General features: G+C 44.2%; 2 protein-coding genes across 2 annotated transcripts in view; both read left to right on the top strand.

Moving 5' to 3' along the window:
* Positions 1–7992, top strand: part of LOC144691502 (uncharacterized) — a 22017-nt gene extending 14025 nt beyond the window's left edge. The window contains exon 5 of the mRNA XM_078559647.1: positions 7483–7992. The gene's annotated coding sequence lies outside the window, so the exon portion shown is untranslated. The remainder of the gene's footprint in view (positions 1–7482) is intronic.
* A 15995-nt stretch (positions 7993–23987) lies between these two features.
* Positions 23988–50098, top strand: vtcn1 (V-set domain containing T cell activation inhibitor 1). The gene is made up of 6 exons (XM_078559648.1): positions 23988–24126; positions 29673–29716; positions 34362–34703; positions 41858–42145; positions 45408–45567; positions 49777–50098. Coding segments are annotated over exons 1-5 (729 nt in total). The 5' UTR covers positions 23988–24124; the 3' UTR covers positions 45461–45567; positions 49777–50098.
* The last annotated feature ends 21991 nt before the right edge of the window (positions 50099–72089 follow it).

Here is a 72089-nt window from a genome sequence, read left to right as displayed (position 1 = left end):
CTCTCAGTGAAGTAGCTTTCTGACAACTAGAACCTCTTGTCCCAGGATTGAGTACCTTTCCAACAATCCACCCCACACCTTTGATCAGCTTTTGGACAATTAGCCCCCACCAATAACTTACAATATCTGGAACCCTCCTCCAATCTAAGCAATGTGTTCTCCCTTCTTCCATCTAAATAAGAAAAACACAAGAAATAAAAGCAGCAGTAGGCCTTAAAGTCCATCAAGCCTGCTCCGTCATTCAATAAAATCATGGCTGAATTTCTACCTCAACTCACTTTCCCACTCTATCCACATATCCCTTAATTATATCCCTTGATTCTCTTTATGCTTAAAAATCCATTGATCTCTATCTTGAATATATTAATTGACTGAGCATCCACAATCCTCTGGTGTGGAGAGTTCCAAAAATTCCCAGCCTTTGAGTGAAGAAATTTCTCAGCATCCCAGTCCTAAATGGCCAATCCCTTATCCTAAAACTATGATTCTCGAGCCAGGGTGGGAAGTCTCTCAGCATCTACCCTGTCAAGCCCTCTAAGAATTTTATACAGTTCAATGAGACCATTTCTTGCCCTTCTAAATGCCAGAGAATTTAGGCCAATTTTACACATTCTTTCCTCATAGGACAACCCACTTATCCCAGGAATGCTGCAGGAAATTTGACCGAACTTACTGTTCTATCAAGACACCAATAAGAAATAAACACAATATACAAAGAACTTTACAGATCTGACTTCTCCTCAGTGCCTTTGCTCTAAAAAAGCATTGGTTGTTGCAGTTCCTCCTAGTGATGGCTGTGAAGTACTGACAGGACACAGAATGGATAACAGATGGCGCTTATTGTTATTTTAAACTATGTGACCCATTGAAAACCATTCTAGCACCACCTACAGACATAACAGGCATTGCACACACTTTAAAAGTGCTTCATTGACTGAAGATACACGAAGAAGAATCATTGATATGGATTGTACACAACTGAGGTCCAAGCAACGCTCCTTGTGGACTCCACTAAATTATATCCTGCGATGCTGAAAATGACCCCTCATCTATCTTGGTATTACATCCCCAAAAAACTCTGATAAATTTTGTCAAACACAATTTCTCTTTCACAAAACCATGTTAATTCTGCCTAATCATATAATGATTTTAGCAAGTGCTCTGTTACCATGGGGAGGATGTTGCCTTGTCGGACGGGCCCGACGGGAGCGAGCAGGGGCAGTCGGGAAGCCTCCTGCCGCCCGCAATCAGGGCCGCACCGCGATTTCACGCTGGCAGGCCAATTAAGGCCCACCCAGCGTGAAACGGGTGCTGCAACGCACGCCGCTGCCTGTGCAGGGTTGGGTGAAGGGTGAGTGGGGAGCTTCGTCCATGCATGTGGGTGCGCACTGGAAAACCTCCCTGGGGGACACAGCTGGCTCAGGGAGATGAACAGTTTAAAAAAAAATAAGGATTTAAAAGATGTCCTCGCAGGGACATCTTATAAATTAAATGTAAAATGTTTTATTCTATTTTTATTTGCTGTTGGAAACCTCATCCCGCCGTGGATGAGGTTCCCTAAAAAGTGCAAAGGCCACTTGGCCTTTTTGCTTGCCCGCCAACCATAAGGTTGGGTGGGCAGCGAAAAATTTAAGTTTATTATCTTTTTAACGGTCTTAACAGGCCTTTTAATTGTCGGCGGGTGTGCTGCCAATTCCCGTGCGTGCCCGCCAACCAAAATATCGTGCGACAGCGCGTTGACGTCAGGACACTCACCCAATGTCAACGCGCGTCATTTTACGCTCGAGCACATAGGGCACGTGCCCGCCTGCCGAGGTAAAAATTCTGCCCCATGTCCTTAGCAATACATTCTAGCACTTTCCCTACTAATTAATTTAACTAGTTTAATTTAGCTAGTTTAATTAATTTAACTAGTTTAAATTTTTAATTTAATGACATATTAGCCATACATTCCTAGTTTTAAATATTTACTGACACGAGATTACACAAACCTCTACAAGCATTAAAGGCAATGGGAACATTTCCTTTCCCTTCTTGACTGGACTCCCACATTTACCAAATTCTTGACTTCCCATTCTGTTTATGATGCACTGAGTAATCTGTGATTCCTCGCTACCTTTTCCTCTTTTCTTTATAACCCCCTCCTTTCTCTCCTCCCTTCCCCTCCACCTCCTACTGACTCATTCTTCTCATTTTTTTTTCTCCTCACACCTTCCTTGCCCTTCCTCCAGCTTGCCGCCTGCTATATTTCCTCTTCCCATCTTGCTCCAATTCAATTATTCCTGCCATAGAGTCATAGATGTCTACAGCACAGAAAAAGGCCCTTTGGCCCATCAAGTCTGCACCGGTCAAACAAGTATCTAACTATTCTAATCCCATTTTCCAGCACCAGGCCCATAGCCTTGTATTCCATGGCATCGCAAGTACACACGCAAATACTTCTTAAATGTTATGAAGGCTTCTGCCTCTACCACCCTTTCTGGCAGTGAGTTCCAGATTCCCACCACCCTCTGGGTGAAAAAATTCTTCCTCACATCCCCTCTAAACCTCCTGCCCCTTACCTTCAATCTATGCCCCCTGGTTATTGATCCCTCCACCAAGGGGAAAAATTCCCTTCTGTCTACCCTATCTATGCCCCTCGTAATTTTATACACCTCAATCATGTCCCCCCTCAATCTCCTCTGCTCCAAGGAAAATAACCCCCGTCTATCTAATCTCTCCTCATAACTAAAACTCTCCAGCCCAGGCAACATCTTGGTAAATCTCCTCTGCATTCTCTCTGATGCAATCACATCCTTCCTATAATGCAGATTCCAGAACTGCATGCAATATTCTATCTGTGGCCTAACCAGCGTTTTATACAGTTCTAGCATAACCTCCTTGCTCTTATATTCTATGCCTCTTCTAATAAAGGCAAGTATCCCATATGCTGCCTTAACCACCTTCTCTACATGTCCCGCTACCTGAAGGGACCGGTGGACATGTACACCAAGGTCCCTCTGATCCTCGGTACTTCCCAGGGTCCTACCATTCATCATGTATTCCCATGCCTTGTTTGTCCTGCCCAAGTGCATCACCTAACACTTTTCCGGATTAAATTCCATTTGCCACTGATCAGCTCATCTGACCAGCCTGTCTATATCCTCCTGTAATCTAAGGCTATCCTCCTCACTATTTACCACCCCACCAATTGTCTTCGATGAACTTACTGATCAACCCTCCTATATTCAAGTCTAAATCGTTTATATATACCACAAACAGCAAGGGACCCAACACCGATCCCTGTGGAACCCCACTGGACACAGGCATCCAGTCACAAAAACACCCCATGGACCATCACCCTCTGCTTCCTGCCACTCAGCTAATTCTGGATCCAATTTGCCAAATTGCCTTGGATCCCATGGGCTCTTACCTTCATTATCAGTCTCCCATGTGGGACCTTATCAAAAGCCTTGCTGAAGTCCAAGTAGACCACATCAAATGCATTGCCCTGATCTACACACCTGGTCACCTCTTCGAAAAATTCAATCAAATTGGTCAGACATGACCTCCCTTTAACAAAACCCTGCTGACTGTCCTTGATTAGTCCCTGCCTCACCAAGTGTAGATTAATTTTGTCCCTCAGAATTGCTTCCAATAGTTTCCCCACCACTGAGGTTAGACTGACTGGCCTGTAGCTCCCTGGTTTATCCTTCCTCCCTTCTTGAATAACGGTACCACATTGGCTGTCCTCCAGTCCTCTGGCACCTCTCCTGTGGCCAGAGAGGTATTGAAAATTAATGCCAGTGCCCCTCCTATCTCCTCCCTTGCCTCAATCAACAGCCTGGGATACATTTCATCTGGGCCTGGGGATTTATCTACTCCCCTCTAACACTGGTTGACCTGAATAGTACACTTGACAGTGCAAAGCCACTGGAGATGGACTAGTTGTGTATTAAAAATGAGAAATAGGTCACAAAATTGTGTGCAAATAAAATATCTTGCAGTCATATAGCGCCTTTCACAACTTCAGGATATTCCAGAGCATTTCTCAATCAAGCACTTCTGAAGTGTGTGCAATGCTTGTTATGTCTGTTCGTGGTGCTATAATAGTTTTTAATGGGTCACATAATCTAAAATAACAGTAAGCACCATCTGCTTATCCAATCTGTGCCCATGGAGTACTGCACAGACATCACTAGGAGGAATTGCAACAACAAATGCGTTCTTAGGGTAAAAGTAATGAGGAGAAGTCAGATCTGAAAAGTTCTTTGTAGATTGTGTTTATGTCTTAATGGTTTCCTGATAGAATAATAAGTTCCAACTAAGGTCAAATCTCCTGAGGCATTATTCCTCCCAATTGTTGAACATGTTTTTTTGCCAGAGAAAGCAAAATCAGACCACAGCAGAACCTGGCCAACAGCTCAACTACCACCGCCCCCCCCGCCCCCAAACTACCACCCCATCTCCCAGTGCAGCAGTGAGGGGGCTGGTGGGAGTGGGGGGTGAGGGTTGGTTGGAGGCCGTAGATCAGATCTCCCATTAATCAGAACTCACTTCTCTTCATCAAGGTGAATGAAAACCACGTGGAAATGTGAGGAGTCTGGGGAGGGAGAGAAAGATTCACAAAGGGGGAGGGAGAGCAAAAACAAACTGGGAAAGGGAGAGAGGGAAATAAATTGGGAGAGAGAGAGAGAAATAAGCTGAAGAGTGAGGGAAAGAAACACAAACTGTAATGAGGAAGAGTTTATGAAAGCCTCTGATGCCACTGTCATATGGGCCGTAACTTCTGAGCTCCCCAGCATCGTATTGGTGGGGGGGATCCCAAAGATGCACGGGGGAATCCCCTTTGGAGGTACCCAGGTAAAGTTTGCAAGGCAATTGCCCAGAAGTGCAAATTTCCTCTGGGAAATTGCCCTGCACTGGGAACCATCTGAAAATGTGATTTAAATTGCAAACTTCAGATGGTGCCGACTTCAATTGTTACCCAGAAAAGGTTGGAGGGATTAAAACCACTTCTTACTTCTGGGTAACTGTTACGCAGACCAGACCGGTCCCCCCGCCACAGTCCTCGGGACGCCTCACCACACTCCCGAATCTCAGGGAACTCCCTCCAGCCCCTGATTACCATCCCCCCACAGGGCTCCACCCCCACCGCTGACCCTCCACCCCCGACCTCTGACCCAACCCCCCCCACCGAGATTCAACCCCACCCCCCGATCTGCCCCTCCCGAGCTCCAAACCCCTACCCCACCTCCCAAGGCCTGACTCCCCCCACCAACTACCCCTCACTCAGAGGTCTGACCCCAACCCCCATCCTTCAACTCCTATCCACTTACCCTGGCTACTTACCTTCTCCTTAGCCTGTCAAGGGCCTTTAAACTTACCTGGTTTATGGCACCTAGTGTTATAAAAAAGGGGCCTTGGCCTTCTTCACTTCGACAGCGCTGGACTTTGACACTAGGCCCCGGGGATGCGCTGCACTGCCTGGGTCTTGCCTGGCCTGAGTCAGAGGGTCAGGTGAGACAGGTTGGGAAAAAAGATAAGGAACTGGGCATAGAGTGGCAATCCAACGCTGATTGCTACTCTGAGGAACTTCAGGCCCAATTTGTTCAAGGGGGTCTGGCAGCTTTCGTGCTTCTCTCTGATGACTAAACCCTTTCTCCCTCAAGTTGAGCTTCTTCAGTGGTGGGGCTTGGGAGTGAGTGACCTGAATTGAGTTTGTTTTTTATGCATCATAGATGTATATTATGAAAGGTCATAAAATTGTGCAAAAATTTTGGTTGCAAGTTACTTATATTGATTACAATTTTGTTGAATCAATGAAATTTACTTGCTCTTTCCCATTGCAACCCCATAAAAACATCACAGTCGTAGTTTTTATTTAAATATATTCTTTAAATCTTTCTAGTATTTTGAATTATTTTTTTGATTTATAAATCATTAATCACCTGTCTTTGGAACAAATAGTCAAATATTTTATTCAGAACTTGGCAATACTAAGATACAATCCAATAACATCTGTCATGTGATAGTGTCATGTGACAAAGAATTAAAAGAGCAATGTCATGTGATTGAATGTCATGTGATCAAATTTCCAGGAATACATTAAACCAGAAATAGCAATTCAGTCAGAACCTCATCGCCCTGAGATCAAAATTGAACCTCACAATCCATACTATCCAGAGCAAAATTCAGACTCATCAGTAGCTCCACCACACTGAAAAAATATGCATTTCACTCCTCCTTCTCTCCCTGTCCCCTGCAATTCACTTCTTTGTATTTCTCTCTTTCTCTCCTTCTGTACTTAATTATTACGCCAACTTTGACCTATATAGTGCCCTTTGTCTAGACTCTTCATATGTAATGTTATAATCGACTACTTGAGTTTAGAATCCTCAGAGCCATCTTCCATTCCCTGCACAGTCATACCCAACTTATTTCTGCAACATCCTCTAGCTTTACATCTGCTCCAGAACCCTTTGGCCCTCATGCTCTGACCCTCTGCATTTCCTTCATTCACCATTGTTAGCAGAGTCTTCAATTGCCTCAGTTTTGATCTCTGGAGATTCCTCTCTAATCACTTTCATCTCCTTACTTCTCTTCTCCCTACTTCTCTCTCCAACTCTAAAAGCCTTTTTAAAACCTATCTTTTTGATCAAGCTTTTGGCTACTTCCCCTAACTCTTGGTGCCTATTGTTTTTTCTTTTTGTTAAGTACCTACAGAATTCTACAACACTAAAGGTTCTCTTAAAAAGCCAATTTGTTTTTTTTAAACATCAAGGGCAGAATTTTCTGCCTGTCGGGCGGGCGGGGAGACGATCCCTGCCGGAGAAGTGGGCCCGCTGCCATTTTACGTGGGCGGGCCAATTAAGGCCCACCCAGCGTGATGTCCGGCGGGAAGCGCTATGCACTTCCTGTGTGGGCAGGGGGGCGGAATCCCCAAAAGCGAGAGTGTGCTCTTTCGCACATGTGCACAAAAGAGCGCACATCTCCCTAAGGCTAAGTGCTGCCTCAGGGAGATCGCTTCCACATTGAAAAATATTAAAAGTAGAAAAAAAAAATTCCCTAACATGTCCACCTCATGTGACAATGAGATGGGACATGTTCATAATTTACCTAATAACTTTATTAACATTTTTGAAACCCTGCATGAAACCTCATCCCGCTGCTGGATGAGGTTTCATGTTTTATCTATTTGCTGCCAGGGCTCCTGGCCTGCCCGCCAACCTTAAGGTTGGACGGGCAGGTCCTTTTAATTGTTTAAATGAGCCTGTCAATGGTCTCAATTGGCCATTGATAGGTCGGCGGGCCCGCAGCTGATTTTAATTTAAAATTTAAATGGGGCGGGATGACGTCGGGGGTTCCGCCTGAAGTCATCCCACGTCATTTTACGCATCGGTGAGCGGGCCCCACCCCCTGCTCGACAACAGCAAAATTCTGCCCCTAGTAATGTTGTACTTGTGCTGCAAATTTACAAAAAATCTTTCTTTGGACCTCCAGTAACAGAGAAGTCAACTTTAACTCTGCCCACTCAATGGAAACCATGGCTCAGCAGTTTAAAGTTACCCAGCTAACTTATCCATCCAGAAGTCATTGGAATTGACCTTCCATGATTGCCTTCTTCAGAACATTCCTAGGTTGTTTCTAAGCTGTTATATTTCTACATTATTGCTTCATACTGCAGACTGGTCAACCATCTAAGGAAACCAGTACTCTTGATTTTAATGAATATTCAAATGATTTTTAAATGTTAGTGACAAGTTCCATACATGGGGAAACAATTCTAGTAAACAAGTTATTAGACACCATTTTATTATCAATATAATCACATTACATATTAATAATTGTGAATACAATTTACAAAAACACTCATTTTATTGGCATTAATTAAATTTGGTGCATTGTAGTTATAATCATGAATAAATGTGATGTTTGAAAGAACTTTTTTATGTTATTTGTCAATACATTCATATTTATCAATTATGTTAATAATAAAGCTGCAGCCAAATTAAAACATTTGCCGTGTTTTTCTTATATTTGCAAAGTTGTTGATGAAACATTAAATGGAGAGCACAGTATGATTTACACCTCTAAGGCACAATACTCTAATAATTAATGAAGGACTTGAGGGGAGCTTGTGAGTGGAATAGGTTTTTACAATGTGTTTATACCTTAGTGTGTCTTGTGTTAATTGCTTTCAATTAGAGCAGAGGTTGACGAACAATAATTTGGCCAAGCACTGTATTCTGACTCCTGTTTATTACTCACTCACTCCTGCTGAAAATGCCTGTAGTTATAAGGCAAGGACAGGATCAGGCTCAATTCTGAGCTTGTTCTTCCATCGTCCAATAACCCACCAACCAATATTCACAAATCAAACAAGAATTAGACAAAAAGGAAGGAAATCTCCAACAAAGGGGAATATTTTCCAATAAAATTTACCAGCAAGTAACACGAGAGCAAAATAAAATGTAAAATGAAGAGGAATTATCGCAAAAAGAGGTGCAAAGGTCTGGAGTGTCTCTTCTATTGTGCTTGTCTTTTCAGCACAATTCACAGATGTTAGGGTAACCAGCCGAGAAGTACAAATTCCTTCCAATGCAAATTGAGTTTCCGTGATCTTTTGCATTAGTTTCAAAACCATTGGGCCAGATCTTCTGGTATCAGGAGTTGTGATGCACTGAACTTCAGTTTTGTTGCACATCGGACACTGAGGAAGTCTTGATGTGTATACAGGCGCTGTAATTGTCCAGGAAGTTTAAGCTTCCAATGGGCTGATTTGCACTGCCCCAGACCTTCCATGAATATCTCTTACACTGATCTCAGGTCGGAGACTTGGGCTAGATATGTGCTACTTATCTGCATACTTATCCTAGAATCGTTACACCATATTTAATCTCTGGTGTAACTCAGTGATTAATAGCATAACACAACCCACCACTACAATCAAACCCCCTCCCCTTACATCCCCAACTGCATCCTTGACCCGACTACCCCAAGAACCCGAACCAATTACCCCCACACCCCAATACCCCAACCAACTATCAACCCAATCCAACTATCCCTCTGCCCAGATTACCCCATGACTTGACACTACTGACTGACCCCAACCTAACTACCCTCTTGACCCGACCCAGCTACCCCTCTGACCAGACCTAGCTACCCCTCTGACCCAACTACACCCTGACCGGACCCAACCAAATTACACCACCCCCCAACCCAACCTGACAATCTCTGACCCGGCTACCCCTTTGACCCAATCCAACTATCCACCTGACCCGACTACCCGCTCCCACCCCGCTCACTCACCCACTGACTCACCCAGTCACTCTTTCACCCACTTGCTCACTCCAATCACTCACCTACTCACCTACACCCACGCATTCACCCCAATCACCTACCTACTCATACCAATCACACCCACTGGTGCACTTATCGTCTCACCCACCCACTCACTGAAAGATGAGGCCTTTAACACTTACCTGAATACAGCAGCTGAAAGGGGCTGCATCCTCTCCGCTGCCCCTCTTTGCCAGTTTTCTCCTGGATCGCTGCGTTAAGGCTTTGCTGTTGCAGCCGGGATAGGAAGATCCAGCTCAAAGTGTGCAATGATCAACTCGGGCAGCAAAAATGTGCACAACATCACAGTTCATCAGAAGGTCTGGCTCATTGTGCTTGAAGCAGGTTCTGCCACAAAGCTGGGCCCAACTCCAGGATGAATTAATCACCACGGGGAGGCTCCCGAGTTGTTATTGTTTACAGGCCTTCAAGGAGGCTCCAAAAATTAAAATGGACATTTTGAACGCAAGGACAACAATGAGTATATTTTGAAAGGTTTTGAATAAAAAATGCTCACTAAGGAATTGAGTACTGTGCCCCCATTTATCTAGAAATAGTTTGCTGAAAATTTTTTATTAATGTTGAATTGGTTTACTCACAGGTGGTGGAGTGACACTTATATAAAATGTTTATTATTGTGGTCAACTTATTTTTATTGGTATTAATCAAACTTTACCAAGTTACCCCTCTTAAACTATCAGGCAAGCAAAATCAAACATTAAAATACATTTTTGCAGATTTTGTATTCGGTGATATGTAAATATATTTCAGTGGAAACTTGGGGGGAGAAAAACTTTTTTTCAAAATAGGCTCAATTTTAGGTGCAATTTGTGCCAGGGTCACTGATTGCCCTCAAAGTGGAAACTCTACCATGAAAAGTTAAACAAAAAGAGAAAAGGGTTAGAGTCTTTTTTATTCAGCACTTAACGATAAGTGCTTCTCACTGCAGAGTCTGTCTTTCCTTGGTAGGGAAACAGAAAGACTAGGAGCACAAAGAAGGCAGGAACTCAGAAAGTACAGAAACACTGAGAGGGGAGAGCACCAGAGGCTAGGTGAGGAGAACAGGAACACAGGGCATGCTTCTGGCTGCAGTTCACTCTCTTACTCTTGACTTTGGTGTGCTGGGCAGTTGCAAGCACCTGTAAGGCAACCACTGCATCACTGAACCCCTGGAATGGTCTCTATGCACTATTGTTTCATATCAAGCCAGCTTTCAGAAACGTTGTGGTCTGGACCTTGTCTGAACATTAGTCTACGCTTACATTCTTGTCTCCAAGTACTGTCTGTCACTTATATTTCATTCTTTCGATAGTAAGGGCCTCAGCTCCACTTTACCTTCTATTTGTGCAGGATCACATTTTGTCTCCACTGTTAACAATGGAGCTCACAGTAAAATATTAGGGAGACAGCGAAGAGCGAAGATGAGGTAGTAAGTTGGAGTATTTCAACTGCATAAGTTTATCAATAAAGTCTTTGTGTTCACATCAAAATGCAACAAGTATATCTGATAACCAGTTAAGAAGTTATTTTTTTTGATGGTTTAAATAATAATGGTATATGGACAAAATCTTTGAACCACATATTGCTTAAACAAAAATCTTGCTTGGTAAAGTTCAAAATGTGTAATATTGCAGTAACGTTGAACAACAATGTGCTTCAGTAGTAATATAAAGTCGAGGAATATGTTGAATGACACAGTACGATCGGGTTCTCTGCTTCCACTTGCATTCATTTTAAAGAACCTGCTATTGGTTGCTTAAAGTCAAAGCTGTTCTTCCTGTTGCTGTACGCTAACTTAGGACAAACCAGTCTCCCCTTAAGCACCAAGAAACCCTCCTGCAACTTTAACAATAATATTAATGAGAGATGAAATGAAGAATGCAAGTCTTTTGAAGACATCCCCTAGGATGTACCCATGAATGAAACATCTTTATTAAAGAATGGAGTGACACTCGATGGAAAAAGCAAGTTTGTACCTGAAACAAATCAGCTCATATTAATATATGTTGACAGTAATATCCCATTTTGTAGTTCCTGGCCTGTTCACTCAGATTCAATTGACACTCATAGCTTGGTGCCACCTCCAAATCGTATCAACTTACATTGAGCTTTTGAATCCAAGTCAATTATGTAAATTGGAAACAGTGGGAAGGTGTGCGTGGATTGGAGGTTGGGTCCCAACATTTGACCCTTGGGCATTGGTTAATACTTCTCCCTACCCTTACACAACTCCCAATACTTTTCCCCTTCAACCAATGTTTTACCCATTTCCACTATTAAATTTCAACCTGACAGTTTTGAGCTAACATTTATGTGGTAGTCATTGTGAAGTTCTTGGAAAGAAACAGTAGATTGGGAATAGAGAATGCCATCTTGATCAGCAATGCCGTGATATTGTGTGATCAACAATACAGGATCATGTTTCTTGCAAAGGAAAACTTCTCTGTATTTTTGTGAGATCAGTGTTTGTGTACATTGGGCAGGCCTTCCTCTTGCTAATCCTGAAGTGATGTGTCACTTTTGTGTCTAACAACAGGCTATAGCTTTAACATGTACCCTAAAGCTCCAATTTAAGATGCTGTCTGCCGAAAGTAAATACTTTCCAAAAGTTTCATATCTGGAAGAAACTTTTCCTATTTTTTATTCTCCTTGTCACCATTGTGCTGTTCTTGGCAGGAAACAGTAAGATTCATTCAGAACCAGAAAGCAAGTGCTGTTAAAACATGGATTCCTTTATTCCCCTTCTAGACATCTTCTGCTGGTATATGTGTATGCAAGCCTTAATTGGGCAAAATACACATGTAATTTTTAATACACTACAGTAATATCTCATTTTATAGTCCCTGATCCGTCCCCACAGGTTTACCTGTTCGTCCTATTCTGGGACCATCTTCAAATCATTCCAATTTCCAATTCGTTTTTTAATCCCAGTGATTGATATAAATTAGAAACAATGGGCAAGTTGGATGGCCCTAACCCAGGTCCCTGGGGCATTAATCTGTACTTTTCCCCACCTTGATAAAGCTCCAAGTAGCTCATTCTTCTTACCCTTCAGCCATTTTTTCTCCACTCCCTCCATTTGCCCTGAATCGTTCAGAGATAAATAGAAGAATTTTGTCAAATGCACTTTGGAAATCTAAACCTACCACCTTGTAATGCTTTACATAGTCTTCTTGACAAATTACTACGTCAAAAAATGGTTAAGGACATTGGTCAGTCAGGATATTCCTCTGCTGCCTACTGTTTGCTACATTGCTACCAGCAAGAAATCTCAAGTATGTTCCTTTGACTCAATTCCATTATTTTACTTGATATTTCTTAGATCGGAATGTGGCAGAAAGTGCTAACGAGATGTAAAATCTACCATATTAGAACCTACAAATTCATATAACCTCGCTGCAGAATCTGCAACTTTACTTGGGATTAGCACAGAATTTTGGCTTGAAGTCTCAATGCATTGGAAAGGGGTCGCATAGCAGGCAGCTGAAAAGTACAGCCTATACATTAACTTTTCTCCTCTAATGCATATATGTCAATCTTGTAATTTCAGCAAAAACTCCACACTGAGAATGCTGGAAATCAGCAATTAAAATGGCTGGCAATACTCCGCGGTCCAGGGTATTTTCAATCTATTTTCAGCTTCGTTTCTCTTTCTGAAACTGCGCAGTTTCTAATTCGCTCACTTGGGTCACAATGTATTTAAAATGAATAATCATTACGCATCTGTATTTGATCACTGGCGCTCTAAACTCATGGAATAAACTCTGCGCCTGAAGTAACAGGGACTCATTCCGGTATATATCATTTATCACACAAACGTTATCACAAATCCCGTAATTAGCTTTCCCGTCACTATATTTAAATATCCAAGTGATTCTGACTTTTAAGTTTCGACGTTTTATGAAATGCACTAAAAGCTGCCTATTTCCACACTGTATCCTGTCTTCAACCGGATTGTCTGTCAGTCTGGTTTAAGGGGAGGTCCTTAGTAGGTTTGTAAACTGTAAAGTTTCTTTCTTCCTCGACACAAGTGACGAGCTCTAAAGCAGGTTTTCAATAGGCGTTTACGCTCAACTCTGGGCAAGCACCGCACTCAGCTCCCAGTTTCTGTTCCTGTTCGTGCAAAGTTGAGAGACTCATTGTTCCTCATTGACATTGAACAAGATTGAGCTACAATGTATGTTTTTATTCAAAACTTTTTTGCAGACGTGTATATATTTTTTGTAATTCTAACTCTAGCTGAATATATAAGTGATCTGTTTACAGTTTATAAAATAATCTATCAAGTAGACTATTGATTGTGTATGGCAACGTTATAGATGTAGAACTATCGATTTAGAAAATGCTAATTAATGTATTTATTAAGGAAGTATTTAATTGTGAATGTAATAAATGCATTATAGACATTTTATTTAACACCCTGAACAATGCTTCATGACAGTGAAAGGAACGATGTAGAAATTACAATATGGGATCAGGCCGTTCGGCCCAACCCATGCACGTTGGTAGGAGCGGGGTGGAGGTTGAGGGGTTGGTGTTTATGCTCCCCAAGCGCAGGGGCCTCAATCCCATGTGTAATCGGTTTTTGCCGACCCCTAGTAATATTAAGCACCTCTGTCTAACCCCAATATAATAAAACCTTTTGTTTCCTGTATTATAATTTGACTGCGCTTCAAAAATATTTCGTTGGCTGAGCGCCTTGGGACGGCCTGTGCTTGTTAAAGGCGCAATATAAGTGCAAGTCATTCTTTAGGCTTGAAAAGCCCTAACCTTCTTCCGAGAGAAAGATATCCTATACAGTAATAACCAGTATGTGAGTGGTGGGGCTCGGCAGTGTGTGGTGAGGGGTGTATATGGGCAATGTGGCACTTTTTGCGACAAGTGCGTGGGGCAGTTCAGTGCAGGACAGGCTCAGAAGGACACAGGACTCGGTTATGGAATGGGGGAACCTGGGAAATGTCACTATTTCCCAGATCGCCAGTTCTCCCCTTGTTGTATTTTCTCATACCTGGCAGCATTATAGTGGATGTGCGCTTCACCCTCTCTACTATCTCAACATCGTACCAGTAGTTTGGAGCTTGAAACCATGCAGAGTACTCTGTACCAATTTTAAGCTTTCTAGTTTGCTGATGTTATCAATTATCTAATCAATCAGGATTGTTTGGAAGTGGTATGGTGAGTTTGTTGAGTTTAGGATGCGGTATAACACATTAGTTATACAGCAAAAGTATGTGACCATGACAAGTAGCAAATGTCAGTCCAGGCTGAGCAGGATGGCTGGGATACATGAACAGCTCTTTCTTTCTTCTTCCATCTCTCCTTCTTGATGCCTCACGTCTTCATGGTCTTGGGAGCTACTGGACTGCGCCTGGGGTGTATGTCATTTCTGGGTTGAACACAGTGTATTGTAGCTGTGGAGGCTGACTCGTGAGTGGCAGTCCCTTCTGCAGCTGGCACAGATAATAGCATTGGACCCGAGGTCAACTGATGTTATTTCCTTCCACTGGGCCCTCTTTTGTGCCACCTGGTCATTTCTTTCCTCCTCTGCTTTTCCACAACTTCACACCTTCGAGACTTCCCAATCTACCCAAGAGTATTAGTATGAATCTATCCTTATGAATTTCTCTCCACTGCCTACTGCACTGTGGACTCCAAAGTCTCTTAATTTAGCCCCCTTTTCCAGGGGTGAGCCTGATTGTATTTTTGACAGAGCCTCATTGCCCCATAAAGATTTCTTTACATACAAAATACCCAATAGCATATCATTTTTTTGTCTAAACCATTGGGTAAAAGCATGCCCTAATCTTATCCACCTCCATTAGCTTCTTGAAATTCCAGAAATACCTTCTATCCTTGATCAGTTAGGCCTTTGCATGATCTTTTCTCAACTTGGAGGTCATCAATATAAGATAGTCACCAAGGTAGCCAATTGGGAATTCAGAAGAAACATCTTCATCCAAAAGTGATAAGAATATGGAACTCGCCACAACAGGGAGTGGCTGAAGTGAACAGCATAGATGCGTTTAAGGCAAAAGTAGTGATAAGACCGGTTCCCAGCGAGGCTCCCCCAATTTGTTATGATCCCAGATGAGGTAGCCCAAATTGTTATGCTCCTGGGTGAGGAGGAATGAGCTGGCTCCCCATCTTTATTCAGCCTCCTCAGTTGGTCACAACAAGGTTAATTTAAAAAGGATCTCTTCTCTCATGGATACCTTTTCCCCAGTCTAAATGTGTTTATGTTTTAAAAGGAGCCAATTTAACCAGGCTGTCTTGAGTCAAAGAGTGAGTTTACTAGTTACTAAACATGAGAAAAATAATAAAAATGCAAAACACGTATACAAAGATTAGAAATGAGAAATTGAGTCCAAAAATAAAGGTTGAAAAGATATATGAATCAGTCCTTTGGCTTGCCCGCAAGAAGTAGATGGCAAAACATTGTGGTGTTAAGTTGGGTGATTCTGGTAGAGCTGACATGGGAAGTTGAGCAGTGAGTTTGGAAATTTTTGGCTCTGCATGTTAACTGAAAGGAGTTGTTTGTTGACTGTAGCTTTGTTGGCTTGTGACTTGCTTCCGGAATTAGAGGTGGGGGAGGACGTTTTGAGCTGCAAGTGCAGAGATGCCGAGTTAATGTTTTTCAGCCGTGACCTTCACAGCACACCCCAGCACCAGAACAGAAGACCAAAACTAGCACACACAGACCAGGGTTGCAGTTGGCTTTTTAAAATCCCTTTCCTTGTGTATTCTTTTGCGCAGATCTGTTTTCTTTTCAACTCAGTTCATGTCCATGGTCTGGAATATAACTCAACAGGAGGTGTTTTTTTGCTGAGATGGTAATCATTTTTCATTATCTGTGCAACCACGGGAGATTACAGTTCAGTTTTAGAATTGTATCTTTTCCTTTGAAGTGCCTCTGTCTGAAGTAGGCCTTGTCTGTCTCTGTCTGAAATAGGCCTTGTCTGTCTCTGTCTGAAATAGGCCTTGTCTCTCTCTGTCTGAAGTAGGCCTTGTCTCTCTCTGTCTGAAGTAGGCCTTGTCTGTCTCTGTCTGAAGTAGGCCTTGTTGTCTCTGTCTGAAGTAGGCCTTGTCATGCCTTTTTAAGTGCGACATTCTGTTCTCCCCGGACTAGTTGGTCAAGTACTCCACATAGGAATTTTCCAGCAAGTGGTTACTTTACAGTGTCAGCCAGCTTTTGCCTATAGGTCCTTTCTTTAAAAAAAACACAGGTCTTACTTATAAGTTCAAGATGTCGATTAGTGATTCAGGGCTATGACCTGTGCTCATGACACCAGACTAGCATATGGGGGAGGAGAGAATAGATGGTTGCAATGGTAGATTTAGCTGAAAAATGAAGTGAGGAAGTCCATGTGGAGCATAAACACTGACATGGACTGGTTATGATGAATGGCCTGTTTCTGTGTTGTATATAATATGTAGCTCACCATAGGCTGTTTCCCATGATCAATTTTATAACTCCCTCATCTCTGGCCTTCAATTAACATTCAGGGGTCTCATTGCTTGGGTTATCAGTTACTTATGTTTAAAGCTGTTTGCTAAGGGCTGTTAATGAACTGTTCATAATGGCTATCCAGGCGAAGTGGTTTACTTCCTTATTAGGCTATCAAGCAAGGCTAAATACGCAGACAATGCTTTGTAGTATGGCTTTTTGTTTTCAGTATCTATCCAATTGCTCTTTCATTATTGCAAAGACCACGTCTGACCATCGCTCCTTTTCCAACTAGCAACAGCTGCCATCACCTTACAATAATTATTTCATTGGTTTGTTTCCAGAGAAATGAAACCTTAAGCTGTTTCTATACTTCCCCATCAATGATATAACCCTAAGTCATGGGGAGGTGATGGCGTAGTGGTATTGTTGCTGGGCTTGTAATCCAGAAACTCAGGATAATGCTCTCGGGACCCGGGTTTGAATCCTGTCACGGCAGTTGGTGGAATTTGAGTTCGGTTAAAAGTCGATTGTTGTTTTAAAAAAAACCCATCTGGTTCATTAATGTCATCCTTACCTGGTCTGGCCTACACGAGACCCACAGCAATGTGATTGACTCTTAAAGTAAAGCAAGCCACTCAAGTCACAAGACCTAACTCTCCCTCCTCCCCCCGCCCGCACAGGTAGTGCTCAGTGCTACCGCTCGCAATCCACTCTGGGCGGGCCTTAATTGGCCCACCAGCATGAAATCGCTCCTGACGCAGGAAAAATTCAGGCCCTGGGGGCTAGTGCCAAAATTGGGAGAGCTGTCTCACAGACTAGTCAAGTGGTGTTCAACATAGTCATCCTCACAGAATCATACCTTAGAGATAATGCCCCAGACTCCTCCATCACCATCCCTGGGACAGGCCCAGCAGAGGTGGCGGCACAGTGGTATACAGTTGGGAGGGAGCTGCCCTGGGATTCCTCAACAGTGATGCTGGACTTCATGGCATCAGATCAGTCAAACATGGGCAAGGAAACCTCTGCTGATTATCACGTACCTCCCTCCCTCAGCTGATGAATCAGTGCTTCTCCATGTTGAGCACCACTTGGAGGAAGCACTGGGGGTGGCAAGGGCAGAATGTACTCTGAGTAGGGGACTTCAATGTCCATCACCAAGAATTGTTCGGCAGCACCACTACTGATCGAGTCCTAAAGGACATAGCTGCTGGACTGGGTCTGCGGCAGGTGGTGAGGGAACCAACAAGAGGGAAAAACGTACCTGACCTCATCCTCACCAACCTGTTTGCCGCAGATGCATCTGTCCATGACAGTATCAGTAGGAGTGACCACCGCACAGCCATTGTGGAGACAAAGTCCCGCCTTCACATGGAGGCTCCATCATGTTGTGTGGCACTACCACCATGCTAAATGGGATGGATTCCAAACAGACCTAGCAAATCAAGATCAGCAGCAGCAGAATTGCACTCGAACACAATCTGGGGGAGGTGGGACCAGTACAAACTGGACGAGTTACACCTGGGCAGGACCGGCACTGATGTCCTAGGGGGAATATTTGCTAGAGTGGTTGGGGAGGGTTTAAACTAAAATGGCAGGGGGATAGGAATCTATGCAAGGAGTCAGAGGAGGAGGAATCAAGGACAAGAGCAAAAGACAGAAAGGGGAATAAGAAAAGTGATAGGCAGAGAAATCAAGGGCAAGAATCAAACAGGGCCTCAGTGAAAAATAGTGGGAACGGGACAAGTAATGTTAAAAAGGCAAGCCTTAAGGCTTTGTGCCTTAATGCGAGGAGCATTCGCAATAAAGTGGATGAATTAGTCATGCAAATAGATGTAAACAGGTATGATATAGTCAGGATTATGGAGACATGGCTGCAGGGTGACCAGGGATGGGAACTGAACATCCAGGGTAATTCAGTATTTGGGAAGGACAGACAAAAAGGAAAAGGTGGTGGGATTGCATTGCATGTTAAAGAGGAAATTAACGCAATAGTGAGGAAAGATATTAGCTCCAACAATGTGGAATCTGTATGGGTAGAGCTGAGAAACACTAAGGGGCAAAAAACATTAGAGGGGGTTGTATATAGACCCCCAAACTGTAGTGTTGATGTTGGGAATGGCATTAAACAGGAAATTAGAGACACATGCAATAAAGAAACATCTGTAATTATGGGTGACTTTAATCTGCATATAGATTGGGCAAATCAAATTAGTAACAATACCATAGAGGAGGAATTCCTGGAGTGTGTATGGGATGGTTTTCTGGACCAATATGTTGAGGAACCAACTAGAGAACAGGCCATCCTAGACTGGGTATTGTGTAATGAGAAAGGAATAATTGGCAGTCCAGTTGTGCGAGGCCCCTTGGGGATGAGCGACCATAATATGACAGAATTCTTCATCAAGCTGGAGAGTGACGTAGTTGATTCTGAGACTAGGGTCCTGAATCTTAATAAGGGAAACTACGATGGTATGAGGCGCAAGTTGGCTATGATGGATTGGGAAACGTTACTTAAAGGGATGACGGTGGATAGGCAATGGCAAACATTCAAAGAGCGCATGGGTGAACTGCAACAATTGTTTATTCCTGTCTGGCACAAAACAGGAAAGGTGGCCAAACCATGGTTTACAAGGGAAATTAGAAATAGTATCAGATCCAAGGAAGAGGCATACAAATTGGCCAGAAAAAACAACAGACCTGAGGATTGGGAGCAGTTTAGAATTCAGCAAAGGAGGACCAAGGGATTGATTAAGAAGTGGAAAATAGAGTACGAGAGTAAGCTTGCGGGGAACATAAAAACTGACTGTAAACGTTTCTATAGGAAGACAAAAAGATTGGTGAAGAAAAATGTAGGTCCCTTACTGTCAGAAACAGTGGAATTTATAATGGGGAACAAAGAAATGGCTGACCAACTAAATACTACTTTGGTTCAGTCTTCACAAAGGAGGACACAAATAACATACCAGAAATGTTGGGGAAGTCAGGGTTTAATGAGAGGGAGGAACTGAAAAATCAGTATTAGTAGGGAAATGGTGTTGGGGAAATTGATGGGATTGAAGGCCGATAAATCTCCAGGGCCTAATAATCTACATCCCAGAGTACTTAAGGAAGTGGCCGCAGAAATAGTGCATGCATTGATGGTCATCTTCTGAGATTCTAAAGGCTCTGGAACAATTCCTACAGATTGGAGGGTAGCTAATTTAAACTAAACCCCACTATTTAAAAAGGGAGGTAGGGAGAAGACAGGGGATTATAGACCAGTCAGCCTGACATCGGTAGTGGGGAAAATTTTAGAGTCCATTATAAAAGATTTAATAGCTGAGCACTTGGAAAACAGTGGCAGAATCGGACAGAGTCAGCATGAATTTACGAAAGGGAAATCATGCTTGACAAATCTACTGGAATTTTTTGAGGATGTAACTAGTAGAGTTGATGAGGGGGAACCAGTGGATGTGGTTTATTTGGACTTTCAGAAGGCTTTCGACAAAGTCCCACATAAGAAATGAACGTGTAAAATTAAAGCGGATGGGATTGGGGGTAGTGTATTGAGCATGCAGGTGCAGCAGGTGGTAAAGAAGGCAAATGATATGGTGGCCTTCATAGCAAGAGGATTCAAGTACAGGAGCAGGGATATCTTGCTGCAATTATACAGGGCCTTGATGAGACCACACCTGGAAAATTGTGTGCAGTTTTGGTCTCCTTATCTGAGGAAGGATGTTTTTGCTATAGAGGGAGTGCAGTGAAGGTTTACCAGACTGGTTCCTGGAATGGCGTGACTGATGTATAAGAAGAGATTGAGTCAGTTAGGATTATATTTGCTGGAGTTCAGAAGAATGAAGGGGGATCTCATAGAAACCTAAAATTCTAACAGGACTAGACAGGGTAGATGCAGGAAGGATGTTCCAGAGGGTAGGAGAGTCCAGAACCAGGGGTCACAGTCTGAGGAAACAGGGTAGACCATTTAGGACTGAGATGAGGAGAAATTTCTTCCCTCAGAGAGTGGTGAACCTGTGGAATTCGCTACCACAGAAAGTAATTGAGGCCAAAACATTGTATGTTTTCAAGAAGGAGTTAGACATAGCTCTTGGGGCGAAAGGGATCAAAGGTATGGGGAGAAAGCAGGAGCAGGCTATTGAGCTGGATGATCAGCCATGGTCATAATGAACATAATGACGGAGCAGTCTCGAAGGGCCGAATGGCCTACTCCCCCTATTTCCTATGTTTCTATGTAACCTCATGGTCTGGCATATCCCCCACTCTATCATTACCATCAAGCCAGGGGATCAACCCTGGTTCAATGAAGAGTGCAGGAGGGCATGCCAGGAGCAGCACCAGGCATACCTAAAAATGAGGTGTCAACCTGGTGAAGCTATAACACAGGACTAGTTGCGTGCCAGTCAGCAAAAGCAGCAAGTGATAGACCGGGCTAAGTGATCCCACAACCAACGGGTCAGATCTAAGCTCTGCCGTCCTGTCACATCCAGTCGTGAATGGTGGTGGACAATTAAACAACTCTTCAGAGGAGGAGGCTCCACAAATATCCCCATCCTCAGTGATGGGGGAGCCCAGCACATCAGTGCAAAAGGTAAGGCTGAAGCATTTGCTACAATATCCAGCCAGATGTGCCGAGTGGATGATCCATCTCGGCCTCCTCTGGAGGGCTCCAGCATCACAGCTGCCAGTCTTTAGCCAATTCGATTTACTCCACGTGATTTCAAGAAATGGCTGAAGGCACTGGATACTGCAAAGGGTATGGGCCCTGACAATATTCCAGCTATAGTGGAAAATTGCCCGGGTATGTCCTGTGCACAAAAAGCAGGACAAATCCAACCTGGCTAATTACCGCCCCTTCAGTCTACTCTCCATCATCAGTAAAGTGATGGAAGGGGTCATCAACAGTGCTATCAAGTGGCACCTGTTTAGCAATAACCTGCTCACTGATGGCCAGTTGGGTCCCGCTAGGGCCATTCAGTTCCTGACCTCATTACAGCCTTGGTTCAAACATGTGCAAAAGAGCTGAACTCCCGAGGTGAGGTGAGAGTGACTGCCCTTGACATCAAGGCCACATTTGACAGAGTGTGGCATCAAGGAGCCCCAGCAAAACTGGAGTCAACGGGAATCAGGGGAAAACTCTCCATTGGCTGGAGTCATACCTAGCACAAAGGAAGATGGTTGTGGTTGTTGGGGGTCAATCATCTCAGCTCCAGGACATCACCACAGGAGTTCCTCAGGGTAGTGTCCTCGGCCCAACCATCTTCAGCTGCTTCATCAATGACCTTCCTTCCGTAATAAAGTCAGAAGTGGGGATGTTTGCTGATGATTGCAAAATGTTCAGCATCATTTGCGACTCCTGAGATACTGAAGCAGTCCATGTCCAAATGCATTAAGACCTGGACAATATCCAGGCTTGGCTGACAAGTGGCAAGTAACATTCTTGCCACACAAGCATCAGGCAATGACCATCTCCAACAAGAGAGAATCCAACCATCGCTCCTTGATGTTCAATGGCATTACCATCACTGAATCCCCCACTTTCAATATCCTGGAGGGTTACCATTGACCAGAAACTGAACTGGACTAGCCATATAAATACTGTGGCTACAAGAGCAGGTCAGAGGCTAGGAATTATGCAATGAGTAACTCACCTCCTGACTCCCCAAAACCTGTCCACCATCTACAAGGCACAAGTCAGGAGTATGATGGAATACTCCCCACTTGCCTGGATGAGTCCAGCTCCCACAACACTCAAGAAGCTTGACACTGTCCAGGACAAAGCAGCCCGCTTGATTGGCACCAAATCTACGAACACTCACTCCCTCCAGCACCAATGCACAGTAGCAGAAGTGTGTACCATCTACAAGATGCACTGCAGGAACTCACCAAGGCTCCTTCGACAGCACATTCCAAACCCACGACCACTACCATCTCGAAGGACAAGGGCAGCAGATAGATGGAACACCACTACCTGGAAGTTCCCCTCCAAGCCACTCACCACCTTGACTTAGAAATATATCACTGTTCCTTCACAGTTGCAGGGTCAAATCCTGGAACTCCCTCCCTAACAGCACTGTGGGTGTACCTACACCACATGGACTGCAGCGGTTCAAGAACATGGCTGCAGCTCACCACCACCTTCTCAAGGGCAACTAGGGATGGGCAATAAAGGCTGGCCCAGCCAGCAAAGCCCACATCTCCTGAATGAATAATGAAAAGTAGCTCATTCTTCTTACCCTTCAACGATTTTTTCTCCACTCCCTCCATTTGCCCTGAATCGTTCAGAGATAAATAGAAGAATTTTGTCAAATGCACTTTGGAAATCTAAACCTACCACCTTGTAATGCTTTACATAGTCTTCTTGACAAATTACTACGTCAAAAAATGGTTAAGGACATTGGTCAGTCAGGATATTCCTCTGCTGCCTACTGTTTGCTACATTGCTACCAGCAAGAAATCTCAAGTATGTTCCTTTGACTCAATTCCATTATTTTACTTGATATTTCTTAGATCGGAATGTGGCAGAAAGTGCTAACGAGATGTAAAATCTACCATATTAGAACCTACAAATTCATATAACCTCGCTGCAGAATCTGCAACTTTACTTGGGATTAGCACAGAATTTTGGCTTGAAGTCTCAATGCATTGGAAAGGGGTCGCATAGCAGGCAGCTGAAAAGTACAGCCTATACATTAACTTTTCTCCTCTAATGCATATATGTCAATCTTGTAATTTCAGCAAAAACTCCACACTGAGAATGCTGGAAATCAGCAATTAAAATGGCTGGCAATACTCCGCGGTCCAGGGTATTTTCAATCTATTTTCAGTTTCGTTTCTCTTTCTGAAACTGCGCAGTTTCTAATTCGCTCACTTGGGTCACAATGTATTTAAAATGAATAATCATTACGCATCTGTATTTGATCACTGGCGCTCTAAACTCATGGAATAAACTCTGCGCCTGAAGTAACAGGGACTCATTCCGGTATATATCATTTATCACACAAACGTTATCATAAATCCCGTAATTAGCTTTCCCGTCACTATATTTAAATATCCAAGTGATTCTGACTTTTAAGTTTCGACGTTTTATGAAATGCACTAAAAGCTGCCTATTTCCACACTGTATCCTGTCTTCAACCGGATTGTCTGTCAGTTGGTTTAAGGGGAGGTCCTTAGTAGGTTTGTAAACTGTAAAGTTTCTTTCTTCCTCGACACAAGTGACGAGCTCTAAAGCAGGTTTTCAATAGGCGTTTACGCTCAACTCTGGGCAAGCACCGCACTCAGCTCCCAGTTTCTGTTCCTGTTCGTGCAAAGTTGAGAGACTCATTGTTCCTCATTGACATTGAACAAGATTGAGCTACAATGTATGTTTTTATTCAAAACTTTTTTGCAGACGTGTATATATTTTTTGTAATTCTAACTCTAGCTGAATATATAAGTGATCTGTTTACAGTTTATAAAATAATCTATCAAGTAGACTATTGATTGTGTATGGCAACGTTATAGATGTAGAACTATCGATTTAGAAAATGCTAATTAATGTATTTATTAAGGAAGTATTTAATTGTGAATGTAATAAATGCATTATAGACATTTTATTTAACACCCTGAACAATGCTTCATGACAGTGAAAGGAACGATGTAGAAATTACAATATGGGATCAGGCCGTTCGGCCCAACCCATGCACGTTGGTAGGAGCGGGGTGGAGGTTGAGGGGTTGGTGTTTATGCTCCCCAAGCGCAGGGGCCTCAATCCCATGTGTAATCGGTTTTTGCCGACCCCTAGTAATATTAAGCACCTCTGTCTAACCCCAATATAATAAAACCTTTTGTTTCCTGTATTATAATTTGACTGCGCTTCAAAAATATTTCGTTGGCTGAGCGCCTTGGGACGGCCTGTGCTTGTTAAAGGCGCAATATAAGTGCAAGTCATTCTTTAGGCTTGAAAAGCCCTAACCTTCTTCCGAGAGAAAGATATCCTATACAGTAATAACCAGTATGTGAGTGGTGGGGCTCGGCAGTGTGTGGTGAGGGGTGTATATGGGCAATGTGGCACCTTTTGCGACAAGTGCGTGGGGCAGTTCAGTGCAGGACAGGCTCAGAAGGACACAGGACTCGGTTATGGAATGGGGGAACCTGGGAAATGTCACTATTTCCCAGATCGCCAGTTCTCCCCTTGTTGTATTTTCTCATACCTGGCAGCATTATAGTGGATGTGCGCTTCACCCTCTCTACTATCTCAACATCGTACCAGTAGTTTGGAGCTTGAAACCATGCAGAGTACTCTGTACCAATTTTAAGCTTTCTAGTTTGCTGATGTTATCAATTATCTAATCAATCAGGATTGATTGGAAGTGGTATGGTGAGTTTGTTGAGTTTAGGATGCGGTATAACACATTAGTTATACAGCAAAAGTATGTGACCATGACAAGTAGCAAATGTCAGTCCAGGCTGAGCAGGATGGCTGGGATACATGAACAGCTCTTTCTTTCTTCTTCCATCTCTCCTTCTTGATGCCTCACGTCTTCATGGTCTTGGGAGCTACTGGACTGCGCCTGGGGTGTATGTCACTTCTGGGTTGAACACAGTGTATTGTAGCTGTGGAGGCTGACTCGTGAGTGGCAGTCCCTTCTGCAGCTGGCACAGATAATAGCATTGGACCCGAGGTCAACTGATGTTATTTCCTTCCACTGGGCCCTCTTTTGTGCCACCTGGTCATTTCTTTCCTCCTCTGCTTTTCCACAACTTCACACCTTCGAGACTTCCCAATCTACCCAAGAGTATTAGTATGAATCTATCCTTATGAATTTCTCTCCACTGCCTACTGCACTGTGGACTCCAAAGTCTCTTAATTTAGCCCCCTTTTCCAGGGGTGAGCCTGATTGTATTTTTGACAGAGCCTCATTGCCCCATAAAGATTTCTTTACATACAAAATACCCAATAGCATATCATTTTTTTGTCTAAACCATTGGGTAAAAGCATGCCCTAATCTTATCCACCTCCATTAGCTTCTTGAAATTCCAGAAATACCTTCTATCCTTGATCAGTTAGGCCTTTGCATGATCTTTTCTCAACTTGGAGGTCATCAATATAAGATAGTCACCAAGGTAGCCAATTGGGAATTCAGAAGAAACATCTTCATCCAAAAGTGATAAGAATATGCAATTCGCCACAACAGGGAGTGGCTGAAGTGAACAGCATAGATGCGTTTAAGGCAAAAGTAGTGATAAGACCGGTTCCCAGCGAGGCTCCCCCAATTTGTTATGATCCCAGATGAGGTAGCCCAAATTGTTATGCTCCTGGGTGAGGAGGAATGAGCTGGCTCCCCATCTTTATTCAGCCTCCTCAGTTGGTCACAACAAGGTTAATTTAAAAAGGATCTCTTCTCTCATGGATACTTTTTCCCCAGTCTAAATGTGTTTATGTTTTAAAAGGAGCCAATTTAACCAGGCTGTCTTGAGTCAAAGAAAGAATGAGTTTACTAGTTACTAAACATGAGAAAAATAATAAAAATGCAAAACCCGTATACAAAGATTAGAAATGAGAAATTGAGTCCAAAAATAAAGGTTGAAAAGATATATGAATCAGTCCTTTGGCTTGCCCGCAAGAAGTAGATGGCAAAACATTGTGGTGTTAAGTGGTGATTCCGGTAGAGCTGACATGGGAAGTTGAGCAGTGAGTTTGGAAATTTTTGGCTCTGCATGTTAACTGAAAGGAGTTGTTTGTTGACTGTAGCTTTGTTGGCTTGTGACTTGCTTCCGGAATTAGAGGTGGGGGAGGACATTTTGAGCTGCAGGTGCAGAGATGCCGAGTTAATGTTTTTCAGCCGTGACCTTCACAGCACACCCCAGCACCAGAACAGAAGACCAAAACTAGCACACACAGACCAGGGTTGCAGTTGGCTTTTTAAAATCCCTTTCCTTGTGTATTCTTTTGCGCAGATCTGTTTTCTTTTCAACTCAGTTCATGTCCATGGTCTGGAATATAACTCAACAGGAGGTTTTTTTTGCTGAGATGGTAATCATTTTTCATTATCTGTGCAACCACGGGAGATTACAGTTCAGTTTTAGAATTGTATCTTTTCCTTTGAAGTGCCTCTGTCTGAAGTAGGCCTTGTCTGTCTCTGTCTGAAATAGGCCTTGTCTGTCTCTGTCTGAAATAGGCCTTGTCTGTCTCTGTCTGAAGTAGGCCTTGTCATGCCTTTTTAAGTGCGACATTCTGTTCTCCCTGGACTAGTTGGTCAAGCACTCCACATAGGAATTTTCCAGCAAGTGGTTACTTTACAGTGTCAGCCAGCTTTTGCCTATAGGTCCTTTCTTTAAAAAAAACACAGGTCTTACTTATAAGTTCAAGATGTCGATTAGTGATTCAGGGCTATGACCTGTGCTCATGACACCAGACTAGCATATGGGGGAGGAGAGAATAGATGGTTGCAATGGTAGATTTAGCTGAAAAATGAAGTGAGGAAGTCCATGTGGAGCATAAACACTGACATGGATTGGTTGGGACGAATGGCCTGTTTCTGTGTTGTATATTCTATGTAGCTCACCATAGGCTGTTTCCCATGACCAATTTTATAACTCCCTCATCTCTGGCCTTCAATTAACATTCAGGGGTCTCATTGCTTGGGTTATCAGTGATTTATGTCTAAAGCTGTTTGCTAAGGGCTGTTAATGAACTGTTCATAATGGCTATCCAGGCGAAGTGGTCTAATTCCTTATTGGACTATTAAGCAAGGCTAAATGCGAAGACTATGCTTTGTAGTATGGTTATTTGTTTTTGGTATCACGGGGCAGGATTTTCCCGTTGATGAGCGGGAGGCGGGACCTGCTCGCCGACAAGTAAAATGGGGCGCGGTGACGTCGGGCGGAACTCCCGACATCACCGCACCCCATTTAAATTTTCAGGTAGGCGGGGGCTCAGCAAAATCAGCTGTGTGCCCACCGACCTGTCAATGGCCAATTGAGGCCATTGACAGAGGCATTGAAGTAATTAATGGACCTGCCCGCCCAACCTTAAGGTTGGCCAGGAGCCCTGGCGGGCTTCAGAAAAAGCATGAAACCTCATCTACAGGCGGGATGAGGTTTCATGTAGGTTTTAAAAAATTTAGTTAAAGTTTTTTAAAAAGTTATGGACATGTCCCAACTCATGTGACAGTGTCACATGAGGGGACATATCAGGGATTTTTTTTTCTATTAATTTTTGTTTTAGAGCCGATCTCCCTGAGGCAGCACTTAGCCCCAGGGAGATGAGTGTGCTCTTTCGTACGCATGCGTGAAAGAGCGCCCTCTCAGGTTTAGGGATTTTCCCCCCCTGTCCGCACAGGGAGCGCACAGCGCTTCCTGGCAGATGTCACGCTGGGTGAGCCCGATTGGGGGCGCCAATCAGAGGCGCGCCTCTTGCGTGCCCACACTTCAACTCCCCCCCCCACCCAAAAACGGGGGGAAAATCCTGCCCATTGCGTCTCTTGCCAACACAAGATGGCCACACGTGTTCTGAAATCCAGTGACGTCACTGCGCCCCGCTCAGCCTGCCACTACGCTCTCTGCATGCGCCGGTGACGACATCATGTAGATATGCCGTCCTCCTCCTCCTCCTCACAACCCCTTCACCTCATCAATCCCATTCCTTTCCTCCTCCTCATCCCATCCCCTTCCTCCACCTTGGCCCATTGCCCTCCCTCTCCTCACACCATCCCCCTCCTCCTACCATCCCCCTCCTCCTCACACCCCAGCCCCCTCCTCCTCACACCTCCTCCTCACATCCCTCTCCTCCTTCCCAGCCCCCTCCTCCTCCTCCCCCTACTCATTCTTGTCCCCTCCTCTTCCCTATCCCCTCCCCCTCCACATCCCCCCTCATTCCCCCTCCCCAGCCACCTCCTCCTCCTCCTCCGCCTCCTCCTCCTCCCCCCTACTCATCCTTGTCCTCTCCTCTTCCCCATCCCCTCCCCCTGCTCCTCCACATCCCCTCTTCCTCCTCCTCAAACCTCCATCCCACTCCTCCTTACCACCCCTTCAGGACAGCACCTAAAGTACAGCTGTGATGATATGAGCAGCACCATCTTTGCTCTTGGCTGCTGCCTACACTGTCACTTGCAGTGACTAACGGAGTAAAGCGCTAAAACTGTGCATGCATGGTGTTGGCAGCAAGCAGCCTTTCAGTTTGTATCCAGTTGCTCTCCTATTATTACAAAGGCTTCATCTGACCATGAACCCTTTCCAACAGCCAACATTACCTAAGAATAATTATTTCACTGGTTTGTTTCCAAATAAATGAAACCTTAAGCTATTTCCCGTAAAACAAAATTTACAGCACAAACCTATTCCTTTATCTATTTCAGGCTGACTGCCAAATATGTTTATTCAAAGCATATTTGCATTCTGTAATACCCCAACTGTGGTCTTTTTAAGGTTTTGTATAGATTCACCATCGAACTCTGATCTTTATATGCCTGTAACCATTGACATAAATCCCATTAACCATTCTGTGGCCATATACACTTGAGGAAAGCAGCTGCTTTTCACATCTTGTGAACCTGAACTATAAATCCACACCAACTAGTTTTCCCCAATTCAACTTATGATTATTAATTTTCTTTTTGAAAATGTATCCCTTCACATTTGGTGACACTGAATTCCATCTTCCATTCTTTGCCCATGCACCATCTTTTAAGTATATTTTTGTAGCTCCATCTGGTTTTCAGAAATATTTCTATGTCTCCTATTTTAATATTTCCTGGAAATGTAGACACCACTCCCTCTAGTTTTATCCAATTCATTGATGTGCACAAATCAGCAGAAGCAGTTGCAATGCTGTACCCTGAGGGATATCATTACCACACCTTATCCACTTGGAAATGGCTCTTCATTCAGGTTCCTCCTTTCTAACCAGTTATTAATTCTTTTTCAGGATGCTGTCACTGTGCTGCCTACTGCTTTGTTTCAGTCATGTTGGTAAGTTTGTTTTCCTTTTTTGAATGCACATGAATAAACCTAAACAAAGATACAAATATGAATGTGACAGATATTAGATACATCTGGCAAATCATCTTTAACTAATTTGATTAAGATTTTTGATGAAGCACCAGAGGGCTGATGAGGGTAATGCAGTTGATGTGATGTATGTGAACATCCAAAGGTCTTTGATAAAATGTCATATAACAGGCTTGTCAGCAAAGTTGAAGTCTATGGATTAAAAGGGACATTGGCAGCATGGATGCGGAGTTGGCTGAGGAAACAGAGGGCCAAATCTTCCAGTCTCTGGACTGTCGGAGGCCGGATGTACAACTGAAATGCGGGTCAGGACTCTGCAGAATTCCTGACACGTGGACCTACGTGGGAATTACTCTGGAAGTTTAAATTTCTGATGGGCAATCCCCCACTCCCTGGGACCCTCCACAAATGTCTCCAACTCTGAGCTAGAGTGGGAGACTGAGGACAGTTCTGAAGTACTTACCTGAGTTGTTACCCAGGAAATGTTAGACAGATTAAAACCTAGTCTAACACAGGACTACACAACTGATCACCTCCCTTAGTCACCCTCCCGACACCCCTACTATGCTCCTGTCCCCCTGACCTGACCCAAAAACATCCCCCCCCCCAACCGACCCAACCCAACCACCACCCAACTACCCTCACTGACCTGACTAACCCCCAACCCAACACGACAACCCCTTGACCACCCGACCTGACCCGACCCGACTACCTCTGACCACCAAGCTACCCCCTGACCCGACTAGCCATTACCACCTCATCTGCTCACCCACTCATCATTCTACGCACTTACCCACCTCACCCACTTACCTGCATACCCACCCTACCAACTTACCCATTCACTCATTCATCCATTCACCCACTCACCCATTCACTAACATTCAAAAACTGGTTCTTTAAACTTAGCATAAGGCAACTAGTGCCATAAAAAGGGAATGCGTCTTCTGTGCTGACCCTCTTTGCTGGTCTCTGCGCTGAATGAGTTCTTCAGGATGCTGCATCGGAAGTCAGATCCTTTTAAACATTACCAGGTAAGTATGCAATTTTCTGACTGCTCAGTGTCAGATGCAGTAGTTATGATGCTGATCGGAAAATTTGGGCCAGAGAGTACTATTGAGCAGTTGTTTTTGGTATGTAATGGAGTTCCGTAGGAGTTGGTATCAGGACCATTGTTTTTCTTGATGTAAGTGACTTAGATTTAGGTGTCCACGACACAATTTTAAAATTTGCAGACAACTCAAAACTTTCAATTATTGTGAACTGTGAGGAGAATAGGGATAGACTTCGAGAGGGCATAGGTTGAATGATGGACACATGGGAGATAAATTTAATGTAGAGAAGTGTGAAGTGATACATTTTGGTATGAAGAATGTGGAAAGGCAAAATAAAATAAAGAATACGTTTCTACAAGGGATACAGGAGCAGAGGGCCCTGGGGATATATGTGCACAAATTGCTAAAGGTGGCAGGAAAGGTTGAGAAAGCCATTAATAGGCATATGGTAATGTGGGCTTTGTAAATAGAGGCATAGAGTACAAAAACAAAGTTATGGGGAACCTTTATAAAACATTACTTCAGCCTCAACTGGGGTATTGTGTCCAACTCTGGGACCCACAATTTAGGAAGAGTGTGAGGACTTTGTAGAGGATGCAGACAAGATTTAAGAGAATGGCTCCAAGGATGAGGAACTTCAGTTATGTGCATAGGTTGATGAATCTGGGGCTGGTCTACTTAGGGAAGTTTGGGAGGAAATTTGATACAAGTGATCAAAAGCATGAGGGGTAAGGACAGAGTAGATTGTAAGATATTGTTCCTTTTGGCGGAAGGGTCGAGAACCAGATGACACTGATTTGAGGTGAATAGCAAAATAACCAGAAGTGACATGAAGAATTTTTTTTTTTACATCGAGTGATGATAAGGACCTGGAATGCACTATTGAGAATGTGGTGGGTTCAATCATTGTTTTTAAAAAGGGAATTGGATTATTATTTGAAGAGAAGAAATTTGCAAGGCTGAGGGGAAAAGGCGGGGGAGTAGGATTAGCTAAGTAACTCTTACAGAGAGTGGCACTGACAAGACAGGCCAAGTGGCTTCCTTCTGTGCTGTAACCATTCTATGGTTGTATTATTCTTTAGTAAATAATGTGAAATTTAATTTTTCCCTTTCCTCAAACAAGTATCAAGTTTCATTTTAATTTAAAAATTGTGACTTGTTAACAAGAAGATGGGTGTGGTGGATTTTAGCGGTGTGATTCCGTAAAACATGTTTTTTTCAGTGGAGCCAACAATCATGTCTTAGCTGTATCACGGCTGAAGCTGTTATTCTTCTCATGCAAAAATTACCCCCTACACTGATTCATTTGAGGAAAATTTCATAATCCAACTATGGCGTATAGATTTTTATGTGAAAAGTTTGAGCACAAGATTCAAAAGCCCAAGAGCAACCCTTTCCAAAACCCCAAGCCCATGAAAGCTAAAAAAGATACACCAGCAAGCACTGAGTATAAGTGCAAACAGAGCAAAGTTTCTGTATTTAATGGACTGAATGCTATGTATTGTAGAGCATGTACCATGTGGGCCCTAGCTTGAAAATTCTTCTCCAACTTTCTCAATTATAAATATGTGAGCAATACTTGTACCATAATAAATTAGATTTTGGAACAGGTGTCTGAAAATGTACTGATTTAATTTGCAAGATTTGGCCATTTCAGTGAAAAGTGGATGTGATAGGAAGTTGGCAAAATGAGTATGAATATGTTGCCTTAAGTGGGGAACTTGAAAGCAGATTTGTGCCATTAGATCCTGTGCACAAGTAAATGTGAGATCACCCTGTAAAAGTGGGGGATATTATTGCACATGATGCCTGAATTCCCCTTCCTTGTTCAGTATCCTTAATAGGCCTCAAATAGTCCCTGTTGCTATGGTTAATGATGCGTCTCAGAAATCTGAGGTTGATGTTTTGTTATTGCTGCAAAGTAAGGGAATAAAGCTCCTCCATCAGGGATAAAAGCAAAATACTGCGGATGCTGGAAATCTGAAATAAAAACAGAAAATGCTGGAAAAACTCAAAAGGCCAAGCAACATCTGTGGGGAGAGAAACAGAGTTAACGTTTCTAGTCCGTACGACTTCTCCAGAGCTGAAGAGAGGTAGAAATGTGAAGGGTTTTACACTGTGGAAGAGGTGAAGGAAAATAGAAGGTCATGGATAGGTGGGAGCTCAGGAGAGATTTGACAAAGATGTCATGGACACAAGACAAAGGGAGTGTTCATATAGTGTTAAAGACTAAGGAAGTTGCTAATAGTGGCCTGAAGGTCAGATGGCAGAATGTGTTAATAGCAGAACAAGGGTCAGTGCTCCCTGAAAGCAAAACGTAAGAACAATTTACAGGCTGGCACAGTGGGGGGACGGGGTTGGGGAAAAAAAAGAAAAAAAATTATTAAAATTAAATTATCAGAATGGAGGACAGAATTCATGGTCTGAAGTTGTTGAGCTCAATATTAAGTTCAGAAGGCTATAAAGTGCCTAATCGGAAGATGAGATGCTGTTCCTCCAATTTGCGTTGGGTTTCACTGGAACATTGAAGCAGGCCAAGACCAGACATGTGGCATGAGAGGCAAGGTGGTGTGTTGAAATGGCAAGTGGATAAGAATAGTGTCTGACCAAATTTCTATCTGACTGAATTTCATCTGCTGTTGCTTACAAATAATCAAGGGAAAAAGCAAAATTCAGAGAAATCCATGAATTTGAATAGTTTGACTACTAGTCTGGCGCCTGACAGAATAAATCTTGGATACCATCTGCTGTGGTTTTCAGCCTTGATTCAGGCCCAGGCCTTCACTGTCACAAGGTTGTGTTCATTTGAGCACATATTCTAGGCTGCCCCTTAATCGGAGCAGGGGACTTACCCACTCTGTTCCTGCATTCTGGCCACTGCAGTTGTAAATGGCAAGTGGCAAGGACAGCCACTCAAAGCCAGAAGCTCTTTCTAAATATAAAAATTGGGTTCTGATGATGTTGCCAGGACCCAGATGCTATTTCTTACCTGGGACCTGAGTGAGAGAACAGTGATGGCTTTCCCACCAGGCGAAACCTGCCAGGAGCAGGAACAGAGGTTAGATGAAACACGTCCTGTGAATTGTCTTTCAAGTGGATTTTTGTATCTTACTGAAAATCTCTCAATGTAAATTTAAGTGAAACATTGGTGTCATAGAGACATTAGGGAAGAAGACCATTCAGTCCATTAAGTCAATGCAAACATTACAGGTCTAAAAACAAAAAATTAATGGTTAGACATGAAGATATTGGAACTTCAAGTTAGCTTTGATTTTTCTTAAAATATACTTAGGTTACTTACCAGCAGTTTACCTAGGCTGTGAAATTCCTCAGAACCCATTCTGCTCTGATGTTGTAACTTCATCAGAAAGTGGAAATGAACTCTGAGGAATTTCCCACCACAATCTAACCATTTTATATGCATAACAATGTGTCATAATTTTTATCACTTTTTGTAAATGGTAGAAAAACTGATCTGAACAGAAGTTAATGTCTATTTATATGAATATTATTAAAACTAATCTGTAACTGTTTTATTTTCATCCCTTATGCAGAGACGTTCACGGTTTCCTCTGATCAGCACATTGCTGCAGAGGTTGCCAAAGATGTCACCTTTAAATGTACATTTACCGGCAATGGTGGCAGTAATCCCACAGTGATCTGGGAGAAGGTAGGTGTATCACAAACTGTACACAAATACAAGGAAAATGAGAATGACTTCAGTGAACAGCACAGTAACTACACCAGGAGAACTGAGCTTCGTGGAAGCTTAGTGAATAAAGGAGACGCATCTCTTACACTGAAGAATGTTAATATCTGGGATGAAGGAACTTACATGTGCAGCGTCAGCACTCACAGTGGATTTGGAAAAGCATCCGTGGATCTGTCTGTGTGGGGTATGTCAACTGTTCTGTTCTCTGTCTGCAATCAGAATCACTGGGAGTTTCATTTCTTTAATTATTGCATATATTTCCAATGACACTAGAGAGAGAGACAGATTTAATTTCATTTAATTATTAAGAAAGCTTCTTACAGAAAGATAATAGTGACTTCTCACAGAGATCACCAAGTCAAACAAAAATGAAAATATACCGGATTCTCCAGATCTCCAAGTTTGGGCCTATAGTTGTTGGAGTTTTGAAGAATGAGAGGTGATCTCATTGAGATATGTAAGATTGTGAGGGGGCTACCTCAGCAGAGTGTGAGATTGTTGGTGAGTTGAAGGAATCATAAAACTCTTTCTAAAAATCTAATATTGTGTAGATTTAGCATTTAACTGCAAGTGCTGCTTAAATGCTAACTCTGATCCAAGGGCCTAAACAGGGAGCTAGAAGCAATTCATTGGCATCAGCTGAAATAGTTAATTAAGGAAACTAGCTTGAAATGGTTTGTTCTGTACCTGGGCTGAGTCCCTTTGTTTCAGAACATATAAATTCAGACATTCTTAGCACAATCAGCATTGAGTGCAACTTTAACTAAATGTGGTGAGCTGAGGCAGTTCGGTGAGGAGGGGAGGGTGGTACCCCTCTGTTTTTTTTCTATTTTTTTTACCCTGCAGGAATTGATTCTTGCTCTACTATAGGGAAAAAGCTAGCTACTTGGTAAGTGTCTGGCAAGTGGGTAAGTCTGTTCTATTCCTAAGGTTCAAAATAGTACAGGAATTTACAGAAATATTTATAAAATACATAAAAGAAAATAAATAATTGAATAAAATAATTAAGTAGTTAATTAAAGCACATAAAGATGGCAGGACATGTGGAAGCTCCTGGATGCCAGTGTGATCCAGGGCAAGCACATCTGCAGAAAGCATCTGCGCCTTGAGGAACTTCAGCTCAGAGTCATTGAGCTAGAGGATGACCTGTGGACACTACAACACATCAGGGAGGGGGTGAGTTACCTGGATGCTTTGTACCTGGAGGCAATCACATCCCTGAGGATAGGAGCTTCAGATTTGGAAGGTGGCCAGGGAAACCAGGCTGTTACTGCAAGTGAGGCAGGTAAGGGTCCCAGAGGCTAGGTGTGCAGGAATGTCAGCCTCTGCAACTGTCCAACAGGTCTGAGGTTCTCTCAGCTTGTTAGGATGGGAGTGGAGGCTGCAGGGTGGATGAGCAAACTGACCATGGTACAGGAAACCATTCAAATGGGGGAGCAAAAAGGAATGTAATGGTAGTAGCGGACAGTATAGTGAGGGGGATTGACACTGTTCTCCGCAGCAAAGAGCGAGAGTCCAGATGGCAGTGTTGCCTGCCCAGTGCCAGGGTTCAGGGCATCTGCTCACGGCTAGAGAGGAACATGCATTGTGAGGGGGAGGATCCCATTGTCATGGCCCATATAGGTACCAACAACATAGGCAGGACAAGGAAGGAGGTTCTGTACAGGCAGTATGAGGAGCTAGGCAGCAAATTAAGAAGCAGAACCTCAAAGGTAATAATCTCTGGATTATTACTTGAGCCATGTGCAAATTGACATAGAGCAAATAAGATTAGGGAAATGAATGTGTGGTTCAAAGACTGGTGTGGGAGAAGTGGGCTCTGTTTTGTGGGGTACTGGCACCAGTACTGGGGAAAGTGGGGGCTGGACCGTTGGGACGGTCTACACCTGAACCGTACTGGGACTGGTGTTCTGGGGAGCCACATAACTAGGAAAGTGGAGAGGGCTTTAAACTAAATAGCGGGGGCAAGGGATCAAATTTGGGAAGATGTGGTTAAAAAAAATGTAGAGACACCGCAAGAGAGAAAGGTACTCATGTGGGAAATGATAAACAGAACGTGACAGGAAGGGATAGAGAGTACAAATCTCTGAGTAAATCGTCAGATAAGGCCAGACATTACAAAAATAATAAAGACAAAATTAAAGGCTCTGTATCTAAATGCATGTAGCATTTGAAACAAAACAGATGAACTGATAGAGCAAATAGAAATAAATAAATAAAATATGATAGCCGTTACAGAGACTTGGCTGCAGGATGACATAGATTGGGACCTGAATTGAAGGGTATGGGACACTTAGGAAGGACAGGAAGTTAGGAAAAGCTGGAGGGGTCGCTCTGTTAATTAATGATGGTATTAGCACATTAGAGAGGGATGACCTAAGTTCAGGAAACCAGGATGTAGAAGTGGTTTGGGTTGAGAAGAGAAACAATAAAGGCAAAGAGTCACTTGTGGGAGTGGTGTGCAGGGCCCCTAATTAACTACATGGTAGGACAGAGTATAAAGGAAGAGATAATGGGAGCTTGTCAGAAAGGTACAGCGATAATCATGGTGGATTTTAATCTACACATAGACTGGAAAAATCAGGTGGGAGCCTAGATGATGAGTTCACAGAATGTTTTCGGATAATTTCATGGAGCAGCACATTCTGGAACCAACTAGAGAGCAGGCTATACTAGACCTTGTACTGTGCAATGAGATGGGATTAATTGATAACCTCATAATGAAAGCACCCTAGGTAGCAGCAATCATAATATGATTGAATTTTACATTGAGGGAGAGAAGAGTGGGTCCAGAACTAGCATTTTTAACTTAAATAAGGGCACTTATGAGGGCATGAAAGCAGAGCTAGCTGGAGTGAACTTTCAAATGAGGTTAAGGGATAAATCAACAGAAATGCAATGGCAGACATTTGAGGGGATATTTCAGAATACACAGAATAGATACATCCCAATGAGAAAGAAAAATTCCAAGGGGAGAACCCACCATGCATGGTTAACTAAAAAATTAAAGGTGGTATCAAACTTAAAGAGAAAGCATATAATTGCGTAAAGATTGGTGGCAGGTCAGAATATTGGACAGAACATAAAGAACAGCAAAGAATGACAAAAAGATGAACCAGGGGGGAAAAATTGGAGTACGAGAGAAAGCTAGCTGGAAATATAAAGATGGATAGTAACAGTTTCTATAGATATTTATATAAAAGAGTTAACAAAGTGACTATTGGTTCTATAGAAAGTGAGTCTGGGGAATTGATAATGAAAGTAAAGAGATGGTGGATGAATTGAATAGGTATTTTGCACTGGTTTTCACTATAGAGGATACGAGTAGCATCCCAGAAATAGCTGCAAATCAGGAAATGGAAAGGAGGGAGGAATTCAGAACTTACAATCACCAGAGAAGTGGTATTGAGAAAATTGTTGGAGCTGTGGGCTGACAAATCCCTGGGTCCTGATGGACTTCATCCTAGGGTCTTGAAAGAACTGGCTAGTGAAATAGTTGATGTGTTGGTTTTACTTTTCCTAAATTTCCTAGATTTGTGGAAGGTTCCATTAGATTGGAAAATAGCAAATGTCACTGCATTATTCAAAAAGGGAGGGAGACAGAAAGCAGGAAGCTACAGGCCAGTTAGCTTAACATCTGTCATAGGGAAAATGTTAGAAGCTATTATTAAAGATATTATAGCAGGACACTTAGAAAAGGTTAAGACAATCAGGCAGAGTCAACATGGGTTTTGTGAAAGGGAAATCATGTTTAACCAATTTATTAGAGTTCTTTGAAGGAGTCACATGTGCTGCGGATAAAGGGGAACCAGTGGATGTACTGTACTTAGAATTCCAGAAGGCATTTGACAAGATTCCACATCAAAAGCTCATGGTGTCGGGGGTAATATATTGGCATAGATAGAAGATGGGCTAACTAATAGGAAACAGCGGGTAGTCATAAATGGGTCTTCTTCTGGTTAGCAGGATGTAATGAGTGGTGTGCCATAGAGATTAGTGCTGGGGCTTCAACTTTTTACAATTTATATAAATGACTTGGATGAAGGGACAGATGGTATGGTTGTTAAATTTGCTGACGACACAAAGATAAGTAGGAAAGTAAGTTATGAGGAGGACGTAAGGAGGCTACAGAGTGACTTAGATAGGCTAAGTGAGTGGGTAAAGGCCTGGCAAATGGAGTATAATGTGGGAAAATGTGAAATTGTTCACTTTGGCAGGAATAAAAAAGAAGCTTATTATTAAATGGTGAGAGATTGCAGAGCTCTGAGATTGAGGGACCTGGGTATCCTAGTGCACGGATCACAAAAAGTTGGTATGCAGGCACAGCAAGTAATTAGGAAAGCTAATAGAATATAGTTTGTGAGGTGAACTGAATACAAAAGTAGGGAGGTTATGCTTCAGTTGTACAGGGCACTGGTGAGACCACATCTGGAGCACTGTGTACAGTGATCAAGGGGAGGCGGTGGTGTAATGGTATTGTCACTGGACTGGTAATCCAGAGACCCAGGGTAATGTTCTGGGGACTGGGGTTTGAATTCCATATGGCAGGTGGTGGAATTTGAATTCCATAAATATCTGGAATTAAAAGTCTAAGGATGACCATGAAACCATTGTCGATTGTCGTAAAAATCCATCTGGTTCACTAATGCCCTTTAGGGAAGGTAGTCTGCTGTCCTCAGCTGGCCTGGCCTACATGTGACTCCAGACCCACAGCAATGTGGTTGACTCTTAAAAATGCCCTCTGAACAAGCAATTAGGGACGGGCAATAAATACTGACCTAGCCAGCGATGCCCACATCCCACAAATGAATTAAAAAATGTATTGGTCTCCTTATTTAAGGAAAGATGTAAATGTGTTAGAAGTAGTTCAGAGAAGGTTTCTTGGGCTAATACCAAGAATGGGCGAGTTGTCTTATTGGAAAAAGTTGGACAGGTTAGGCTTGTATCCACTGGAGTTTAGAGTAAGAGGCGACTTGATGGAAACCTTTAAGATCGTGAGGGGTCTTGACAGAGTGGATGTGGAAAGGTTGGTTCCTCTTGTGGGAGAATCTAGAACTAGGGGTCACTGTTTAAAAATAAGAGGTCGCTCATTTAAGACAGAGATGAGGAGAATTTTTTTTCTCAGAGTCGTGAGTCTTTGGGACTCTCTCTTCCTCAAAAGGCAGTGGAAGCAGGGCCTTTGAATATTTATAAGGCGGAGCTAGATGGATTCTTGATTACCAAGGGGATGAAACATTATCGGGTTAGGCGGGAGCTTACAATCAGATCAGCCATGATCTTATTGAATGGCAGAGCATGCTTGAAGGGTCAGGTGGTCCACTCCTGCTCTATGTTCATATGTTTGTATGTTGATAGGGTGGATGCTGAGAGGATGGTTCCCCTCATGGGGAAAGCTGGAACTAGGGGGCACAGTTTAAAGATAAGCGGCCTTCAGAAAGAAATGAGGAGGAATTCCTTCTCTCAGACTGTGATTATTCTCTGGAGTTCTCTTCCATAGAGATCAATGGAACCTGGGTTACTGAATGTGTTCAAGGCAGAGTAACATAGATTTTTGATTGAAGAGGGAGTAGCGGGTAATGGGGTCAGGCAGGAAAGTGGAGTTGAGGCAGTGGAGTTGAGGAAGCGATGCATGTTGGGGGGACCAGTATAAAAAAACAGTACATTATAAATGGCATAATTTTGAAAACTGCAGTTAAGCAGAGACCTTAGTGTCCGTATATATAAATCCTTAAAGGTGGCACAGCAAGCTTACAAGGTGATTAAGAAAGCTTATGGTTTCTTGGATTTATAAATAGAGGAATATGATATAAAAGCAAAGAGATAACGCTGGAAAATTATCAATCACTGGTTAGGTCTCACTCGAGTATTGTGGACAATTTTGGACATGGCACTTCGTTAAAGATGTAAAGACCTTTATAAAGGGTACATGGAGGTTTCTCAGTGGGAGAATTTTCTCCCCGTTGGGGGGGTCAGGCGGGAGCGGGCACGCAGCTGATCGTCACCCGCACTCGGCTGCGCGCCGCCATTTTACGTGAGCAGGCCAATTAAGGCCCCCCCCCCAGCGTGACGTGCACCCAGAAGTGCTGAGTGCTCCCTGTGCGGGCGGGGGGAGTAGGTTGAGTCAGGGCCAGCGCTCTTTCACGCACGCATGTGAAAGAGCGCAGAAATCTCCGAGGCACAGAGCTGCCTCAGGGAGTTCAATTTGAGTTTCAAAAGTTTTAATAAAGAAAAGAAAAAAAAACTTAGAACGTGCCCCTTCATGTGAAAGTGCCATCATAAGCTAGGACATGTCTATGAATTTTAATGAAAATCTTTATTTCACTTAAATCATTTATGAAACTTCATCCCGCGCACGGATGAGGTTTCTTGAAAAATGCGAAGGCCGCCTGGGCTCTTCGCCTGACGGCCAACCTTTAGGTTGGACGGGCAGCTATGTTAGTGGTTTAATTAGTTTTTAAATGGCCTTAACAGGCCTTTGACAGTTCGGTGGGCGCACAGCTGACTCCGGTGCGCACCCGCCGAACTGAAAATTGGAATGACGCGCGATGACATTGGGACGCACGCCCAACATCACCGGGCGTCATTTTACGCGTCGGCGAGTGGTCCCTGCCCCAGCTCGCCGAGCCGAAGATTCTGGCCCTGGTGTTACAAGGGATGTGGGATTTTAGTTCTGAGGAGAGATTGCAAAAGTTAGGACTGCTCTCTTTGGAACAGAAGGTGAAGAGATGACCTAATTGAGGTTTTCAAAATGACCTGGGTTTTGATAGTGGATAAACAAAAACTATTCCCTTTGAGTGTGTCAACAACCAGAGATCATCAACTTAAAATCATTGGCAAATTATGTGCAGGGGAGTTTAGGAGAATTTTTTACTCAGTTGCTGCGATCCAGAATGCTGGTTGAAGTTGATTCCATAAATAATGTTAAAAGGGAGTTGGACAGGAATTTGAGGATGATGAACATACAGGGTTATGGAAAATTCAGGGGAATGGGACTGAGCATGACGGCTCCTTTAAAGAACCAGCACAGGGTTGATGGGCTGAATGGCCTCATTCTGTTCTGAAGTTTTCTATGATCATGTGATACTTTTATTTAACACACAGCCCCTAATTCCACCATAAAGCACTTAACTCATTCCTTGTAGTTCCATTCTTTTTTTGCTCTGGAGTAAATACCTTTGCATTTGCCACCATCTAGTGAATCTCTTAAACCTGAGTTCTCAGTTATTATGTAAACTGTAATGTTCTGTAATGAATTGCAGGCACATTCTTATCTATATGGTTCAATATATATAATGGCATGCTGAAGGTCAGTAACTATATTTCATATTTTTTTCTTAGCAACAAGTAATGATGGTATCCGTATCTTTTGGAAATCTGATGAAAATAACCGTGAAATGCTGTCTTGCCAATCTGAAGGCTTGTACCCAGAACCAAAGGTCAGTTGGGTGGATAAGTATGGTCAGAATTTGGACGAAGATTGTGAAACGACCCTGACCAGAGACAACAAGGGATTATTCAAAGTGGAGCACGCCCTGAAAAAACAGCATGATTCAAGAAATCAGTATATTTGCTCCGTGCAGCATAAGTTTCATGCAGTGCCTCAGCTTGTTCGAGTAGCATTCACAGGTGAGTTTATTTGTGAGATTTATGCTCATGTTAAAGGTAACTTAACAGACTATTATATAAGTTGTGGAAAATAAATATGTCTGTTTGGTAGAGGAAAAGCACATCAATAACATGACATTAAAGGCTGAGTAAGGACAAAACATAAATCTGCTTCTCCTTTAAGTTATTTAAAGACACAGGAAACATGTGCCATGAAATTATGCTGCATGAAAATACAATGAACACTTATTTGAAATGACTTTGCCTGGTACTTTAATGGAGGTGTTAAACTGAAAAGAAACATCCATTAAATGTGTAGTTGCAGACAGAAAATTAAAACCCAGATCAAGCCTTTTCGAGATGAATTGGGTAAATTACCACATTTCTGTATTAGGAATTAACTGATATGTTAGAATTCTTGGTAACAGACTTTGCAAATAATTGGATTACAGTCTTGTTAAAATAGCAAAAATAAAGAGTGAAGTTATTAATATAAATGCATTAAGTTTCAGTATGGGAGTAATGCATTGAATGATTTCACCTTCAGTTTTAGTTTGGTAAGGCTGTTAGAATCACCAAATATGAAGAATCTTTGGCTTGAATGTGACCCTTCTTAATTTACCAGTTCCCTTGGGGTTGAAAGTGAAATGAGAAACATACACAAAACCCAATATAGATTCATACTTGTTTCAGTAAGGCAACATGGTACACTCAGACAAGGAAGAAATTTTCTACCCAAGTTAAAAAAAACTAGCATCTTTATCTGTGCTATATATGAAACCATCCTTGAGAAGGAAAATCAAGGAAAGTGAGGAGAACCACTTCAGGGCTGGTGAGGTCTCGGATGCCATCTTCGAGAGTACAGCGGACATCCCTTCCTAATGTTCCTGAGCTTGTCTTTGCAGCTCCAGCAACTGAGACATGACCGACTCCAGAGGCTCATCATCTGATTCAGATTCAGCAGATTTCTGGCCTCCAGCAGTCCTCCGAGTGCAGCATGAGCCTTATTATACCGTCACTCTGCTGCAGTCTGAGGCCGCTGCACGAGTGTCATCAGCCATGGCCTCTACGGGTGGCCCTTGTCCCTGAGGAGTCATCCCTGCAGCCTCTGTGGACCTTAGAAGACGTCAGCGATCTGTGACCGACTGAGAATGTAGGAGTCGTGGACACTTCCTGGAAACCGTGTGTAGACCTGCAGGATGCGTTTGTGGCGGTCGCACACCAGCTGCACATTCAGGAAGTGGAACCTCTTGCAGTTGACATAGTTGACCGCTTGTTGCCACGGAGATCTGAGCGCCACGTGAGTGCTGTCGATGGCTCCCTGCACCTGTGGGAAACCAGAGATCTGGGCTAATCCCATCGCTCTTGCATCCTGGCTTTCCTGGTCACAGGTGAAATGCACAAAGCTGTGTGCCCTCTCGAAGATGGCATCCGAGACCTCATGGATGCATTTGTGGGTGGAGGCTTGTGATATCCCACAGAGGTCACCTGTGGAGTCCTGAAAGAAGCCAGTGGTGTAAAAACTGAGCGCCGCAGTCACTTTCACAGCCACTGGCAGTGGATACCCTACATGTCTCAGTGGAGCCAAATCCTGCAGCAGTTGGCAGATTTGACCGACCAATTCCTTGGACATGCGCAGTCTTCGGCGACACTGGCTCTGTCATCTGCAGAAATAAAAGGCGGCATTTATAGACCCTGGGTCTAGCGAGGTGCCAACCAGCGATGGCTGTCTTCAGTGGTATGCGCATGAGCCCCAGCCGCCTCTTCTTCCTGAGGGTGCTGCTCCTCCCTCTGCCCAGCTAGGTGCCTCCGTTGCTCTCTTCTCCTTCATCTCGGCTCTTAGTAAGCCACAAGGCATACAGCTAGGTCACTAGACTCCATGCTCCTGATGTACTCCTCCTTCAGGATGAAAGAGACAGATGCATGGATCAGCTTGGGTGTACTAAGAACCTCTCGGTTAAGTCTGACGGCCCCTTAATACATCCTGAGAGTGCTGCCCACCACTTGGATGGGCAGAGATTAGTGCACTGTGTGGCTGCCTGAGACCCCACCCACTTCTGCCCCACTCCACTTGACCGATTGGTGACAGCTTTGCCCATTGAACTACATGCTGTGCACTCAGCTCATGCATTCTCCTAACCCACACTGCAAGGTTGCACTGTTAGCTTTAACCATGGGGGAGACTAGTCCAAACTGGGATGGTGACATTGCAAGGGGCTGTGAGCACCTCCACCAGTGACTACTCCATGGCCAACTTTAGCAAGGAGATTGTACAATGTGTGCAGTTGTCCAGCTGTTCTGCAGTCCACTAGAACGCTCATTATTTTGCGGTCTGTGCCTGAGGGGTGGAAAGCTTTGGAGCACTTGGTGGCACCTTCATGCCTCTGCATTGCTTGAGTGGTGAGACAAGCTAGAGGCCCTACTCCAAGCATGTCAATGTGGTTGAGCCTGATCTGTTGCAGCTGCGGAGGATTGGTCAGTTTATACAAGGTTCTCCTAAAGCGTGGCCATTTCCCCCACCCCGGCATGTGCTTGTGCACCACCATCTTGTGCAGCTCTTGCACAACCCCCCCAACCCCCAAGTCACCTCAACTGCAGTGCAGCCCTTGCCTGGAAATGCACTGTCAGTCAACTAGGAAAAAGCAACTTGCCTGTGCCCTCACGTGAAGGCGTGGCACCTCCTCCTTGCAGTCCAACAGCTGACCCTCACAAGCGTTGTGCAATATTACTGTGCACTCACCTCCAGAGTTCCCCTCTACGTGCAGCTCACCAGGTGCATGCCTTATATACGCTGTTGTGAAACACGTCAGGTGATCCAGAATTGGGGGTGATTCCGGCGAGCTGGGCTTATAATGATATGCAGATGTATTATAATGATGTCGTCTGCCTGTTGCCGGGAAGCGCAGCCTGCCATTAAAGGGCAGAGCAGACGATTGGAAGCTGGTTTCACGACATTGTGAAACCGATTTTTGGCCTTCTCGCTGTACTGTCCGCTCATGCCACCAAACATACTCCGTTCCAGTTAAAACTGCAGCTAAGGAAACATGGGCACTTCTTGTTATTTCTTTGAACTGCAAACAAAATAGGCCAAGGTTACATACATATAAAATAGGCACCAGCCATACTCTTATATTTACAATATTTGCGATCACTCTAAGATATCTTGAATGGTTATCTTTGACATGATAGGACTCTAATGTGATCAGACTGGTTTTACACATCTGCACCTCGTAACACTAGCAGGAGAAATACTGATATGTCTTCATATTTTCTTTATTTGCAGATGGGGGAACCATAGTTCGTGTGGATGATGGAAATGCTTCTTCAGATTTATAATTCAAAAGCCTTGTCACAATGAAGCCTTCAAATGGGCTCTCCGAATAATTCTTCAATTCTCGCTATGAATTCCAAAGCTTTTGCAGACGGAAACCTGCATATTGTCTGTTTTTTTGCTGTAGATCACTGATTAATAGGAGAAAATGCACTGAGTAACTGGGCGATAACTTCATCTCTCATCTGTCTTTTTTGCACCTGAAGAACAGGTGGTTAGCATTGGAAAATTGAAAATTGCTGGGCTGGGGGCACCTTGTCCAAACCATTGATGCCAAAGTCTCACTTGGTACCATATTTAGGCATGCTTGCAAATGGGCGAATAGCTTACTTGCCTAAGTAAGTATGGGGCTTGAGGCTGCTTAAATGTGCAGATTGGGGTCTACAGCTTTTATAGGAACTTGAGGAAAATTCATGTTCAAATTCTCAGCGCTTGCACCATTCTGTCTCCTTGGTCTTGAGTTGCAGTTTTCAAAGGCCACAAACTATAATGCCAATTTACCATCTCATTAATCAGGAGATAATTTCTTAAAATGCAAGTGATTTGTTTTTATAATAGAGTTGCTCTTTTTTTAAAACTTAAACAAATATAGATTGACAATTGGTTTGCAAACTTCACTAGTGGATTTTTAAATCTCTAACTGATCAGGACACTTTACAATAACTATAGGTGGAATCTCCTGCCCCAAGAGGAGGTGGGAAGTCCTGAACATTTGCTGAGCTGGCATTGATACCTGACGCCTGTCCGTTTTTTCCAAAAGTAAGTTCTGGGCATGAATGCTCATTGTCGACCGTCCACTTGAATCTCGAGATGATAGCGGTCATAGGTTTGGAAGGTGCTGTCTAAGGAGCCTTGGTGAGATGCTGTAGTGCATCTTGTAGATGGTACACACTGCTGCTACTGTGCGTCAGTGAATGTTTGTGGATGTGGTGCCAATCAAGCGGCCTGCTTTGTCCTGGATGGTGTCAAGCTTCTTGAGTGTTTTGGGAGCTGCATTCATCCAGGCAAGGGAACAGTATTCCATCACACTCCTGACTTGTGCCTTGTAGATGGTGGACAGGCTTTGGGAGTCAGGATTCCTAGCCTCTGACCTGCTCTTGTAGCCACAGTATTTATGTGGCTAGTCCAGTTCAGTTTCTGGTCAATGATAATCACCCCCCAGGATGTTAAGTGGGGTATTCAGCAATGGTAATGTCTTTGAATGTGAAGGAGTGATGGCTAGATTCTCTCTCATTGGAGATGCCCACTTAAATGGCCAACTAACAACCACTTAAGGGCCTCTTCCCACCTCGGCTGCAATCTTCCCAGCTCCAGGCGGGCCAGCCGACATGTGGCCTGTGCAACTTGTTAAACTGCGCAGGCTGCATGTCACCTGCGGGCGTTGGTGTGGGGGTTTCCCTTGATCTGCACCAATCTTTCCATGGTCACGGGCTGGGGGTGGCTACTGACAGGCACCCCACTCCCCTTGCTGCCGACCCCCGTGCCGCGCCCCCCCCCCCACCCCCCCCCCCAACACACACACAAAAGCACTTACCTTTCTCCTGGGTCGGTCCGTGATCCTGGGACTCTGGGATTGTTGTTCTGGCAGCAGCTGCGGCCTCCACCTGCACATCGTATCCCGGGTTCTCAGGCTACGGCCTCCACCTGCACATCGTATCCCGGGTTCTCAGGCTACGGCCTCCACCTGCACATCGTATCCCGGGTTCTCAAGCTACGGCCTCCACCTGCACATTGTATCCTGGGTCCTCAGGCAGGAGGAAGGCCCACCAAGATTCTGCTCTTTATTATCACATCTAAAAATGATTTTCAAAAACCCTATGTAATATCGGCAGGGCATTCCGCCTTATAAATCAGAGGGTCATGTTCACCAGTCTAGAGTATACCTGCTTTGTGGAGTTGGTGAATGAGGCAGGTTGTGAGAGCTACTCTATTTTGATCAGCAGTTCTGTCAGTCTACAACTTCCTAAAAATGGGTATGATTGACTATTGTTAATTTATGGAGTGACTTGTCCTTTTTCTTCTCTTTCTCCCTTTCATTTCTTTTTGTGTCTCTTTCCTGCTAAAGACCCCCATGAATCTGTGGACCCCAGTTTGTGAAACATTGCACTAGCACAGTGGTCCTTAAACTTAATTGGTTAAGGGATCCTCCTTTGGTATAGATTAGTAATCATTGACCCCTATCTAAATTATAATACTAATTATGGATTTGAATTTCTGAAGTCTTAATGGAAAAGCATTTAAAGCCTTTACCATGCTAAGCAGAAGAAAAAATATTGCTATTTAAGCTGAAGAGACAGTTGTGTCACTGATGCAGGTGCAGCGGGCAGTAAAGAAGGCAAGTGGTATGTTGGCCTTCATAGCCAGAGGATTCACGTACAGGAACAGGGATGTCTTGCTGCAATTGTACAGGGCTTTGCTGAGACCACACCTGGAATATTGTGTGCAGTTTTGGTCTCCTTATCTGAGGAAGGATGTTCTTGCTATAGAGGAGTGCAGTGAAGGTTTACCAGACTGATTCCTGGGATGGCGGAACTGACATATGAGGAGAGATTGAGCCGGTTAGGATTATATTCGCTGGAGTTCAGAAGAATGAGAGGGGATCTCATAGACACCTATAAAATTCTAACAGGACTAGACAGGGTGGATGCACGAAATATGTTCCCGATGGTGGGGGAGTCCAGAACCAGGGGTCACAGTCTGAGGATACGGAGTAGACCATTTAGGACTGAGATGAGGAAAAATTTCTTCCCTCAGAGTGGTGAGCCTGTGGAATTCGCTACCACAGAAAGTAGTTGAGGCCAAAACATTGTATGTTTTCAAGAAGGAGTTAGATATAGCTCTTGGGGTGAAAGGGATCAAAAGATATGGGGGGAAAGTGGGAACAGGCTATTGAGTTGGATGATCAGCCATGATCATAATGAACGGCGGAGCAGGCTCGAAGGGCTGAATGGCCTACTCCTGCTCCTAGTCTCTATGTTTCTATACATTTAAAAAGGTGGATTGTGATCTGAAATATTAAAATAATAAATGAGATACAAAATCCAGCAATGTCTAACCAGCAGTGCGAGTATGAAAACAGGGTCTCAAGGTTTGGGTGGACTTCAGCAATAAATGTTTAGTCAGCTGTGTTTAGAAATAGTCCTAGGATATCAGCTCCCACAGCTAATTGCCTGGCCCAAGAGAAAAGTGGCAGTGATAGTGGGGGCTGATGTGTGAATCAGCTGCTGGGTTCTGTGTGTGCACCCTAGAAACTCGTGACTTTTTCAGAGTTGGAGGGGGGATTATAGCTGATGTTTGATATTTTGCAGTAAATGGAAGCAGTAAAAAGCAGCACCAGAACTTTCTGTTTCGATCATATGTAAATGATTTGAGATTTGCTTTTGGGGAGTGATATTTGTATAGATTTACAAAGCTATTTGTTGGAGCTGTATTGATATAAATGTGAGTGGGTTACACTGCTATAGTTTGTAGGTTACCCTATGATCCCATGCAGCACACCTGCTGTTTGTGGTAGGGATTATTGGTGTCCCAACCAGAGCAGAGATCTAGAACCAGACACTGGAGACTTCTTCAGCTTTGGTCATTGGGAATACTACATCACTCCCTCCTGTAAAACTGGGGCCCTGAGATTTCAGTCGAAAGGTGAAATGTACAATTGTTCACATTTTCCAGTCTGTCCAACTCAGTTATATAAAAGTCACTTCATTGAACATAGTGAACATAAGCTCAAAGTAGGCTCTCTGTACAGTGTTGTAGACATTCCTGTGTGATCCCTTGGTTCTTTGACATAGGCAAACCCTGTGTCAACGCAGAGTAGCATCATCAGGCAGAAGGATTTCCTTATTGTACTTTTTATTATGAGTAATCAGGATAATAAAGGTAGATACAAGGGAGACAACAGACTGTATTCACTTGGAAAATACACAGGGATAGATTGCATAAATTACTGCTAGGGAAGAGTTTTGTGTGACAGAAAATCATGTGGAGTACCCTGATCTCCAGGGTGGCAATTCCCCACTTCCTGCTCCATTCACAAAACTTACACTGTTGTCAAATCATTTGTAGACCTTATGTTGTAACTCTACTACCCTTATCTGTTTGTGCAGATCTTTTAAATTTTTTGAAATTAAATGTTATATACATGATATACAAGGTGTTATTGAATGTGTAGTTTTCTTTCACTAAATCTTTTGTGTACCTTATGCTTTCTTCCCCCTCCCCAATTTTGTTATTTTCTCACCTCTCTGAAGTTTCCTGGACACGTTCTATTTCCCTGTGCTTACATTAATGATGCACCTGGTAAACTCAGCTTCAGGTACAGTTGAAATTAGGATTTCATTGTCTTTGAAATCAGAAGTTAATTACATTGGACATTGCAGACATTAACTTTTATCTTAACATTTGATTGGATAGAAGTTTAGGATGGCAATTGACATTTCCTATAACCTGTAAATGCTTTGATAGAATTTTCAATGTTGGGTCCACATTCTGTTATATTTATAATTGCTTGTACTTGCTTCAGCAATAGGATTTTCCTATTTCCTATTAAGCTCTGACAAATTGTCCTGCCACACAATCTCTGCGATCCTTTGCAATTCTCCTATTAAAAATAATTTGAACCTGTAAGCGGGTTATGGCCAGGAGCTGGTATTATGGAGCAGATTTGTCAACCATCATCTGAAAACATACGATCTGCACCCAGTAACTGAAATTTCTTTCATCTGAAATAAGAATTTGGACAAAATAAAATTTAAAAAATCACCTCTCTTTAGTTTGAATTTGGAAAGATATGTCACTGTTAAATGATTATATTTATCGATCAGATTGTTTTTCAACAGTTTTAATAAAATCTTTCCTTGAAGTCTTCAGTGTTTTCCCAAAATTTGGGCTTGATGCTGAGATCGCAATGCGTGATGAACCTGTGTCTGTTGAGGCAAATGTAGACAGCATTCCAACATCGTGCTCCTTGCTCATTACAATGATTTCTGCATGCCATCAGCACTTAGCATGCTATCCATTGGCTATACATGTTTTGTTAGTTGTGACTGGCTAAGGATTGATTGCAGAGACATAGATATGTCTGAACAATGACAGGTTTATTGTAAGAACATAACTACAGATGTACAAGACAAAGGTATTAATCTTTTGTTATTCATTCTTGGGATGTGGGTGTTTCTGGCTATGCCAGCATTTATTGCTCATCCCTAGTTGCCCTTGAGAAGGTGGTGGTGAGCTGGCTTCATGAACCGTTGCAGTCCATATGGTGTAGGTACACCCACAGTGCTGTTAGGGGGGCAGTTCCAGGATTTTGACCCAGTGACAGTGAAGAAAAGGCGATATATTTCCAAGTCAGGATGGTGAGTGGCCTGGAGGGGAACTTCCAGGTGGTAGTGATGTTACTATCTATGTGCTGTCCTTGTCCTCTAGATGGTAGCGGTCGTGGGTTTGGAAGGTGCTGTCTAAGGAGCCTTGGTGAGACGCTGCAGTGCATCTTGTCGATGGTACACACTGCTGCTACTGTGTGTCAGTGATGGAGGGAGTGAATGTTTGTGCATGTGGCGCCAATCAAGCAGGCTGTTTTGTCCTGGATGGTGTCAAGTTTCTTGAGTGTTGTGGGAGCTGCACTCAACCAGGCAAGGGGAGAGTATTCCATCACATTCCTGACTTGTGCCTTGTAGATGGTGGACAGGCTTTGGGAGCCAGGAGGTGAGTTACTCACTGCAGGATTCCTAGCCTCCGACCTGCTCTTGTAGCCACGGTATTTATATGGCTAGTCCAGTTCAGTTTCTGGTCAATGGTAACCCCCTCCAGGATGCTGATAGTGGGGGATTCAGCAATGGTAATGCCATTGAATATCAAGGGGCGATGGCTAGATTCTCTCTCATTGGAGATGTTCATTGTCTAGCATTGTGTGGCTCGACTGTTAATTGCCATTTGTCAGCCCAAGCCTGGATATTGTCCAGGTCTTGCTGCATTTGGACATGCACGGCCTGAATGTCTGAGGAGTTGCGAATGGTGCTGAACATTGTGCAATGATCAGCGAACATCCCCTCTTCTGACCTTATGATGGAAGGAAAATCATTGAAGCAGCTGAAGATGGTTGGGCTGAGGACATTACGGTAATAAACTTGGGGTACCAGACAGTTTTCTTGTAAGGAACAGTAAACTTTATTTACAGAGCTCCTGATGAAGTTACATGCTTGTACCAAGGCTAGGAAGCTCCGCCCCTAAGATTACCCACTCTTAGGGCTGATTCATCTGTACAGTCACATGATCCCCATAATAGTATGAAAGGTTTAACTTACAATTGCTACATTCCCCTCACCTTTAATTTTGTTTTACGTCTTTTACGTACAAAAATATCTTAACCCATATATACAAATATCTACATTTGGTGCAATTATAGATTTAGTCTTTGAGGTAGTTTTCTGATTCGGGTAGGGCAATGCAACTCTACAACTTGAGATTTTTCCATTGGATTGACTTGACCAGGAACTGCAGCATCAAGGATCCTGAGACAATGGCAGTTCAGAATCATTTACTTCAACAGAGACATCAGGTATGTCTATTCTTTGTCGATCTGGCACCTTGGGAATCAAAGGTTCAACTTCAATTTCAGGTGGGTTAACTGGTTGTTGGAGTGTCTCTCTACTTCTGAGATGATCCATGTGTTTCCTAACAATTCTGTTTTCCATTTCTACTTGATATGACAAAGGTCCTGTTTGAGAGAAAATTGTACCAGGAACCCATCTCAGTCCAGTTGCAAATTTCGCACAAAAACAGTCTCTCCCACAGTAAATTTCCGATCTTTACTGTGAACATCATGATTCACTTTCTGACTACTCTGGCTCTTCTCCATCTTCCCCTCTAAGTTAGGGAATACTAGACTCAATTTTGTAAGAAGGTCGTGTTTCATAAGTAATTCAAACGGTGTTGAACCCGTAGTTGCATGAGGAGTGCGATAGTTGAAAAGGAATCTTGAAATTCGTGTTTCTAACATTCCTTTGAATTGTTTCTTCATGCCTGTTTTAAAGGTTTGCGCTGCTCATTCTGCTAACCCATTGGATGAGGGATGATACGATGCTGTTTTGATATGTTTAATCCTGTTTAGGTTTGTGAATCTCTGGAATTCCATACTAGTGAAGGCAATACCATTATCCAATACAATAACTTCTGGTAGGCCATTTACACTAAAACATTGGCACAGCTTTTCAATAGTTGCACACGATGTAGGTTATCTCACTTCATACACATCCATCCATTTTGAACGCGTGTCGATGATCACTAAAAACATGGTACCGGTACCTAAAAATGGACGTACATAGCCTATATGTAATCTAACCCAGGGTCAACCAGGCCACTCCCATGGATGCAGTGGGGCTGAAACGGGCAATGTCTGCTATTGCTGACACTGGAGACAGTGTTTCACCATTTTTAACTATATCACTGCCTATACCTGACCACCAGATATACCTTTGTGCAAGCATCTTCATTTTCGAAATACAAGGATATGCAATATGAAGCTCTGTCAATAGTGATTCTCTTCCTTGCGAAGGGATGATGACTCTTGCTCCCCATAACAAGATACCATCTTGACAACTTAATTCAGATTTACGAGCATAGGATGGTTTTAATTCTTCAGAGACTTGTGCATTTGACCGTCCTTGCAATACCTGTTCTCAGACTCTTGATAAAATTGGATCTCGGTTTGTCCAATTCTTTATCATCATCTCATAAACTGGTGAGGAGTCCAGGAAATTCAACACATGTACAACTTCTTGTGGTACTGCAACATGTGTAATGCTACCTGGCAATGGAAGACGACTGAGGGTGTCTGCATTTGCTATATGCACACTTGGACGGTACATAAAAGCGTACTTGTAAGCCGACAAAATCAAAGCCCATCTTAGAATTCTAGCAGAGGCTATCGGTGGGATTGCTTTCTCTTCACTAAACAAACCCAACAATGGCTTGTGATCTGACACTTTGAAGTGTTGACCATGCAGATATTGATGGAACTTCATACAGATAAGCCTTTTTTTTCAATTTATGAGTAACCTTTCTTGGCTGCAGTAAGGGTTCTGGAGACATATCCTACTGGCCTTTCAGATTTGAATTCTGTTTGTTCTTGTGTTTCCCTCAAGGTTTTGACTAATCCTTCATTTTGAATTCGCAGCCGGCCAAATTTCTCTCTGGTGAAATCTCAGCTTGGTTCAGTTAACGGGTTGAGCTACCCATTTGCATCTTGGAAAGTTCTGTGACTTTTCCTTCCAATGCCTCTTTTGTCTTAATCAACTGATTCTTCAGTTCTTCTGTCTCTTGTTTGTCTCTTTCGGCTTCCTCTTGAACATTGAGTTTTTTCTGCCAACTATATTTCTTCAGTTGGTTCAGAGTGGCACTGCATTCGTTTAGCTTCTTTTCATGATTTTCCTGTGGAAACAACTCTGACCTGAGGGATCCTTGCTTCCTGTGAAGGTCCTTCAGTTCTTCTATCTCATTCCAAAAGGCACCATCATATTCCCCTGTCAGCTCAGGATTTCTTCCTGTTCTGACTTGAAACATTTCTGACCAGTTGAATGTAATTTCTTTCAACCAATCACAGCCCAGAAGGCTAAGATCTTCACCTGTGCTACAATTACTGACAGCTGGGCTGACTGTTGCATGTAGGATACAGGAACAGAGGTGATGCTTTTCACCTGTATTGACTCTCTAGTATAGTTTTTTAGCTGAGCCATGGTTTGCTCCAAACTCAATGGCTGGGACCCTTCTCTGAGGTGTTTAAAGATGTGTTCTCTTACCACTGCGGTCGATGCTCCTGTGCCAATCTCCATGACTAGAAGCTTCCCATTTACTTGAAGGGTAACGGTGATTGGTTCCGTTTTCCTGGCCTTGAGATTGTATAGGGAATAGATATCAGTATCAGCAGCTTCTGGTTCATCTATATTGTGCTACTTCATTCAGCTTGGTCTGCTGCCTGAATCTTGATCTTACCCTGCATTGTTTTATAACATGCCCCTTTTTGTGACAATAGTGGCATTCTGCCTCTTTAAATCTGCAGGTTTCCAGTACACTATTCTGAATTACTGGTGAGCTGCTTCCATTATTTCTTTTTATTTTTCAAGCGGTAGGGACTGTGTCTCGCTTTGCGGTTGTCTCCCTGGTTTTTGCACCATGCCCGGCAGTAGGTTCCCACCCCAACTGAAGAACGGCGCCATGTTGCACACTCTGTAAAGCCTGCGAGTCCCTCTCAGCCCACTCCATTGCTAGTGCTATTTCCAAGGCATGCTTCAGGTCTATATTTACTTCTGCAAGTAAACAGCACTGAATGGCATTGTTGCGTATGCCGCAGACCAAACAATCTCGCAACATGTCGTTTAAAGTATCTCAGAAGTCACAGTGCTCCATTAACTGTTTTAACTTCGCAATGTATGTTGTGATCGACTCTCCGGGGGCCCTTACTCTAGAGTTGAATTTAAATCTTTGCATGATCACCATTGGTTTAGGCTGAAAATGTGCCTTCACAAGGCCTGCTAGCTTGTTGAAGGATATGGAATTTGGCGTGTTCGGGGCCATCAGACTATGGATTAGGTTAAACGTTTTGCTTCTGCAAAAACTTAGAATTGCCTTCTGTTTCTCCTCCGCCGTTATTTTGTTTGCCACAAAGTAGAAATCTAGGCGCTCTATGTAGTGACTCCAGTCCTCGATGGATGAGTCGTATGGGTCAATTCTGCTGAAGATTGGCATGACTGGTGAATATACTTTTCTTTCTTCCCTTTAAAAAAAATCTAAAGATTCACATTCGTGGAGCTATTTATCCTCGTCGCCAATTGTAATAAACTCAAGGTACTGGACAGGTTTCTTGTTAGAAACAGTAAACTTTATTTACAGATCTTCTGATGAAGCTACGTGCTTGTACCAAGGTCAACGCTAGAAAGCTGCGCCCCTAAGATTACCCATGCTTAGAGCTGATTCATCTGTACAATCGCATGATCCCCATAACGGTATGAAAGTTTTAATTTACAATTACTACAACCACCCAGAGGAACTTCTGCAGTGATGTCCTGGAGCGAATTGATTGACCTCCAGCAACCACAACCAACTTTGTGCTAGGTATGATTCCAACCAGCGGAGAGTTTTCCCCCTGATTGCCATTGACTCCAGTTTTGCTCGGGCTCTTGATGCCACACTCAGTCAAATACTGCCTTAATATCAAGGGCAGTCACTCTCACTCACCTCTGGAGTTCAGTTCTTTTGTCCAAGTTTGAACCAAGGCTGCAATGAGGTCAGGAGCTGAGTGTCCCTGGCAAAACCCAAACTGAGCATCTGTGAGCAGGTTATTGTTAAGCAAGTGCCACTTGATAGCACTGTTGATGACCCCTTCCGTCACTTTACTGATGATCGAGAGTAGACTAATGGGGCGGTAATTGGCCGGATTGGATTTGCCCTTTTTGTGGACTGGACATACCTGGGCAAATACTCTGTCTGAGCCATGAACTTTCACCTTCTAGACTCCCATGCCCACTGCAGCAAGCTGAATGGGGGGTGTGGGGAAGAATGTGGCAGGAGGTTCAAAAATTGGTTTCACTCCGATGTGAAATGACGTTGGGGTCATCCGCTACTGCCCACCATGGCGGATCACATTTCCTGCCAGAGGCTGGCGTGAAGCCGATTTGCATCCTGCTAATGAGATGCAGATGAAGGACCGACCAGAATAGCACCCGCGCCTGATTGTCCGTGATGCCAGTGAGAAATGCCAGCCCAGAACACGATTGGATCAATGCAGCATGTAAAAGTCAGATCTTAGCTTAAGAAGGCCTGGGGCAGCTCGTGGAGATGAGGAGAAGATGGAAGCCTCCAGAAACTGGACCCTGGAACACCCCGTGGTGCTGTGTAGGTGGAGCATTAACCATGTGGATCTTTTCCGTGCAGCAGCATCCAGGAGGCGGTTGTTCTCAGCACAGCATCGTCGCACAGGATCAGAACATCCCAGGGACTTGGATCAGGGATCGGACCATCATTCAGGGATTTTGCCCAGGGACCGGATCCTGCGGCTGCAGGTGGACGGCTGCAGGAGGTACTGTTGGGCGGGAAGGGTCTCTTGGGTGGTGGGTGGGGGGGACAAAGAATGATAGGAGTGGAACAAATAGGTAGTGCAGGGGTTTAGGCCTAATGGGGATGGGGGAAGTTGGGGGTGCTGGGGGAAGAGGGAATCAGAGGGGTTCTCACTGTCAGCTGGATTGGAGTGGGAGGGCTTGAAGGGCCCTGGTGAGTTGCAAGCGGGGGGTAGGGGGGTGTGCTTGACAAGGTCAGAAGGGGTATGGGGGGAGGTGGTATAGGCCTGAAGGGGTTCACACAGAGGGGTTGGTGGAGTCAATGGTGAACTCCTGGGGTGCAAACTGAGGGAAACCATGGTAAGAGGATATGGTGAGGGTTAAAGAGAGCAGAGGGACCCGGTAGGGTGGGAGGGTAAGGGTGTGACGATGTTGCGTGAAGCGGCGCTGAGGATTGTTGGTGGGAACAGGGAGATGGACACAGATTTGGGGATGAGCAGGCTGAGGGCGGGCAAATCAATGGTAACAAGGATGGGATTCTCATTTCCAAAGGTGATGGGGGAGGGTTGAAGTGTTACAGTGGCCAAGATGAAAGTTATACTGGGCCGAGGTCAATAGTTATGGGGGATAGGATGTGCGTGACTCGGGCAGGGGTAAAGGTGTTCAATCAAAGGTAGAATGTCACTATCACTGTGGCTGGGCTGGTTGCAACAATGCAGAGCCTCATGGTGGAGATGTTGCATTGGAATTGTGTCATTGGGGGTGGGCAGAGATGTAGGTCATCTGAACTGGGCAACTGAAGGGAAACCCCAGCATGTAGTTTTCATAATGCTCGGGCTCTGGGAAACAACAGAGTTTGAAAGCCAAGGGCTCAGCGTGCATGGGAGAGTGCCTTTGCACGGCTCACAAGGGCCCTGGCACATTCCTTTGCCTCCCTTTCAGATGCCTTATACTAGGGTTGCCCCAGGAAGATGAAGGGAATGAAGTGGTGAGCTTAAGGTAAAAAGCTAAAACAACACATTAGATATCATTAACGTGAACATGACTTTATTTGCAAAAGTTTGATATTTGTGACATTCAACAGTGCACCCATGCAACTAATTGTAATTTCAGTATTTCTTAATTTTCCTTTCCCTGCCACTTAATATAAGTGCTCCCCTGACCTCCGCAGCAGGAGTGGAGGCAGTCTGCTGACCAGTTAGCCCTATTGCCTTGGATGACCTTGGTGGCTGCCCTCTGGAGTCCTGAGGCCTGTAGGTCCTCAGCTTACTTTGCCACTCCTCCAAGTGCTGGTGTTCTTGGCTGACCCTGTCTCCTCCTGCTGTGGACATGTGTCCATGCAGTGACCACCAGAATGTGAGACCCTTCCTACACAAGAGCTAAGACCTACTGAAGTGTGTGTCTCTGGGCTGGTGGAGGGTGCAGGTGTCTGTTGTGATGCCTCTACAGTTGCACTTTGCTCTTCTGTGATGTCCTCATTCCTCTCCTGGCTTGGCCTTGTGTTGGAGCTGGACAGGGCTTCTTGTGGCTTGGCTCTTGACCTCCGCCTGGTGGTACCTGTAAGTGAGAGAGGAGTGATGGAGTGACAGCATGAGCTGCCTCCAACATGGAGGTACCCATGGCCCTAAGGTTTCGATGACATGCATGGATCTTTGCTGGTTGGAGGCCCAACTCCAGTTTCCCCATCTCTAATGGCCCAGTCCCACTACCCCCCCCGACCCATACCAGCTGCCTGCTCCTCAATTACTGTCACTTCCCTCGGTGTGGCCGACCCCCTGCTGTTTTCTCCCTCTCTCGCTGGCTATGGCTTAACTTCTCCAGCTCAAGGAGAACAGAGACGATGGGGTTTGAGAGAGATTGTATTTAGCATCCATGTACATGGCTATTTCACATTTCTTTCTCATACTTCCAGTCTTGATGATGACCCACTGGATTAAGTGGCATGTGATTGAAGCACTGCATGCTGTCCAGAAGGGTTTTGTGCCAGCACCCTCCAGAGCGGTGAGCCCATCCACATACAGGGATAAGGCTCAGAGAGGCATGTCATTTACAGAGCTTGCTGGTGCCCTCAATGCCTGAGCCTCTTCTCTCTTCTTCACCCCCCCCCCCCACCCCTCCCACCAAATCCCCTCTTCCAGACAGTGTGAGCTCTCTGTGTGGAGATGTAAGGGAGGCACAGTGGCCTGTCCACCTGCAGAGTGGATGGTCTGTGGTGGGGCTATGAGGCATGGCCTTTTGGCATTGCCACTGAGGACCATGTCCCCTGTACCATTCATTGTGGCTAGTGTGAGCAGCTAAAGGTTCACTTACACTGGTGGCATGGATGAGGTCGTACATCCTCTTCCGGCTTTGGAGGGCCAACCTGCGTTGGACGCCACTCACTGCGGTGGTGACCTGTTCCAATGCAGGGTTGGTCTCCCTGCTTGGCCTCCTCCTCCCATCAGCTGGGTATAGGACGTCCCTCCTGTCCTCCACCTGGTCAAGGAGGATGCCCGGGGATGAACCTGGCTCCCTTCTTGCCATATCGATCAGCCTTGTTAGTAAGCTGCTGTTTGGGTGGCTTTTAAAAATGGCACTCAGATATGACGGCGGGGCACAGACCATCCAGGCCACCCCACCTGCGATAGGTCAGGAAATCCCCCACTGCTTAATTAATGAGGCTGGGGTCGCACAATACCTTGCGAATTCCCAGTGGTCTGCTCACTTAGAAACACCTCTTGTCCCTGCCTCTGTCACGGGACTTAGTCTCTGTTGGGAAAATTCCATCCCTAGTCATGTGACTCTTTCTTACATCATGTGGGCGGTACTGTTTCTCCGACACACACACAGGGCAGAATATTACGCTCAGTGTGTGGCGCCCGTAAAATGACGCGCGATGATGTCGGGCAAGCATCCCGACATCACTGCGCAGTCTCGCGATATTTCATTCAGTGGCACGTGTCAGAGTCAGCTGTGCACATGCCGACAATTAAAAGGCCTATTAAGGCCATTAAGGAGCTAATTAAATTCAAATTTATGCTGCCCGTCCAACCTAATGGTTGGTGGGCAGGTTAAAAGGCCAAGCGGCCTTTACATTTTTTAGGAAACCTCATCCACGGATGAGATGAGGTTTCCTAAAGCAAATAAACACCAAATAAAAAAATTATTTTTGAATTAAAAACATGTCCCAGCTCATGTGACATGAGGGGTCATGGTTTATGACAATTTTATTTCCTTTATTTTTTTAAACACCGCTTCATCTCCCTGAAGCAGCTCCGTGCCTCAGGAAGATTGAAGCGCTCTTTGGCACGCATGCGTGAAGATCACCCTAGGCCCGCTCTCCCTCCTTCCCCCGCCCGCACAGGCGGTGCTGAGTGCTGCAGCTCGCATTCCACACTGATCCACCAATTAAGGCCCGCCCATGTAAAATTGCGGTGTGGTACCAATGGCGGGCAGTGGTCAGCTTCCCGACCACCCCCGCCGAGTGCCTCCACCAAGGGCAAAATCCTGTCCATGAACTCTTTCAGCCCTGAAACACCTAAAACTACATTTTCCACCAAGCCTTTGTCCAAATATATTTTACATTTTTATTTTCATAATAATCCTCCCCGGAAGACTCTCACTTCATAGGTTTAATTGGACTGGAGTTTTCACAACTCTCCCTGATAGTTTTTGAGGCTTGGAAGATCAATAGCCTCCCCTTGGGTGACTTTGCTTTGACTTAATTGGCCTTCGCTTGGAGTTGCAGTATCTGGTACATAGTCAGTTTGGCTCTCAACAACTGGTTCTCCCAAATGTGTAATGGATCTGAACTTGACCCTCTTCTTCCTCTCCTTGCTGTTATACCTTGCTTGGCCCATTGTGTGGAATTTTCTGTGCCCGCTGACGTTGGGCATGTCTGGTAGCGTGAGCGGACAATATGACAACGATGTTGTGAAACCAGTTTGCAATCGTCTGCTCTGCCTGTCAATGTCGGGCCGCATTTTCTGCTGTTGGAGGTCAGGAACCTCATTGTAATGCACCAGCATATCATTATAAACCCAAACCGTTGGAATCACTCCACCCCCACCCCCACCCCCCCCCCACCCGCCCCCCACCCCTTGCTGAATCATCTGCCCGTGTCATCAGGAAAACACATAGTTGCAGAACTTGTCTTGACAAATGTGATGTGCAGAAGCCGGGACTTAATGTTAGGGCCTTGTTCACATCAAGGACATCTGAGGAACAGAAGATACTGGAGCCCCATGGGCCCTGGAGGAACGTCCATGGCATACTCGGTGGATTCTCATGGACATGGCTCTGCTGTGAAGCAGCTCATGGAAGGTGGAAAGTCACCATTGAGGGTCTACTCACAATGGATGATCCTCGAGGGGATGGAAAGGAGGTTCAGCTGTGTTTGGGAGAGGAAGATGTACAGAGTTGTGGGAGCGGAAGGTCTCAGATCAACTGGAGAAGGAAGAGGTGTGGGGGTAAGGTTGGGAGGGCAGGGAACGAAGGTGTTGGGGGGTGAAGTTGGGAAGGGAGAACAAAGGTGTTGGGGGGTGAGGGGGGGGAACAAAGGTGTTGGGGGTTTTGAAGTTGGGGGGTTTAAAGTTTGAAGGAGGAGGGAACAAAGGTGTCGACAGGGTGAGGTTGGGAGGAGGGGACAAAGGTGTTGCGGGGTTGAAGTTGGGAGGGGGGAACAAAGGTGTCGGGGGGGTGAAGATGGAGGAGGAGGAGGAAGAGAGGTTGGGAAGCGGAAGCGGAGGCGGAGGCGAAGGTGTTGGGGGGTGAGGTTGGGAAGTGGGGAAGGAGCACGGGAGGATGTGGGGGTATCGGGGGAGAAGATGGCAACTGTGGATTTAGGTGTAAGGAGGGAGGAAAGTCTAAGGGAAGGAGTTTGGAGGGAGAAGCAGTTTGGTGGGAGGAGGGAGTGTGGGGAGAGGAAGGATTAATGATGAAGGAAGAAGTAAGGTTGAAGAAAGGAGCTGGGAAGAGTGAAGGAGGAAGGCTGGAGAAAGAAGTAAAGGTGGAGGGAGGAAGGAGTCCAGAGAGGGGAAGGAGTAAGGATGGCGGAACAAGTAAGGGTGGAGTAAGGAATCAGGAAGGGGGAAGGACTAAGGGGGGAGGAGGCCTCGGGGAGGGTGGTGTGTACTCTTGAGGGGCACCAATGGTGTTTAAAGAGGGAAGGAGTTCCAAGGGGGAATGGAGCTCCAGGGGGGAAAAGAGTCCAGAGGGAGGGATGTCCAGGTGAACGTGCAAGGGAGGGCTCTGTTGAGTCCATGACTGCCTCCCTGGAGAGCAGAGGATGGGCATGGTAAGAGAGAATGTTGAGAATGACAGAGGGCAGAGGGTAAGGTGAGGATGCGACAATATCAGTAGAAGGGATGATGAGGGTGGTTGGTGGAGACTCAGGGGCAGACATGGACCCTGGGGCTGGGAAGGAGGAGGTCTTAGAGGTTAATGTGGATGGGGGTGGGATTTTCGGGATGGAAGGGAACGTACATGTTCACTTGGGCGTCCACGAAAGAAAAGGGCTGTGGCTGGTGGGGAGGTGGAAGGTGATGCCAGGGGGGTTGACAGTGATGGTGGAAAAGAAATGGGTGACTGGGAGAGGAGAAAGTACAGGGGAGCACAAGAAAATCTGTAGCACTACCACGCTGGCTAATTCGAAAATGAAACGAGAGTCATGGTGGGTGAGAACAGGCGCTGCATGGGAGTCCGACCAGTGGGTGGGCGGAGATGCAGGTCAGCTCAGATGGACAATTGGAGGAGAACCCCAGGAGGCAGCATTGAAAATTCTCAGGACAGTGAGATGAGTGTGATGTGGGAAGGATCTGCGTGCATGGGAGAATGCTTGCATGAAGTACCCAAAGGCCCTGCCACACACACACTTCTCCCTCCAGAATCACTCAGGGGCTGGCTCCATGCAGCTGAACCACTAGTGGGAGGTGCAGAGGGAGGACTCGCGAAGCCTGTCAATGAAGCTGAAAGAGACCATTGCACATTATTCAGTGATATTGAATATATTTTTAGATTGTAGTGACAAAATGAGTTCACCCATGCAACCGACTATGATCAGGACTTCTTAAATTTTCTATGTCTAACACTTTCAGGTGCTGCCCTGACATCTGCAGCAGGGGTGGAGGCAGCCTCTGCAGTGGTTGGCCCTGTTGCCTCTGATGACTTTGGCATGCGCCGTCTGGAGAACTGAGGCCTCGGGGGCCTGGCTTGCATTGGCTTGTCCTCCTGTGGACCAGCTGCTCCCTCTGGTGACAGAGGATGAGGTTGAAGGGCTCACAGGCAAAGAGGACAGCCACTGAGATTCCTGACTGGATGACCCAGGGGTGTCCAACTGCTGCTTCCCCTCCCTTCAAGTGCCCCATGGCCCCGGCCTGACTCATTGAGGGGAAAGAGCACCTGGGGGGATGTCGAGGTGCCCTGTTTCCCTCTCGCATTGCCACTGCAGGATACCTCAAAGGAGTGCAGGTCAGTACGCATCTCTGCATTCTGCTGGCCCAGGGTCTCCATGGCATCTACCATCCTCCCCATGGAGACCTCCATACACTCACATGTGGGCACCACCTCATCAGAGAGCAGGCAGATGCACTCCTCTGACTTGCGTGCCACCCTGTTGAGGGCTTCCAACATTTCTGGAGCAGGACACATGGCACTGTGTGGAATGTTTATGCAGTGAGTGGAGCCATGGACGGGATGAGGAGGCGAGCTTGAGAGGATAGGAGCCTGATGGAGATGTGAGGGTATGTGTGAGAGTTAGTGTTGTTGTCCCTTGAGGTGTGAGATCCCTGTGGGTGTGTGATGAGTTGAGTTGAGAGTGATGAGAAGAGTGGCTTACCTTGGTGGAAGGGATGAGACCATTCATCCTCTTTCGGCACTGGGTGGCTGTCCTCTTTTGCAGGGCATTGGCGCTGACCACCACTGCCACAGCCTCCCATGCTGGGTTGATGAACTTGCTTGCTGGTCTTCTCCCAGAGCGGGCATAAAGGACATCATGGCGGGCCTCCACTGCGTCCAAAAGGTGCTTGAGGGATGCATCATTAAACCTGTCTTGCTTTTTGGGGCCATGTCTTCTTTGCAGCAGTCCTGGGCTGGAACCACAGAGGTGTGCATGCAGCTGCACTTTTAATATGGCGCCTGGCATGAGTAAGCAGTGAGATGATGGCGTGGCGGGCAAATGAGAGCCTGTCCTCCATCAAAATAGCATGTTTTCCGGGAATGCGTAATTAATGAGGCAGGATTGGGATGATACGGTATGAAAAGCCGCCATTGCAGCCAACGGGTAAAACGTCTTTTTTCCTACCTGCTACCACACTTAGTGCAAATCTGGGATGACTCCACCCATTGTTTCTCTCTCATGTTCGGATTCTTTGGGTTTATCCATTTCATTACATTCACTATGTTCTCTATCCTTGATTGTTGAGTTGATCCTGGTTCCTTTTGACAGTTTCGCCCGCCATTCTTTATCTCTGGAGCAATGGCTCCTTGTAGCCTTTGGTTGTGGATTTTTGGGGAATTCTGGATTACCTGCCTCCAGAAGTCATTGAGTAGGCAAGACCGGAAGCTGTGAGAAAGGAACTTGATCAACATCTTCCTGTACCTCGAATTCCAGTAAACCCCAGTGTGGCAGGACGGTCAGTGTCCTTGTTGTAAGAAGTCACCACCCTCGAGTCTGTGAGCTTCCAGAAGCAAAGATTTTATTCAAGCATCAGCTCTATCCTTGTTGCTTTCCCAAGGATCTCTCAATAATACAAAGTTTGTGTCATAATTTATAGTTCTTGGTTCTCACAGTGCAGTACACTGTTTGGTACAGTCCTCAATCACTGATGTTGCTTTAGCACATACATCACATAAACTAATCAATGAGTGGGATAATTCATGCTGCAACAGATGTTCCCTGTTATTTCAGCTATTGACCTCAGGAGGTTTGTTAGTGTCTGGGGCCTAAAGACTCCCTGTCTGTTTCCTTATCTCCTTAATAACTTGTTCACCCAAGCTGTGAAATTCATTAAGTTTTATGGCTTGTGATTTTTAATTGGATTCCAACAGTACTGGCTACATACCCATCATGCCTACAGTGTTACCTATATTTCCCATCATTCCTAGAAAGAGCTCTCATAACTACATTTGTCTATTCTAAAACTATTAATGCACGTCTTAACATCAATCTTAATATGAAATCAGTTCAGTTACCCCACTTCAGTCCTCGAACATGGAAGAGGTGTGCATTGCTTGGTTTGGTCCTGTCTCTGGTTCTGCACTTGTTTGACTACTCACCTGGGTTTCGTTTTCTACCCTCTCTGCCGACTCGCTGAATGTTATAATGCTGCAGATGATGTGTGCCAGGTGGATCAAATCCAGGAGGGAAACTTGATTCCCCTATCACAATGGTTTTGCAATTTGTATTTATTTTGAGATGCATGCACTGAATTCAGAGGTAATAAGTCCACAAAGACTTCAGGGATTTTTTTGAAAACTAAACTTAAAATATTTATTAACAAAAGAAATGGTTTCAAGCACATACATAGGTCTACAAATTACTACTATAATAACTCCCAAGCTCCCTAATTAACCTGACTCCCAGTTACACCCCCTTTAAGGCAACAGTCCAAAAATATATATTTTAGATTTTAAACAGATCCAGCAAATTAACACAATACCCTGGACAGTAGAATTCAAAGTGGCTTTCTCCAGCTTCAATTTCTGTAGACAGCAGGTTTTTTATGCACAAAGACTGGAGGCTTCACACCCTTCTGTTAGATCTTACAATGTCTTCTTCTGACACATAGCCCCATTCCCCTTCATATATGCTTCACCATTTTTAATGTGTAAATTTGATTGTTTCCATATGTCTTTGGAACTTTTACCTTTCTTATAATATAAATATTTTCATGTTGCTACCCTTCTCATTAATCTCTTTGAAATTCAAATCCCCCTTCATCTATCTAAAAATGCAAATTCCTTTTACACTTTACATGCTAAGACCCAACCATGTTTACTCATTAGCATATTAAAGACACTTCTACACCATACTTCTTTTGATAACTTTAACTCGCAGTCTGCTTGGCTACAAAATGTAATTAAATCACACAAACAGGCAGAACAACACAAACCCCATAAGCCTACTTAACAATAAACCAGAAAATATTATGAAAATTATTATATCTTCGTGACACTGAATGAGGAAGAGCCATGACCACACTCGGGTACTCAGGTCCAATTGAGCCAGTGCCATTTCAGGAAGAACAAGTGAATTCTCTGTCCCCTGGACATCCTCTTGGAAAAAGGCTGAATCATCAGCCTCAGTGAAGAGCATTGGAAAATCAGCACTGACATCCCAGCTGAGGCCATCAGAACAGCTAGACAATTTGCAGGACTTCCACTTGACATACTTGGTAACTGTCAGTACATTTACCTTGTCTGCTGTTTTGATGAGGTTAAGGCTGTTACAGACGTTTCGGCTCAGAAGAGAAAATTCCTGATTGCAAATAACATCACATATTTCCAGCATCTGTTCGTTTCTGTATTGGGCTGTTGCTTGCAATATGCTGACGACTGGTAGTTTGATCCCTCCAAGACCATATAATGGTGTTTCAATTATCCTCAGCCATAGGTTTCGTAGCCAGTGTTCTTTATTGGATAGGACTGTTACATTTACTCCTGTAATCAATTTGAAATTAGAGATGTGCCAATAACACAAATGTCTGCATTCCAGAGAGTATAACTTAAATCTTTGACCTTGCCTACAAAAGATTGTCGTTCCTCTTTTTGGTGAGACTCCTCTATTTCATTTATTGTCTTGTGTGCGAAGATTCTCTCATATTTCCTCTGTGTATCAATAGGTTTCTAGTTCTGCACATCTTTCCAAAGTGTCCCAGTCTTTTACAATGAAAGCATTCAGCAGTGCTTGCAGGACACTGCACTTTTGGGGCTTTTAGGTGCCATGGCACTGGCATGGTTCACTGGCATCTGGAGGTTTTCTTCCATAAGGTCTTTTTTGCATCGACTGTCTTTGGCATTCTTTTGTTTAATAAGTTGTACCATCATAGAACCATAGGTCTGAATCTTTGTCAGGTGCACACGATTGGCAGGCCTGGAAGCAGATGTGAAATGTGGTGACCAGAACTCTACACAAAATTCTAGCAGTGGCCTTCCAGCATTTTATACAGTTCCATCATTACCTCCCTGCTTTTGTATTCAGTTCCTCATCCGATGAAGGAAAGCATTTGCTTTCTTTACCATCTGATCCACCTGTCCTACCACCTTCAGGGACATGTGAACATGCATTCCAAGGTCTCTCACTTCCTCAACCCCTCTCAATATCCTCCTTTTTATTGAGTGTTCCCTTGCTTGGTTTGCTGTCCCCAAATGCATTACCTCACACATTTCCAGATTTAATTCCATTTGCCACTTTTCCGCCCACTCAACCAAACTATTGATATCATTCTGGAGACAACAGCTACCCTCTTCACAATCAACTACACGGCCAATTTTTGTGTCATCTGTAAATTTCCCAATCATGCTTCCCACATTTGAGTCCAAATCATTAATATATACAACAAACAGCAATGGCCCTAACACTGAGTCCTGTGGAACGCCACTGGAAACTGCTTTCCATTCGCAAAAACATCCATCAACCATTACCCTTTGCCTCCAATTTTGGATCCAACTCGTCACCTTCCCGTGTATCGCATGGGATCTCACTTTCTGACCAGTCTGCCATGTGGGACCTTACTAAAATCCATGTAGATAACATCCACTGCACTACCCTCATCAATCCTTCTTGTAACTTCCTCAAAAGATTTAATTAAGTTAGTAAGACATGGTCTCCTCCTAACAAAACCATGCTGACTATCCCTGACCAGTCCATGACAGTTTATTCTCTCTCTCAAAATTTATTCCAATAATTTGCCCACCACTGAAGTCAGCCTGACTGGTCTATACTTTTCTGGCCAATCCCTTGCGCCCTTTTTCAATTGGGGCGTTTTCTGAACCACGGTTTGTCTTCTCCTCTTAGCATGGTTGTATTTTGCTGACAGACTTCTGATTGACTAACTGTATCGCCTTCTGCAAAGTTAAGTCTTCTTTGGATTGCAGTAGGTCAGAAACGGGGTCATCAGTTACCAGAACTCTACACAAAATTCTAGCAGTGGCCTTACAGCATTTTATACAGTTCCATCATTACCTCCCTGCTTTTGTATTCAGTTCCTCATCCGATGAAGGAAAGCATTTGCTTTCAATGGTGTTTCAATTATCCTCAGCCATAGGTTTCGTAGCCAGTGTTCTTTATTGGATAGGACTGTTACATTTGCTCCTGTAATCAATTTGAAATTAGAGATGTGCCAATAACACAAATGTCTGCATTCCAGAGAGTATAACTTAAATCTTTGACCTTGCCTACAAAAGATTGTCGTTCCTCTTTTTGGTGAGACTCCTCTATTTCATTTATTGTCTTGTGTGCGAAGATTCTCTCATATTTCCTCTGTGTATCAATAGGTTTCTAGTTCTGCACATCTTTCCAAAGTGATGATGCGGTCATGTATTAGTTCAGATTTAAGGTCATCATATTTACTACCTTCAGCCTGTCGATACAGGTCATTGCTAAAGGTACACATTGGTTCACTAGGTTTCTGGACCCTTTTTTAAGCTTGGCTCTTTCTAATATCTTGTTACTGCATAGGTTGAAATAATTATCAAAAGCTTTTAAGAAGTCCTCAAATTTGCCTGATGTTTCATTAATGCCTTGTTTTGCCATCACATCATCAGCACTTGCTCCAACAGAGTACAATAATACATTGACTTGTTCAGCCTCAGACTTATTGTTCAATCTGGATGCAATTTTGAAACTTAAAAATCTCTTCTTCCATAGTTCCTAATTCTGTCTCTGATCTGGCTCTTTCATGCGCCCAAATTGGTCTGGCAAAGTGAATTTAGCATCCATAATTGTTTTAAGCTCTTTGCATGTTTGCCTGCATTTTTTAAACTCCTGTTGCAGTACCGGAGTTTTCCCACATTAATCAGACTTTTACTGATACCCACTGCAGTCACTGACTCCCTTTGGTAATTGTTCCTAAACTTTGCAGAAATTTCAAACTGATCACTAGAAGTAATTATTAAGACCAGCTCACTGTTTTCTTCCCTTTCGAGAATTGTATTAAGCAGCGGATTTTTTTTTTTTCAATTGTTGCCACACAGTGTATTGGCACCGACCTCAGATCCAGGCTGTGGGGTGTATCAACCCACGCTCATTAAAATGGAATTTCTCCCAGTGTTGCCTGCTTACTACGCTATAAATTTGAAGCTTTTAAGCCTTTTTCGAGATTTGCTTTCCCCTTCTCGACTCTTAGTCATATGATTCCTTCTTACATCGTTATGTGGGCAGTACTATTTTCTCCAGTCCCACACATGAACTTTCAGCCCTGAACACCCTCATACTACAATATACATCAGAAAGGAGCTAAATTATTGGGTGAAATCTTTCATTCTGGGCAGTAAGTCCAGTGATGGGCGGGAAAGTCAGAATGATATCCACTGGGCGGTGGGACGGCTGAACATGTGCAATTTTGCATTGTTCATTGTTCCACTAACTTTGCATCTGCGAGGAGCTTGGTGAATCTCATGGCAGGGTGGACAGGAAGTTGCCCCTCCTGTAATTACTTCATGGAGTTGAAGGTCCTGGTGCCATAATTTAAATGACACCTGGACAGTCTTTCACCCCTGCCTGGACAGTCGTTTATACATGCCTCCTGGACAGTCTTTCACCCTTGCCCTCTGATCCTTCCCTTCCCTCCCCTCCCAGTCCTGCCTCTGTCTCACCCCTCCCTGCTGGTTGTTCCTCCTGTGTCCAGCCTTGGTGCAACTTGTGCTACAGACACTCATTATATAGCAGTGATGGTTTAACAGAAGACAAAGCAGCATCAAAGTTTTGTATGAAGTGAAGTTCGCCAGGCGCGTGCCACTTATATATCGTCATAAAACAGAACATTCTAATTACCTGTTGGTGGGGAACTTAACTTGGAGGGGGAACATGATTCTGGTGAGTTGGCCTTTTAATGAGCATTCGTGACATGGTAATGAATGCGAATGGGGTTCCTGACATTGCTTGTTGGGAAATTTGAACCACCTATTCCAAACTATTTTCCCGATTTTTGACTCATGCCAAATGAATTGCCCCAGCCCACCACAATTCCCCATGCTAGCAGGAGCGGAAGCTTCTGCCCAACATTACTAACTTGCACTACCTAAAGGGGAAGAGCATTGTGATGGGAGCAGGAGCTGTGAGTCAATCTACAAGTGAATCTGAACTGGGAAAGAGGAAAGAATAGCTGACCCTGCGAGGGAGGGGGCATGCAGGCTTTCTGATGCTGCACTGGAGGTGGAGCTGGTGGAAAGGAGGAGAGATTTCCTGTATACTCAGGGGAGCAGGAGGTCTTCCAGACATCTAATAAGAAGGCAGTGGAAATAGTTAGCCATGGACGTCAGTACCAGGAGGTAAGCCCCAAGGACCTGGATGTTGTGCCAGAAGAAGTTTAATGATCTGACAGAAGTGTTCAAGGTCAGTGAATTCATGTCCTAACATCTGCATCTGTACAACTGTCCACACCTACATAACTTAGCAAGAATCTTTATCAAACAGGACTTAACATTTATATTGTCATGGGCAGAATTTACATGAGGAGAGCTTTTCCTGTGGCGGATGGCTGGGTAGGAGTGAGCAGGGGCGGGCGCGGAGCCGATCGCTGCCCACGATTCTCCGCGCGCCACCACTTTACGCGGGTGGGCCAATTAAGGCCCACCCAGCGTAATGTGCGGCCAGTAGTGCTCAGCGCTACCTGTGTGGGTGGGGGGGAGGAGGGAGAGTTGGGGCCTGTTTTGCGCATGCTCGCAAAAGAGTGCAGCAATCTCCCTGAGGCACGGAGCTGCCTCAGGGAGATTGAATTGATTAGAAAACTTTTTAATAAATAAAGTAAAAATTTATTTATACATGTCCCTACATGTGACAGTCTCACATGAGCTGGGACATGTTTGTGAAGTTTGGCAAATGTATTTATTTATCTTATAAAAGCTCCAGGAAACCTCATATGGCACATGGATGAGGTTTCCTGAAAAACGCGAAGGCCGCTTGGGCTCTCTGCCTGCCCGCCAACCTTAAGGTTAGACGAGCAGCATTCTTACCTAGTTTAATTCCTTTTTTAATGGCCTTAATAGGCTGTTGACATTTCCGCTGGTGCGCAGCCACATCCAGCACGCGCCCTCCGCACGAAATATTGAGATGACGTCAGAATGCACGCCCCACATGTCGACCAGGAGATTCAGCCCCATGTTTCCTTTTACTGTCCATGATCAGTATGCTTGTATGTAAGAGGTGAATGTTTTCTTACCCTCCGAGTGAGCTTCCCAATTAAATAATTCCAGCAGCAAGCTTTTTTGTGATTTTAAAGATAAATAAGTTTATATATTAATACTCACTCACCTTGAATTTAATACAAAGTTTCACTCACTCATTTCACACACACTCTCACCCACACAAAGGTTAGATACAGATGGAAGTAATATGCTGTTAAAGTTTATAGTCATTTCAGTCTCTTCTTTGGCAGGCCTGTAGTTTCCTAGATGCAGTTGATGCTTTAAAGTTGAAGTAAAGCCTTTTAAAGAGAGAGATTCTCAGCAGGCTGTGAGGTTTTTTTGTAGTCAAATTTCTAGGAAGGTGGACATCAGGTGAACATTAACCAGAACAGGTTGGGGCATCCTTCCCTCATGTGAGGATCCCCACTTTCAACGTGTTGCTGTTAATTACCGTGGCTGCTTGAAGCTAGTTTGATGACTTTTGGTGGAACTCTCTTTCTGCAAGCAACTTCTACTGATCTGACAGCAGATAGCAAATATGACAATCTCATCTTGTGACCTTCTACTTTCAAAGTCCTTTTTCAAATTAAGTGGGTAGTTAGGTTAGTTATATATTTAATGTTGTGGTTTCACACCTTTTAAGAGTTTGAGACAGCCAGTGTCTTTGGATGGCTTATTCAATTTTGGATTAGTTTCAGAAACGGACATTGATCCAACATCAGTCTGGAATGTTCCTTTGGTTTTCTCTTGAGACAGGGGAGGAGTTTCAACCCGCAAAAGAAATCAAGTGATACTTGGGTGGCCATCTTTTATAATCTTTTGTGTTCAGCTGTAAAATATAAAAATTAGTTTGAAGTTCAGAATATACTGGGGCATGACAATATGCTCCACCTCACCCTCACATGCTTAGCACTGTTGCACATCTCAAACATACCGCACAACCTACACATACTCCCAGCTATTCAACCATAATAGTTGCAATGCAGGCCTTGGTCTGGGGAAGCTTTGACTGCAACAGTTGGCAGATTTCAGTGACAATCTCCTTAGTGAAGTGTTGAAGTCTCAAACCTTAGTCATCAGGAAGATTGGGTAGGAGAAATACTCACCAAGGACCCTGAGCAGTATCATTTTGTTTGAATGGCCCATTCAGTTTTGGATTAGTTTCAGGAAGGACATTGATCCAACATATTCCTATGGTTTACTTTTGAGACAGGGGAGGAGTTTCAATCCACATAAGTCAGGTGACTGTTTGGCAGTCATC

This window comes from Cetorhinus maximus, chromosome 16 (assembly GCF_964194155.1).
Source record: "Cetorhinus maximus chromosome 16, sCetMax3.hap1.1, whole genome shotgun sequence".
In the NCBI taxonomy this organism is placed as follows: Eukaryota; Metazoa; Chordata; class Chondrichthyes; order Lamniformes; family Cetorhinidae; genus Cetorhinus; species Cetorhinus maximus.
The sequence above is the reverse complement of the archived record's forward strand: the minus strand, read 5'-3'. Positions and strand labels throughout refer to the sequence as shown.

What these genes read in the sequence shown, in the direction of transcription:
- vtcn1 (XM_078559648.1), top strand. An exon ending in CGTGGATCTGTCTGTGTGGG is followed by an intron (nt 34,704 to 41,857) that starts GTATGTCAACTG and finishes TTTTTTTCTTAG; the next exon opens with CAACAAGTAATGATGGTATC. An exon ending in TGTTCGAGTAGCATTCACAG is followed by an intron (nt 42,146 to 45,407) that starts GTGAGTTTATTT and finishes CTTTATTTGCAG; the next exon opens with ATGGGGGAACCATAGTTCGT.